The sequence below is a fragment of the Thamnophis sirtalis genome, unplaced genomic scaffold (assembly GCF_051295495.1).
Source record: "Thamnophis sirtalis isolate CommonGarterSnake01/CBP01778 unplaced genomic scaffold, rThaSir2_p1.2 scaffold_3, whole genome shotgun sequence".
Taxonomy (NCBI): domain Eukaryota; kingdom Metazoa; phylum Chordata; class Lepidosauria; order Squamata; family Natricidae; genus Thamnophis; species Thamnophis sirtalis.
In genome coordinates, this window is record NW_028261383.1 from 17700760 (window position 1) to 17770785 (window position 70026).

Genomic DNA, 70026 nt, shown 5'->3' on the forward strand with positions numbered 1-70026 from the left:
AGGGAGGACTACTAGGCCAAAAAGGGGGCCGCATACACATGTCCAGGAGCAGGGGGCACGGCAGGGATGTCACGCATGCATTGCATTATGGGTGTGGGCATTCACACGCGCTGGTGCGCATGCACGGCCATGCTTTTGGCACGTGACAACAAAAAGGTTAGCCATTACTGACCTATACCATTTTAGATAAGTGACTGTCTAGACCAGGGGTGTCAAACTGGGTTTCTTCAAGGGCCGGATCAGCATTGTAATTCCCCTGTGTAGAGTGCCGGAGGGGGAGCAGTGGGGAGATGGAACGGATGTCTCCTGTAGCACCCTGCCAGCCAAATGTGCACAGGCCCCCTCTGACATGTTTTTGGCCTCCTGCAGCACTTTACTGGCCAAAAAGGGACATGGTGCGACGCATGCAGCCCCCCGTGCCTCGTTTTCACCCTCCATTGCCTCTTGCAGCACTCTACCGGCCAAAAATGAGCCGTACAGAGGCCTTATGAGGCACTGCAAGCCTTCCGGGCTTCTAGCAGCACTCTGCACCGCAACGCTGTCACACCTGTGAGATAAGATACAAGGGCAGTGGTGTGTTCTGGCCAGCACGCCCCAGTACGGGCGTATCTGCTGGGAGCAGCAGGCACTGTACCGGAACAGTGCTTTGGAGGACCCACCCAACCGCTCGCGTACCTGCATTTGAGCCAACCAGGTCATTTGCGCACGCACAGGCAGCGTACAGCGCCTGCACAACACTCCGTCGAGTAGCTGGAGAGTCGCAGGGTGGTGGGTGCGTGGTGGACGCCTGGCCCCATGGCAGAATACTGGTTGCAACGAGATCCAGAACCCACCACTGGACATGGGGGCCAGAATGTGGCTACTAACTGTAAATAACCTTGGAAAGGAATGGTGGCAATAGGAGAATCCTGCTGTGTGAATAAAGGAACTACAAAAACTCGTGAATTGCGTCTAATATCAAATCCTTTGGATCCGCAAAGGCAGGCCTGAAAGTAAAAAATAAAGTGAATATTGGAAAATATCTTGGAAATTGTGTGGAGGAAATCCTTTGTTTTTTTTTCATGGGCTGCAAACAGCATCAGATATGAATGAAAATCAGAATTGCTCATGATGTCCTGGTATTGTTACTGTGTAGCTCCTATACACACTTTATGTTGATTTGCAGGTTTTGCAGGTCTATATCAGAGGTGGATTCCTACCGGTTCGGTCGAGTAGGTAGTAACTTGGCTGGCCACGCCCCTGAACTGGTTCTATCGGCAGCTTCATTTTGTTAGATAGTGCCCAATGTTCAAGTTTGTCAAGATCCTTCTGGATATGCTGATATGGGCAGCATGTTCTTAAAGGGACTGGGAATTGTAATACAGTACTTCACAGTCATCACGTAGAATGGGATACCATGCATGGTCAGCATCTTGGTTATTATGGTGTGTTTTTCCCTTAGCAACTGTCTCATATTTATGACCTTTGCTATGTCCTAGTTTCCTAGTTACCCACCACACTTGGTTTAAGAAAACCAATTTGCAGGAAACTAATTAAAAGGGACGCGGTGGCTCAGTGGCTAAGACGCTGAGTTTGTCAATCAGAAAGGTTGGCAGTTCGGCGGTTCAAATGCCTAGTGCCGCGTAACAGAATGAGCTCCCGTTACTTTTCCCAACCTCTGCCAACCTAGCAGTTCGAAAGCACGTTAAAAATGCAATTAGAAAAATAGGAACCACCTTTGGTGGGAAGGTAACATCGTTCTATGCGCCTTCGGCGTTTAGTCATGCCAGCCACATGACCACAGAGACGTCTTCGGACAGCACTGGCTGGAAACATAGATGAGCACCGCCCTCTAGAGTCAGGAACAACTAGCACATATGTGCAAGGGGAACCTTTACCTTTAATTATCATTAAAAAGAAGGAATTGGAATTAAGAACATTTGATTTCTTTTGGAAAAAAATTAATTATTTGTCACATGTTATAATCCACTTTTAGGAGCTCAAGGATTGGACACAAAGACATTCTACTGATCACTTTTATTAAATGCTTTAATAATATAACTTATAGTCAAACTGTGATGATAGAATACTGCCATTTATGCAACAAAATAATTATAGATGAAAGACATTAAGGCAAAACACTGATTTGTGTCTCCTTCACAAGAAACCTGGAGAAGATGGAAACAGATGCTTTTACATATCTCAACATAATTCATCAGTGGTGCACAATTTTAGAACATGTTCGGATAAGGGTGCAGTCCTGTTCACATATGTGTTGTACATATATTACTGTTCTGACCCCCCTCGTTCCACACCAAAGCACACTCCGAGCCAAAGATAAGTTACGGCATTTAATTAACAGACAGACAGGTCCTTGGCAGCAAACCGGCACAGATAAGCCAAGGCAGCAATCCAGCACAGGTAAGGCTTGGCAGCAATCCAGCCTGCCAAGCTCATAACAATGTCCTCCGACATTCATTCCTGCGTTGACTTCTGCAAAGAGGGGCGTGTGCACAAGTAGTCTTTTTATAGTCTGGAGAGGAGCCTAATGACCACCAGCTGAGTGCAATTACCTCCTGTAACTGCGCAACTGTTCCTTACGCCTAGTAGCTCTTCGATGCCGGGCATCCAGGAACAACTCACTGCTGGACTCAGGCTCACTCTCCCTTGTCTCCTCCACACTGGTCCAAGGCTCAGGCGCCTCCTGGTGGCCAACCAGCCTCTCTGCGGCCTGTTCAGAGTTGGAACCCTGTCCAGGGTCCTCCACATCCTCCAGAGCCGATTTATAGGGCCCCTTGCTGTCGGAGTCTGGTGGCAGCTCCAACGGCTCCTGCTGGGCCACCACACATTACTGCAGAAAACTACATTTCCCCTTAGGGCAAAGGATATGATTACAAAGCACAGAAAAGGAGCGGTATCCCAAGTTTCTCAAAGGAAATTAAGTAACAAGGTAAGAAAAGAATCTAGTTAAATCTAAATTATTTAAATCTAGTTCACACTAAATCACTATCTCTCCCCTTGCTTCCTATCGCTCTATCTTTGCAAACTTTTCTTCCATTATTCCACGTCCAACTTTTCTTCTCTAGGGTTCTTAATTATTATTATTTTTTATTCTCACTGGTTTCCAATCAGTGTCCTGTGAATTAATTTGAAATGATAATTTGGAACATGGGAAGATGGACATCAACTTTGGAATCGAGTCTTTCCAAATCTCAAACATTAAGAAAAGTCAACATTAAGAAAACTAAGATCATGGCATCCATCTCTCTCAATTCCTGTCAAATAGACGGGGAAGGAATGAAGGTAGTGACATATTTTCCTGGGCTCCAAGATCACCTCAGATGGGGGCTGCAGCCAAGAAATTAAGACACTCCTGGGGAGGAAAGCTATGGTAAATCTAGAAAGAATACTAAAAAGCAGAGACATCACCCTGCCAACAAAAGTGCATATAGTCAAGGCTATGGTTTTCCCAGTTGCAATGGATGGCTGTGAAAGCTGGTCCATAAGAAAGGCTGAGCGCCAAAGAATGAGCTGCCCTCAGAGATCCGGGCCCTACCCACTCTCGTGGCCTTCCGTAAAGCTATTAAAATCTGGCTTTTCCGGCAGGCCTGGGGCTGTTGACCTCTTGATTGAGATCCAGCCCCCCTTTGATTGGGTGTAGGTTGTGCTTCTTCTTAACTTTGTTGTGTCTTATTGTTTTAATTCTTTTTAAATATTTTTCATTTCTGTAAGCCGCCCGGAGTCCTTCGGGATTGGGCGGCCTAGAAATTCAATAAATGAAATGAAATGGAGGCCTTTGAACTCTGGTGCTGGAGAAGACTCCTGCATTGAGTCCCTTGGACTGCAAGGTGATCCAACTGGTCAATCCTAGAGGAGATCAACCCTGACTGCTCTTTAGAAGGCCAGATCCTGAAGAAGACACTTTGGCCACATAATGAGAAGGAAGGACTCACTGGAGAAGAGTCTCATGCTGGGAACCATGTTCGGCAAAAGAAGAAGGGGGCAACAGAGAATGAGGTGGCTGGATGGAGTCACTGAAGCAGTCGGCCTGAGCTTCAATGGAGTCCAGAGGATGGTAGAGGACAGGAAGGCCTGGAAGAATGTTGTCCATGGGGTTGTGATGGGTCGGACACGACAACTATCCGAATCCCGTTTATTTTATTCCAAACACTCCAAAGAATTTTATGTTTCTGTTTAGATTTTATTTATTTATTTATTACAAAACGTATTTACCGCTCATCTCGCCTTGAGGCTACTTTGGGTGGCTTACAATAGTAGAATGTAAAATTATTGTAAAAATGTAAGTATAGCAACAGTAAAACAATAAAAGTAAATAAGGAAAGTACAGCAATACTAATTAAAAGATGGATGGAGAGATAGCCAGGTTGCATGGGAGACAGGTGGGATCAACTATTAGTCCAAAAGCCACCTCCAATGTGGTTACTCTGCCATTAGGTCCCCAAGCCCACCAGTAGTGCCATGTCTTCAGTTTCTTAAGAGAAGCCAGGATAGGGGAAGATCTCACCCCGGGTGCAGGATGCTGTACCTTTTTTCTGTCAGATGCCAAAAGCATGCACACTTGTGATAGCGCTCGTACCTGTGTCAACACACATAATCCAATGCCCCACCTGCAGGCCCCACCCCCTGCACATGCGCACACAGATCCCATTTGTGTGGTAACGGGCCTCCCTGAAAACTTCTGGGACCAAAAATGGAGGGCAAAAGAAGAAGGGGACGGCAGAGAATGAGGTGGTTGGATGGAGTCACCGAAGCAGTAGATGTGACCTTAAATGGACTCCGGGGAATGGTAGAGGACAGGAAGGCTTGGAGGAACATTGTCCACAGCTTCACAACTAACAACAATATGATAACTATATAACTCTATGATCATGTGAAGGGTCCTTGACGCTCACTGAGCTTGCTTGTTTTCTTGCGGACCCTCACCACCCTTCAGGCTTTCCATATAGCCGTCAAGACCTGGCTGTTCCAGCAGGCCTGGGGATGCTGAGTTCCATCCCCACTCAAACTGATGTGCTTGTTGATACCTTTTAAATTGGTTCTGTATTGTTGCTTTTGTTTTCTTTCCTTTTGTATTGTTTCCCTTCCCTTCCGGTTTTGTTAGCCGCCCTGAGTCCCTCGGGAATAGGGCGGCATACAAGTTGAATAAAACCACTAAAACCACCAAACCAGATATTTCATTACCCAAACTAGGTAACATCATCAATGCTATTACATTTACAGTACAACTATTCTCCTTCACTGGTGCTCTGATGATGTACTGAGCAATTGTGATTCTCCATTCTTAATTCTGTCTGCCGTTCAGGATTCCAGGACTGTAGCATGTTAGAAAAAGACCTCAAAGGATTTCTTGTACACTTTCTTGACGTTCTCCTAATTTTACTTCAGGGTCCTCACTGATTTTCCCAGTGTCTCTTTTCTCAGTTCATTCTTGAGCGTTTGTGATGTCGGCACAACAGCCTCCTGATCAGGTTCATTTTCCTCGGGATCCCCTGATTGGGACAAAAAAAAGAGGAAATTATTGGACGTTACAGGCCCAAACCCACCAAACTAAACCTCTATTTTAATTATTAGCAATGGAAGGCGATTTCCTCCTTTTCCCAGCACAGAGGAACGTGGCTCGATTAAGAGCGAGTAGTAACAAAAGAGATGGCAAAAAAAGCAAAAACACAATAGTCCAGGGGTGTCAAAGTTGATTTCATTGAGGGCTGCATCAGAGTTGTGTTTGATCGGGGGGGGGGGGGGGGGGCGGCATAGCCAGGAGGGTATGGTCAGTTCAACATCACTCATGTCGGGGCGCCTGTGGTGGCCTCAGCACTCTGCCAGCAAAAATGGGTTCCCGAGCTCTGTTTTCGCCTGTGACAGCCTCCCGCAACCCTCTGCCAGAGGAAATGGAGCTTGGGAGGGCCACCCGCAGCCCTCACAAGCTCCGTTTTGCTGGCAGAGGCCAGTCCTTCAATGTTTCCAGGGCAGTCCCATGGGCCGGATCCGGCCCCTGGGCCTTGAGTTTCACACACCTGCAATAAACAAAGGAAAAATTGATCAAATTTTAGGAAGGGATTAAGGTAGAAAAAATTTGGCATTCGGGATCAATCCCAAAGTTGCTTTTTTTCAAAAGACAATTGGAGTTTGTTTTTTCTTGAAGACATTTTGCTTCTTGTCCAAGAAACTTTATCGGTTCTGAACTGGTAAAGATTCTTGGATGAGAAGCAAAAGAAGTTTTCAAGGAAATACAAAGAAAGTTCAGTTGCCTTTTCTCCATAGATACTCAGGGAAAATGCAATTCCATAGTTCAAATGCACATGGAAGAAATATTGTGAATTTAGTATTTTTATGGATTCTCACCTAAGTGGATCCTTACGTGGGATGTAAGGTTACTGCTCTTTCGGAAGCTTTTCCCACACTTGGCGCATTTATATGGTTTATCCCCTGTGTGGATCCTTTTATGAACAGTGAGGGACCCGTTTTCTCGGAAGCTCTTTCCACAATCCCTGCATTTATATGGTTTCTCCTCAGTATGGAGCCGTTTGTGGGAAGTTAGGGAACTGCTTATCCGGAATATTTTCCCACATTCCCGGCACTTGTAGGGCTTCTCCCCTGTGTGGATCCTTTTATGGGAAGTAAGGTGACTGCTCCATCTGAAACTTTTTCCACACTCCACACATTTATACGGTTTTTCCCCCCTGTGGATTATTTTGTGAGAAATAAGGCAAGCACTCTGAGTAAAGCTCTTTCCACACTCCACACATTTATATTGTTTCTCCTCAGAATGGATCCTTCTATGGGAGGAAAGATTACTGCTTGTATTGAATCTCTTTCCACACTCTGGGCACTTGTAAGGTTTCTCCCCTGTGTGAATCCTTTTATGGGATGTAAGCGATCCATTTTCACAGAAGCTTTTTCCACAGTCGGTGCATTTGTAAGGCTTTTCTCCTGTGTGGATTCTTCTGTGCGAACAAAGGGAACTGCTCCTCCAGAAGCATTTCCCACACTCCGTGCATTTATAGGGCTTCTTGCCCGAGTGGATCCTTTTATGGGAAGTCAGAGATCCATTTTCACGGAAGCTCTTTCCACATTCCAGACATTTATATGATTTCTCTTTGGTACGGGTACATTTATGAGAAATAAAGGAACTTTTCTTTTGAAATATTTTCCCACATTCCACACATTGACATGGTTTTTCTTCTATGTGGATCCTTTTGTGGGAAGTCAGAGACCCATTTTCACGGAAGCTCTTTCCACACTCCAGACATTTATATGATTTCTCCCCCGAGTGGATTCTTTTATGGGAAGTCAGGTGACTGCTGTTGTTGAAGCTTTTTCCGCAATCTACACATTTATAGGGTTTTTCCCCTGTATGGATGCTTTTATGTGATGTAAGCTGACTGTTCCACATGAAACTCTTCTCACATTCCATACATTTATAGGGTTTTTCCCCTGAATGGCTCCTTTTATGTGAAATAAGGTTACTGTTTTGACTAAAGCTCTTTCCGCAGTCTGTACATTTGTAGGGTTTTTCCCCTGTGTGGATCCTTTGGTGGGAAGTAAGTGAACTGCTTTTCCGAAATATTTTCCCACATTCTGTGCATTTATACGGCTTCTCCCCTGTGTGGATTCTTTTATGGGAAATAAGGAAGCTGCTTTTTCGGAACATTTCCCCGCAGTCCAGACATTTATAGGGTTTCTCTTCGGTACGGGTACATTTATGAGAAATAAAGGAACCTTTCCTTTGAAATATTTTCCCACATTCCACACATTGATATGGTTTTTCTTCCATGTGGATCCTTTTGTGTGAAGTCAGAGACCCATTTTCACGGAAGCTCTTTCCACACTCCAGACATTTATATGGTTTCTCCCCTAAGTGGATTCTTTTATGGGAAGTCAGGTGACTGCTGTTGTTGAAGCTTTTCCCGCAATCTACACATTTATAGGGTTTTTCCCCTGTATGGACGCTTTTATGTGATGTAAGCTGACCGTTCCACATGAAACTCTTCCCACATTCCATACATTTATAGGGTTTTTCCCCTGAATGGCTCCTTTTATGTGAAATAAGGTTACTGTTTTGACTGAAGCTCTTTCCGCAGTCTGTACATTTGTAGGGTTTTTCTCCTGTGTGGATCCTTTGGTGGGGAGTAAGTGAACTCCTTTTCCGAAATATTTTCCCACATTCTGTGCATTTATACGGCTTCTCCCCTGTGTGGATTCTCTTGTGTGAAGTAAGGGATCCGTTTTCCTGGAAGCTTTTTCTGCACTCGGTGTATTTATAGGGTATCACACCCAAATGGATCATTTTATGGGAAGTCAGTTGATTGCTCCACCTGAAGCTCTTTCCACACTCAGTACATTTATAGGGTTTCTCCCCTGTGTGGATCCTTTTGTGACATGTGAGGGAACTGCTACTGCTGAAAGTTTTTCCACACTCCATGCATTTATATGGCTTCTCTCCCATTTTGACTCTCCAGCTCAAACTGTTTTCATTCTCCCTGCACCCATTTTGGTTTCTTCTAACGTTGGTTCTGTTGCGCATATCCAAATTTAAATGGTCTTTTGGTACTTTTACACTTTTCCCTAAACCTTTTGTCCTTATTTTTCCTTTGGGATTTTGGTGGGCAAGAATATTTTCATTCTGCACACACTTGGATGTTGGTTTCTTATTCCTAGGTATTGACTTGTTCTTCTCAGGAATTCTGGACTGTGTCCAATTTCTAAACTCCTGTTTCCCTTCTCCGTCCTGAATCATTTCACACTGGCCATCACTTCCTTGAGAGGAAAATAAAGAAGTAGAATTAGGCAAGAATGTGGAAAGGAAATAAAACCAAAGTAAGGTTGTGGTTATGACCTGCTTGCTGAAATTTGATGGATTATCTGGGTTTTTGAAAAGTTACAGTGTTGATTAATGTAAGATAACCTGAGCAAAGACTGAGCAAATATGAATTTCTGATGGAGGCTATAACCAAACCTGTATGAATAAAAACCACATCATATGGTTTCTATTTCAAGTGTCAGTCTGCAGCCATCTTTTCTTTTGGATTGGATTGTCAGGCCTGCAGTGGTTCCTTTAAGAATCTTTGGCCTGCCACACTCTTATTAAGGGGGGGGGGATTTAGCAAGGGGTAGAATGTGTTGTTTTCAAAATAAAAAATTCCTTCCTAGAAGCTCAGTCATCTTTTGTCTCCCAAACCTTTGCACCTGATCGGAAGCAGTTGGGCGTAGGTGCTAGCGTGGAAGAAGAAGATTGAACCATGTGATGGACTGTGGGTGTGGGGACAAGATCATGAACTTTTAACTGGGTGGGATTCTGATGTAACTTCCAGAGTGGGAATCCCATAGCACGATGCCAACATGCCTGCCTTATTAAATTGGAACTTTAAGCATAGATTGGCCTTTGACTCTGATTTAATTCTGCATGATATTTGGAACGCTGACATGGATCTTTGGCCTGCCACACTTTCTATTATTCTACTATGCATTTCCTATTGTGGGAAAATGGGAGGGGGGATTGTAAGGAGTTACATACTATATAGCCATAGCAAAATTATTTCTAGAAAGCCAAGGTCATCCTTTGTCTCTGCACCTCTGCAACTGACAGGAATTGGATGGGTGGAACTGCCATCATGGCAGTGAGAGATTGGACCATTTGATGGATTTGTGGGTGTGGGGGCAAGATCTTGAACTTTCAACTATGTGGGGGGAAACTGGGAAGCTTTCAGATTTGGGTTTTCTCAGATGTGCCAACATTGCTCTCTTAATAAATTGGAACTTTGAGCAATACTTTGCCTTGGACTCTGATTTATTTTTGAATGCTATTTGGAATGCTGACATTAGGAGAAGAAGGAAACTTGAAATAATTCTGAAATAAAGGAACATATTTGTGGCCAATACTTCAATTTACTAATTTTTCTTATCAAACTGAGCAAGGGTCAGGAGGATTTTAAAAAATGAAGGGAAACAAGCTTTTACTATTAGCAAACTAACTCAGCTCAAGAGTTCGATCCTCACCGGCTCAAGGTTGACTCAGCCTTCTATCTTTCTGAGGACAGTAAAATGTGGACCCAAATTGAAGATGAGCTTCTCATAACATCATACTGAACATTGATTAGACCTTCCGTGCTGGACCCGGGGGGGGAGGGATTTGGGAAAACTTTCTATCTGTAACTTTCAGGCGTTTTGAATCAGATCCTGCCTTGCTTTCGCTACTATCACTTCAAACTCGGTAAAAGTACCTCTTCTCAATCTCAATGGAGTTGGGGTTTTCTTTCTTGGGTTTTGAATAGAGGACAAGTGTGACATAGAAGTGTTTAACTCTACTTAGAACAGGTTCCCTTTCACCCACAGAAGAGATGAAGTATGGTTGGGTATCAATAAGTTATATTCCACCACAAAATGTCTCCTCGAAACATTTGATGGTGCAGGAGAAGTTCTTACCCAGAGAAGCTACGTTCCTGGAATTCTCCAGCATCACTTCCCCATGTAGGGCTTTCTGGTCAGAATCCAGTTGAGACCACTCCTCCTTGGAGAAATAGACCGCCACTTCCTCAAAGGACACACGACCCTGAAGAAACAACGTTAATCGAGAACCTTAGGAAAGACTTGCATGTTCTCCTTAATTAGTAAGTTCCCAAAACAGGAAGTTGCAATGACCTAAACTTTTAGCTGAGAAGACAGCCCATTGGCAGATGAAATATTTGGGGTGATTCTGTACTGATCATCTGTACTGATTCTGCAGAACTTTGAAAACTATTCAGAGGAAGCAAAACAGTACTTTATAGGGCCGTGATGGGAAACCTATGACACACGTACCACCGGTGGCACACGGGCATGCGAGATGTTGCTTTGTCAGCTCCAGCGCACATGCGCGTGCTGGCCAGGTAACTTCAGCCTTCATTTCCAGCCGTTTTTTGCCCAACAATCCAACACACAAACCGGATGTTCAGGAACGGACTTCTGGTTTGCCCGTTGGGGTGTTTTTCTCCCTCCGGAGGCTTCAGGAAAGCCTCCTGAAGGCAAAAAACAGCCCTGTGGGCAACCCGGAAGTTTGGGAACAGACTTCTGGGTTGCCCATAGGGCCATTTTTCACCCTCTGGAGCCTTCAGAGAAGCCTCCGAAGGACCTCGGGTGGTGGGAGGCCATTTTCGTCCTCTCCAGGCTCCTAGAAAGCCTCTGGGGAAGGCGAAAAATGGGCCCATCATGCGGCAAAAGCAAATGGGAGGGTGGGGTTTTTTCCAAATTCATAATTTTATAACTCCTAACGGGAGAATTTTTTACATTCTCCCATTAGGAATCATAAAATTATGTAATTCTGAAACACAAAAGAAAGAAAACATCTCAGTCAAATTAAATTTGAAGTAAACTACCACAGAAGAAGTGAAAAGTTCTGAATTTTTTTTGGGGTGGTGGTGGTGGTGGAATTGTCAAAGATCTCTCAGTGTAGACCAAGAGCCAAGGTGGCGCAGTGGTTAAATGCAGCACTGCAGGCTACTGCTAGATCAGCAGGTCAGCGGTTCAAATCTCACCGGCTCAGGGTTGACTCAGCCTTCCATCCTTCCGAGGTGGGTAAAATGAGGACCCAGATTGTTGGGGGCAATATGCTGACTCTCTGTAAACCGCTTAGAGAGGCCTGAAAGGCCTATGAAGCGGTATATAAGTCTACTGCTATTGCTATTGCTATTGCTAGACCAATGTTTTTCAACTTTAGTAACTTTAAGACATTTGGATTTCGATTCCCAGAATTCTCCAGCCAGCTAGCAAAGCTGCAAAGCTGGCTGGGGAATTTTGGGAGTTGAGGTCCACATGTCTTAAAGTTGCTAAGGTTGAGAAATATTGGTGTAGACCTCGATTGTCAAACTGGCGAGCCATGGGCCGGATATATCACGTGCAGGCCATTCCCAGCTCAGCTCCGCGAATGGGAAAAATGAAGTTGACGCAGCAAGTTTGACACCCATGGTGTAGACCATTGGTAGTCAACCTGGTCCCTACCGCCCACGAGTGGGCGTTCCAGCTTTCGTGGTGGGCGGTAGGGGTTTGCTGTAACTCTGTTTTATAATTTTTATAAAGTAAAGTTACTTCCCTATTTTATAAAGCACCATGACTGTGGAACCGGTGGGCGGATAGAAAATTTTACTACTAGCAGAGATACAAAAGTGGGCGGTAGGTATAAAAAGGTTGACTGCCCCTGGTGTAGACCCACGATAGCAAACCTATGGCACGCGTGCCAGAGGTGCCAAGCAGAGCACTCTCTGTGGGCATGCATGCCATCACCAGCTGCTCTTCTGGGTTCCGGCACGCACATGTGCGCTGCCCAGCTGGTCTCTCTGGGCACCAGAACGCCAGAAGATGGCTTGAAAACAGCCTGGAAAAACAGCCCAAAAATGTCCGCAAAAATGTCCAAAAACCAGCCTGCTTTTGTGCTGTTTTTAGGCTGTTTTTCGCCCCCGAAATGGCCTGGAAAATGGCCAAAAATAGGCATGTGCGTGCTGGCCAGCTGGCCTTCGGGTTTTCAGCATTCTGGTGCACACACATGCACACGCATTCTGGTTTGGGCACTTGGTGCCGAAAAGGTTCACCATCACTGGTGTAGACTTTAAAAATCCAAGTCCATCTCCAAAGTAGTCTTGAAAGGTGTGTTAATTTGGTCACTGGTTTTTAACCCAAATTGTTTCATTTCCTTGGAAAAGAAATATGCTTATCCTCAGAAGGACACCGGAGGTCTTCAAGGGGCCCCCTCCGACTTCTTTGATGCTTCTCTTCCTACCGGAGTTGGAGCTTCTGCCAGTGTCTTGATTCCACCAAGCAAGGGAGATAATCCCAAAGCTGCCCATGATATAGTTCCATTCCCTATCAGAAATGCAAAAATGAAGGAAGAATTTGTCAAAATATAATTAATTAACACCGAAGACAAAGCGGCAAAGGATAAGCGATAGTGGAATCTGTCTGTAAAACCACTCCCTTACCTAGAAAGATGTCAGAATTTTGATCATCTACAGAGGTTCCAAGCTCTGGAAAGAGAATTGAAGGATTACTCCTCCCCGTGGAAAATTTTGGGACCATCTGAAGGAAGGATTCTTGCCCCTAAAAGGTCCAAGGAAGAAAAATGAGAGAAGTACACACAAGAAATGGATTCTCATTCTCTGCTCACAAGTTTGTATACCCAAGTTTGTATATCCCATAAAGTGGAAAGGAAGAGGACAATAAAAGTCCAAAAAGCTCGGATGACAAAGGTTGGTTCCCCCCCTCACACATATGTGCTAGTCGTTCCCGACTCTAGTGGGTGGTGCTCATCTCCGTTTCAAAGCCGAAGAGCCAGCGCTGTCCGAAGACGTCTCCATGGTCATGGCCAGCATGACTAAACGCTGAAGGCACACAGAACGCTGTTATTTTTCCACCAAAGGTGGTTCCTATTTTTCTATTTGCATTATTACATGTTTTGAACTGCTAAGTTGGCAGAAGCTGGGACAAGTAACGGGAGCTCACTCCGTTACGTGGCGCTAGGGATTTGAACCGCCGAACTGCAGACCTTTCTGATCAACAAGCTCAACGTCTTAGCCACTGAGCCACCACATCCCTTCATGGGAGACAAAACCTCTAGTCCCGGTGACCGACCCAGATTGGATCCTGCAATAAAATAATTGCCCTAAATTGCCCTGAAAGCTCTAGTCTAGAAAGAGCATTGGACAAATCTGTCTAAAACATTAGGCAACTCTTGAATGCTGTTATAATGCCAGAAGGTTCTGATAGAAAAGTTTCAAGAATCCAAAATTCAAACAAAAGGTTGAAATTGTTTATTAAGTTGTGTCCTCTTTAGAATGCCAGAGTTAAGATTCTCTCACCTGCAACTCGACCTGCCCCTTCTGCTCCTCTGCTTGGCTCAGGAGGAAGCCTTCCGCCAGAGCCACCGCCTGGGAGCTGGTGTCTGCTCCACACTCTCGCACCCAGCCCTCCATCTCTGGGGGAAGGATAGCCAGGAGCTGCTCCAGAACAACCAGGTCCAGCATCTGGGCCTTTGTGTATCTTTCTGGCTTCAGCCACCCACGGCAAAAGTGATGGAGATAACTGCAAATCTCTCGGGGGCCCTTAGCCTCCTCGTAGTGGATATTCCTGAAGTGCCAATGCTGGACCTCCGAACCCATGGTCTTCTCTTCCATCATCATATGTCCACTTCCTGCTCAAATCTCCTCACAGCTTCCTTTTCCGGCTCCCTCGCTTGCTGGATATTGGGCCTCCATTTTCTAACTGTTGTCTAAATGGGCCCAGTGTATCTGAAGTGGAACAAAAACCATCATCAGATTTTTTTAAAAAACATAATCAAGGTTCCCCCCCCCACCCCCTTAAACAGGGAGATGTTTGGGGTGGGTGAGAATACTGGGACTATGCAAATGGCAATACTTATGATACGAGAAAAGCAAAATGGGTTTTCCATAGAAAACTCAAAATATCAAGCCTTTTAGATCTTTTAGGATTTATATATTTATGGATGTTTTTTTTCCTGACAGCCAACAAAATATTCCGGAAAACATTTTGGATCATAAATGTGCATTCGTGCATTTTTGACAGAGGCAATGTTAACCTTAATGTACCTAAAATGAGGGGAGCAAACTGTAACACCCAGTTTTGCTTAACACGGAAAGCCAAAGAAATCAAGGTTGCAGATTAATGCAGTGTTTCTTAACCGCAGCCTCTTTAAAGTGTGTAAACTTCAATTCCCAGAATCCTGGGAATTCATGCATGTTGACGGAGGAATTCTGGGAGTTTAAGTCCACCCATGCTCACTGGAGAATTTTGGCAGTTGAGATCCACGGAACATAGAATCATAGGGCTGGGAGGGACCTCAGAGGTCTTCTAGTCCAACCCTCTGCTCAAGGCAGGAGATCCTATACCAGTGATGGCTAACCTTTTTCTCCTTGTGTGCCGAAACAGCGCCCATGCCCACACCCATAATGCAATGCACCCCACCTTCCCGCATTCCCCTGTGCTTGCATGTGATTCCCTTCCCGCGCCCTGTTTTGGGCCTAGCGGGGCTCCCTGAAGCCTCTTGGGATCAAAAATGGGGCGTGGGGAGGGAATCACATGGGGAGCATACCCGCATGTCCTGGGGGGGGGTGCATTGCATTATGGGCCCTGCACTGCACCCCCCCATGTACTCATGCCCCCGCCTCCCCACATGCACATGTGACCCTCTCGCGCATGCATGCACAACCCCCCCCCCGAATGCACGTTTCCCGCATATGCAAATGATGCAAAAATAAGCTGGTCAGCGGGAGGTGCGCACACATGCGTAGTGGAGCTGAGCTGGGCGACGGCTCGCGTGCCCGCAGAGAGAGATTTGTGTGCAACCCGTGGCATGTATGGCATACCATCCCAATCAAATGTGGGTTCAGTCTATTCTTGAAAACTTCCAGTGATGGTGCACCTACACTTTCAGGAGGCAAGCTATTCCACAGATTAATTGCTGCGCTGTCAGGAAACATCTCCTCCCTTCTAAACTGGCTTTCTCTTTTAACAAGCTCTCATCCATTCAGGTTGACCAACATTGTCTGAATGTGATGTGCTGGGCCAATCAACCTCCTAAGACCATGGATGGATTCTGAAGCACAATTGATTCATGCTCACCGAGCAGACTGCGCAAATACACCTAAGCAACCACAACTGGCATCTCCCTTCATGGAGAACCTCATTTCCCAGCTTGGGTGTTGCAATGCAAGCAACTCCTTCGCCCCCCACTCAGGGGGTTTGCAGGGCTCCCCCAGATCCTCCTTGCTGGAGATCCTGGGGGAGAGGGGGCAACACAGTTGGCTTAGTGCTCTGCTTCCACTACTGCTTGGCATGTGCATGCAAAGGGCGGCAGTGGAACATGGGGCCAGGGACTCCCCCCACTCACCCGCGCCAGGATTCTAAAGATTGAAGCTGGGCGGCGTGGCTTTTGCAAAAGATCTTTGCAATCCCAGCAGGATTTCCCCTAAAAAGAGTCCCGTCCCTCTCACTCACCAGGCAGCGCCCCCTCCCCGCAAAACTCCCCCCTTGGCGGCTCGGTTGGAGGACCGCGAAGCCCTGGAGAAGCCAGCCCCGCCCCCCGCTCCCATCCCCTTCCCAGCATGCAACGCGTCCTGGCCGAGCAAAAGGATCCGCGCATGCTCCGTTCGTGGCTGAAGCTTGAAGGCGGCGGCTTGCCCGCGCCGGCTTCACTGGGAAAGGCGGGCTGGGAGGGCTCAGGATGATGGGAGGAGGAGAGATGGGTTATGGAGTCCCTTTCCCTCACAGAACGTGGCGCGGGAATAAAAATATGTCTGCCAACGTCGAAGTTTTAAGGAAAGGAAACACCCGAAGGCTCTGAAAATCAACAACAAGCTAAGATCTGAAGGACATGAGGAAAAATGATTTGCCTTAAAAATGGGCGCTGTGGAGAATCTGTAACTGCCAGAAGAAATAACAGGAATGACACAGTTGGAAGGGACCTTGTAGGTCATTTAGTCCAACACCAACACCTTCCTTCCCCCACCGAAGTGGGTCGTGGAGGACAGTCAAAATCTCCGCCAAAAAAGCTGAATGTCCACTCCTGCCACATTTTTAATTCCAATAAATTCATCCCAAAGAGCAGCAGGAGGGCCTGGCAAAAGGAAAAAGAATGAAATGAAGCTGTGGAAATATATATTTTTTTAAACAACCTATTTGGGCCACTGTAGGAAGTTAAAACCCACCCTTCTGCTAGAAAACTGAAATATCCTGGGAAATATTAAGAAGGCAGAATGTTATGTTTCCCTGGATGTGAAAAGGGAGAAACATGTTTTTAAAGACAAAGTAGCTCCCTGCAGCTTCCTGCCCCTCTTTTTGTCAATGAGCCATTAAAGCCTGAGCTAGGCTACTTTACATAGCAAAGGTAGGATTGGCCTTCTACAGAAACTCACCACAAGGCACCTTGGAAAATTATATCAGCCAACAAGACAACCAAACTTGGACTCAAAGCACAGTCTACAGAGTTGCCCCTGCATGGCCTTATGGGAGTCTGACAACCAATCAGAATACAAGATCAAGATCAAAGACCAGAGAAGGCATAAAACCAGGAACTTTCAGCATCTTGCTCTCTTTTCTTCTTCACCCAACATCTTCAACTATGTGGTCACCTTTTCTGTTCAGGATCTCAAACCATGTGGTCCTATCGACCCATTAAACCATCTTTCCAAGCAGCCTCCATGTTTCTAGTGTCTTTTCCCCCACTTGGAACTGAACCCAGAAGGACATTTTTTCCAACAAAGGACATTTCTTCCAACACCACGATAATGGCTGTGCCTCAGAGGGGGTGAAGCTATGGGGTAGGAGAATGAAAAGCCCGAAGAAAATGAAATAAGAGCTGTGGAAGGAAAATGGGAATTAAATTGGATAAACTGCTGAAAAGCACAAGAAATCCACACATTTTCACCTTAGGCTAGAAAAATCACCTCAGAAAATTCATAATCTTGGGAAATGAAGGTTGACAAGGCTCTTCTTTGGGAGTGAACTGAGAGAAAAAGTGGGATTATTTTTTTTTGGGGGGGAAGCATGAATAGAAAATGAGATGGTAGCCAAGAACCAAGAGATGGACCAGAGGAATGCTGTCGATAGAGTTTACTTGGACTTCAGTAAGGCATTTAATAAGGTAAACCATAATCTACTAGATAAAGTAGAAGAATGTGGGTTAGACAGCATCAACACCAGATGGATTTGTAACTGGATGACCAACCGCACTCAACATGTAGTCTTCAATTGAACTGCATTTACATGGAGGGAAGTATGCAGTGGAGTACCCCAAGGCTCTGTTTTGGGCCCAGTACTCTTCAACATCTTCATCAATGATCTGGATGAGGGGATAAATGGGGAACTCATCAAATTTGCAGATGACACCAAACTGGCAGGAATAGCCAACACTCAAGAAGATAGGCTTGTTACAGAAGGATCTTGACAAACTTGAACATTGGGCACTATCTAATAAAATGAAATTCAATGGTGAAAAGAGTAAGGTATCAAAGACACCTCTTTGATCCAAAAGTAAGGTTCTACATTTAGGCAAGAAAAACGAAATGCACAGGTACAGGATAGGTGGTACCTTACTCAATAGTAGTAACTATGAGAGAGATCTTGGAGTCCTAGTGGACAACCATTTAAATATGAACCAGCAGTGTGCAGCAGCTGCCAAAAAAGCCAACACAGTTCTAGACTACATAAAGAGAGGGATAAAATCAAGATCACGTGAAGGGTTAATACCACTTTATAATGCCTTGGTAAGGTCACACTTGGAATACTGCATTCAGTTTTGGTTGCCACGATGTAGAAAAGATGTGGAGACTCTAGAAAGAGTGCAGAGAAGAAGAACAAAGATGATCAGGGGACTGGAGACTAAAACATGAAAAACGATTGCAGGAACTGATTCTCTCCTTGATTAGTTTCCACCCATTGCTTCTTGTTCTTGCTTTGGTCTTTGGAGAATAGCTTGACTCCTTGTTCTTTGTTGCAACCCCTGAGATATTGGAACACTACTATCATGTCATTCCTAGTCCTTTTTTTCATTAAACTAGACATGCCCAGTTCCTGCAACCGTTCTTCATATGTTTTAGCCTCCAGTCCTCTAATCATCTTTGTTGCTCTTCTCTGCACTCTTTCTAGAGTCCAAGTGTAACCCCCTCCTCTCAGTCTCTCTCACTCACAGCCCATTCACCCGGCAGGATCCCATCTGAATCTCCTCCCCCACAAGAGTCCGGCAGCTCATTGCCTTCTGCGGAGCTCAAAGGGTTACAACAAGTGAGGGCGGAGTCTTAGAGGGGCCAGAGAAACTCTCTCCCTCCAGAAGAGAAACTATCAGCACCTGCTCAGTTGCCTCCTGAAGCAGCTTCCACGCGTGGAGGGAGCCCCCTGGCGGATTCTTTGCTTCAGTGCTTCTCAACCTCAGCCAGTTAGCTGGAGAATTCTGGGAGCTGAAGTCCACACACTTCTTAAAGTTGCCGAACACTGAACTTCTTGGTTAGTTGGTTTGTTTTGTTTGTTGAACATGGAACAACACAGAACTGAATATGCAGCATCTCCTGGCGTTGCACTCAAAATCCATATTGGCAGGATGGGCAGCCTTCCAGCTTCAAAAGGGAATTGAGCATGCGCCTTCAATTTTGCTGGGGGTGGGGGGTGGGGGTTGGAATTTTTCCAAAGAAAATCATTTAAGTGTTGTATCTTATGAATCTTGACGAAGGTATCTTGTCTTTTTATGTACACTGAGACCACCTGCACCAAACTCCTTGTGTGTCCAATCACACTTGGCCAATAAAGAATGCTATTGTATAAAGAATTCTATTCTACTCTACTCCAGTGTTTCCCAACCTTGGCCACTTGAAGATGTCCGGACTTCAACTCCCAGAATTCCCCAGCCAGCATTCGCTGGCTGGGGAATTCTGGGAGTTGGAGTCCGGACATCTTCAAGTGGCCAAGGTTGGGAAACACTGCTCTACTCTATTCTAATCATATTGTATGTTCTACTCTATTCTACTCCATCCCATCCTATTCACTCGCAGTCCATCCCACCTATTTCTTTGTATTCGGGGGGAGGTACATTATTTCCTTTACTCTTGCATTATTTTATTATTGCATTACTTTACCTTGCCTTATTTCCTTCACTCTTGCGTTCCCTCACCCATCCAAAATCCCATGCGAGGCGCCCCGTCGCCGACAGGGAGCGGGCGAGCGCCGCTCCGAGGAGCCCCCTGCGCCTGCGCGGGAGGACTTCCCCAGTCGGGGGGCTTCCTCCGTTGACCGTTACGGATCCGCTGGGAGAAAACGACGGTGGGTGCCGCGCGGCTGTCCGCCAAAAAAGGGCCGAGAGGTGTGGATGGCGGCAGGTTCTTCGCGGGGAGGGGAGGGCAGAAGGACCCCCCTCGACTCCCCGTCCCTCTTTTTTCATGGGGGCGGGAGAGATCCTCCGCATGGGGAGGCCACCCACTCCCTTGCTTGAGGGTGGGTTGCTCCTGGGGGGGGGGGACGCTGGAGCTGCAGGGGGGACATGGGAACGGGGGGGGGGGAGAAGCAAGGAAGTTTGGGGGAGGGCTTTTTCCTCCCCTACCCTAAGAGCCCCCCCTTTTCCCTCCCCCATCCTTTGAGCCCCCCCTTTTCCCTCCCTCACCTTGGGAGCCCTCCCTTTTCCTCCCCCATCCTTAGAGCCTCTCTTTTTCCTCCCTCACCCTGGGAGCCCCCCTTTTTCCTCCCCATCCTTAGAGCCCCCCCTTTTTCCTCCCCATCCTGAGAGCCTCCCCCACCTTGGGAGCCCCCCTTTTTCCTCCCCCATCCTTAGAGCCTCCCTTTTTCCTCCCCCATCCTTAGAGCCCCCCTTTCCCCTCCCCCATCCTTAGAGCCCCCCTTTTCCCTCCCTCACCCTGGGAGCCCCCCCTTTTTCCTCCCCCATCCTTAGAGCCTCCCTTTTTCCTCCCTCACCCTGGGAGCCCCCCTTTTTCCTCCCCCATCCTTAGAGCCCCCCGTTTTTCCTCCCCATCCTGAGAGCCTCCCCCACCTTGGGAGCCCCCCTTTTTTCTCCCCCATCCTTAGAGCCCCCCCTTTTTCCTCCCCATCCTGAGAGCCTCCCCCACCTTAGGAGCCCCCCTTTTTCCTCCCCCATCCTTAGAGCCTCCCTTTTTCCTCCCTCACCCTGGGAACCCCCCTTTTTCCTCCCCATCCTTAGAGCCCCCCCTTTTTCCTCCCCATCCTGAGAGCCTCCCCCACCTTGGGAGCCCCCTTTTTTCCTCCCCCATCCTTAGAGCCCCCCTTTTTCCTCCCTCAGCCTGGGAGCCCCCCTTTTTCCTCCCCCATCCATAGAGCCCCCCTTTTTCCTCATCCTGAGAGCCTCCCCCTTTTTACTCCCCCTCCTGGGAAAGGCCCTCCTTTTTCCCTCCCCTCCCCACAGGAAGTTGTACCCTGAGCTGAAACCTTCCAAATGAACCCCCCCTGCACCTTACTTTTAGGCTTGCGGAGAGGGGGAGTGAGGAGGAGGAGGACGGCTGAGGAAGGCTTTGGGGAACCAAAGATCAAGACCGGAAGCTGCCCCTGGTGCAGGTCATCCTTGACGTCCGGCCGCAGTTGAGCCCGGCATTTCTGTTGCTAAGTGAGACATTTGTTGAGTGAATTTTGCTCCGTTGTCCGGCCTTGCTTTGCCATTGTTGTTAAGCGAATTGCTGCCATTGTTCAGTTAGTGACAGGGTTGTTCACTGAATCTGATTTTTTTTCTCCTTTGACTTGGCCTATTGGAGGGTGCAAAATGAAATCACGTGACCCCGGGGACACCGCAACTGTCATAAAGGTGAGTAACTTCGCAAGCGGATGAATTTGGATCACGTGATTGATCCTGGGGATGCTGCGATGGTCGTACGTGTGAAAACCGGTCCTCTGTCCCTTTTGTCACTGCCATCGCAACTTTGAATGGTCACAAAACAAACAATTGTCGACTGGCAACTACGCGGAGGAGAGCCTTCTCGGTAGTAGCTCCGACCCTTTGGAACGATCTCCCCGTGGAGATTCGCACCCTCACCACCCTCCAGATCTTCCACACAGCCCTTAAAATCTGGCTATCCCGTCAGGCCTGGGGTTAAAGAATGTAACTCACCCCCACCCAAATGGTATGAATGTTGTGCTATATTTTTAATTATGTATTGTCCTTATGTGTTATTGTCTGTATCCCCCCCTCTTTGAGTTGTAAGCCGCCCTGAGTCCCCCCAGGGAAAAGGGCGGCCTATAAATAAATTTTCAAATACTCAAATTGTATGTCGAGGACTACCTGTGGTTCTTCTGTTGCTGTTGGCCTCCGAACAGAACCTGGCTGAAGCAATGATCTGCAATAACCACATGTCGTCCTCGACACAAGACCGTTGCAGCATCCCAGCGGTCAAGTAACTCAAACTTCGGACGCTTGGCAACTGGTTCATACTTATGACAGTCACAGAGTCCTGGGGCCAGGCGTTCCTCTTTAGCGACCTTCTGCCAAGCGAAGTCAACGGGGAAGCCTTAACTATTGCAGTGGTTCACTTATCAACTGTGGCAAGCAACATGGGGCCAGTCTCACTTAACAAATGGCTCAATTAGCAGCATAAATGTTGGGTTCAATTGTGGTCGTAAATAGACGCCCAGCTGTACCTGCAATAAACACAGGTCATCCTTGGCTTACAACCATTCATTTAGTAATCGGTTATAGCAGCACCGAAAAATGTGATTTGTGAGCAATTTTTTGCAGCATTCCCATGGCCGCATGATCAAAAGTCAGATATCTGGCCACTGGCTTGTACTCATGACAGTTGCAGTGACCCAGGGTTAGGCGACTCCAGGCAAAGTCCAGTAAGGAATCCAAGCTCATTTAACAACCGTGTTACTAACTGAACAACCGAAGCCATTCACTTAAGAACTGTTGCAAGAAAAGGTGAAAAAATGTAGCAAAAGAAGCAAATGTCCTGCTTAGCCACGGACATTTGGGGCTCAATTGTGGCCGTAAGTTGGGGACTACCTGTCTAGATAGATGCTGTGAGGATCTGACCTTGTTCTCTGCCTGCCTGTTAGAGACGCACCAAGATTTTGAAGAAGCAAATTTTTTTAAAAAGTTTTTGCACTCTGCAGACCTCCCAAAAATGACCCGTTTTTTGTCAAAAAAAGGGCATGTGTACCCTTTAGGAGGCTTGTACAGTGCTCCTCGGGGCTGGGGGCCCTAAAATGAGCAAAAAAACAGCCCGTTTTTCACTCATTTTTGCCCTCCCCAGCCTCCAGGAGCACTCTGGAAGCCTCTTAAAGGCTATGCACGGCCATTTTGCAAAGGGGGCGGGGTTTTGGGAGGCCAAAAATGCTGCATTCAGTCTATAAGACGCACCCAGATTTTCATCCTTTTTTGAGGGAAAAAGGTGCAACTTACACTCCGAAAAATACGGTAAGCCTTGATCGAGATCCTCGATTCTTCCCACAGGTTCCAGTCCTCCAATGCCAGCCCCTTTAGAAAGCCAAGAGACCCCAATCCAAGTCTCTGTATCTTCAGCGGAGTCCAGGGAGAAGATGGAGTCAAGAGGCCCGACAGGAACCAGCCCTTGTCATCCGACGGAGCATCGGGAAGAGTTTGACCAAAGGACCAGGCAGAAGTTCCTAGAAGAAGACAACCTCTCTTGGGAGGTTCACCAGCAGAAGTTCAGAGGGTTTTGCTACCAGGAGTCGGAGGGACCCCGAAGAGTTTGCAGCCGCCTCCATCGCCTTTGCCACCAGTGGTTAAAGCCGGAGAGGAACACCAAGGCTCAGATGCTGGATCTGGTGCTCCTGGAGCAGTTCCTGGCCATCCTTCCCCTGGAGATTGCCAGCTGGGTGAGGGAATGTGGAGTGGAAACCAGCTCCCAGGCGGTGGCCTTGGCCGAAGGCCTTCTGCTGAGCCAGAGAGGCGGCAAAGAAAGGGAGGTGAGGAATCTGATTCTTGATTTCTCCAAATGGAGCCCTACCAGGATTTTTTTTGAACTTTTAACAGATTAACAGAGTTGCAAGGGACTTTGTAGGTCATCTACTCCAACTTCCCAACCAATCAGGAGACTCCACATCATTTCTGACAGATGGCAGTCCAATCTCTTCTTGAAAGCCTCCAGTGATGAAGCTCCCACAACTTCTGAAGGCAACTTCTGTTCCGTTGGTTGATCTCACTGTCAGAAAATGTCTCCCTATTTCCAGGTTGAATCTCTCCTTGGTCAGTTTCCATTCATTGTTCCTTGTCTGGCCTTCAGGTGCCCTGGAAAATAGCTTGACCCCCTCCTCTATGGGACAGCCCCTCAAATATTGGAACACCTGCTATTGTGTCTCCCCTGGACTCCCCTGCCTTGGTAAGGCTACACTTGGACTACGGCATTCAGTTTTGGTTGCCACAATGGCGATTCTAGAAAGAGTGCAGAGAAGAGCAACAAAAAGGATTAGGGCACTGGAGACTAAAACATATGAAGAACAGTTGCAGGAACTGGGTATGTCTAGTTTAATAGAAAGAAGGACTAGGGGAGACACGATAGCAGTCTTCCAATATCTCAGGGGTTGCCACAAAGAAGAGGGAGTCAAACTAGTCTCCAAGGCACCTGAGTGTAGAACAAGAAGCAATGGGTGGAAACTAATCAAGGAGAGAAGCAACTTAGAACTGAAGAGAAATTTCCTGACAGTGAGAACAATTAATCAGTGGAACAGAAGTTGCCTCCAGAAGTTGTGAATGCCCCAACACTGGAAGTCTTTAAGAAGATGTTGGATAGCCATTTGTCTGAAACGGTATAGGGTTTCCTGCCTAGGCAGGGGGTTGGACTAGAAGACCTCCAAGGTCCTTTCCAGCTCTGCTATTGTATCCATAAGAAAGATAAAATTTGCTCTATTTCCATATTGAATAAGGCCGTAGTCAAAAGCAATGATTCCTTGCTTAGGTTCCAGGATTCTGATTCTATCTTTTTTTCCCTTGCTGTGGTTTATTTATAGGAAAGCTCCATCAAGGTGGAGCCACAAGTTGCCTACAGGACGATGGATTCCTCAGATTCCTCTCAGGGGATGCTTTTCAAGGGAATCTCCCAGGAAAATGACATACTTGAGATCTCAGCAGGTAAGGATGGATTCTGTCTTCGTGGCCAATGATGGCCAGCTTCTCCCATCTTCAGAACCTGAATTCACAGGGTTACCTTGAAGGTGAAAAGGTTTTTACATAGAGTGTCATCCCGCAAATTCTTAAGAATAGCCTTCTGAAATTCCCTTCTTCCCGTTCATTTGTCTCCCTTGCAGGATATGGCCCATCGCCACGGGACCTTGTTGAAATGCCTTCTTTTTCTGATGAAGCAGAAACACTCTCTCCAGCTCAGGTAGGGGAATGACCCATAATCACAGAGGTTCTCTTTAAGGACTCCAGAACATTGAAGAGTCAAGATAAAATTATAATCCTCTAACCTTCAACCTGGCTATTCATGTGATGTGTGAGCCTCTTGAAATGACAGGCCTAAAAACTATTCTTATTTATTCCTTTATTTATTTATTCTTTATTAAACTTGTTGGCCGCCCCTCTCGCCACAGGCTGACTTTATATCGTTTTAATGATTATTAGTTTTTAAAATTTGTAAGTGGCCCAGAGACGCTTGTAGATGTTCTGACCGAGGCTTCCCAAAAAAAGCACGAGGCATAGTTTTTTCCTTTGGGGAAGGAAGAAGTCCAAAATCCAAACTAGAGCTTTGAGAAGGTCCATCAGTGGATCATCCACTTTGGGTTTTTCCTTCATATGGTGTCAGAAGAGGTCCCCCTCTTTTCTGGAAAGGGAATACTGAAGGTGCGGTTGAATCTGTAGAAACTGTAATGCTTCATTGTTTTCTTCTTACAATTTGGAATCCTGCCCACATTTGACCATTGGATGTCCTCCAAGTGGTTGAACATCCTCAATGTCCACCAGCTTACTGGATGGGCCTCCAGCTTGGTGGAAAGCGGGCTGTCGCGAAATGCGCGTGGATGTGGAGAAATGCCTAATGAAGATTAAAGCAGAGATCTTTCCAAACCTTGAGGGTATCTGTTAACATTTTCTCCCCTCACACAGGGTGCTGTGTCCTTGCAGGAGGTGGTGGTGTGTTTCTCCAAGGAGGAGTGGGCCCTGCTGGATCCCACCCAAAAGTCTCTCCACTGGGAAGTCATGAAGGAGAATTCTAGACACGTGGCGTCTCTGGGTAATAGACCTCTCTTTGCTCTGAGTTCAGATAGTGGAAGTGAGCAGTCTATTTATAACAATAATAACACAGTTGGAAAGGGCTTTGGGAGGTCTTCTAGTCAGAGGTGGTATTCTGCAGGTTCTGACCGGAGAACCGGTAGTAGTTCGGAGAACTGGTAAATACCGCCTCTGGCTGGCCCCGCCTCCATCTATTTTCTGCCTCCCGAGTCCCAGCTGATCAGGAGGAAATGAGCATTTTGCAGTAATCTTCCTCTGGAGTGGGGAGGGAATGGAGATTTTATAGAATCCTTCCCCTGGAGTGGGGTGGGAATGGAGATTTTACAGTATCCTTCTCCTGCCACACCCACCAAGCCATGCCCACAGAACCGGTAGTGAAATTTTTTTGAATCCCACCACTGCTTCTAGTCCAAACCCATGCTATACTATAGCAGACAAATGACTCTGCAGTCTCTTCTTAAAAACCTCCAGTGTTGGAGCACCCACAACTTCTGGAGACAAGTCATTCCATTCATTAATTGGTCTCACTGTCAGGAAATTTCTCCTTAGTTCTAGGTTGCTTCTCTCCTTGATTCATTTCCATCCTTTGCTTCTTGTCCTGCCTTCAGGTGCTTTGGAGAGCAGGTTGACCCCCCTCTTCTTTGTGGAAGTCCTTTAGATATGGGAATATTGCTATCATGTCACCACTAGCGGGTTGGACTAGAAGACCTCCAAGGCCCTTTCCAACTCTTTGTTATTTTGCTATTCTGTTCTGTTCCTCCTTCTAGATATCTGGAAAATATAGGTAGGTTTTGCTTAATGACCATTTTTAGTGACTCTTCAAAGTGATGACAGGGCTGAAAAAAATGGCTTGTGGATAGTTCTCATAAAGATTACAACATCTCTACGGTCATATCACAATTGGGCACTGCTAACCATCACGCATATATGACAGTTGCCTTGTTCCACGGTTATGTGATAGTCATTTGCAATATTCCCACAAAACAGTTGAAGGGAAAGCTGGCAGGAGGTTACAAGTTGCAGTCACGTAATGTTTCACTTAACAAGCACTTTGTCTTGTCAATAAGGATCGCTAAGTGAAGACTGCCTATACTGCTATACTGAACTTTCAGTCATCTTCTCAAGATAATTAAATATGCACTTCCTTCTGTCTCTTCCTGTAAAACATAGTTGCTCATTTTAGTATGACTCCCTTGGAGGATATGCTTCTCCAAAAGAAGGGGGTTGGACTAGAAGATCTTCAAGATCCCTTCCAACTCTGTTATTCTGTTCTAAAAGTGAAAAGAGCTCCAGTTTGCCCAGTTCCAGGTACTGTATTTTTCGGAGTATTAGACGGACCTTTCCAGCCCCCTAAAAGAGGGTGAAGATTTGGGTGCGTCTTATACACCAAATGTAGCCCTGCCCACCCCTCAACCCCAACCTTTTGGCCTCTGCCTCCCAGCAATTTACTTCCTTGCAGCAAACAGGGAAATGGGGCTTGCGAAGGCTGCAATAGGCTATAGCAATCCCTGCAACCGAAACAGCTGATGATTGGGAGAAATTGAAAGTGAAACTTTCTGTTTGCTCCATGAGGCAAATTGCTGGGAGGCAGATTTTTTTTTTCTGGTGCTAATCAGGCTGTTTGCTGCAAGAAGGTAAGTCAACAACTATAAATGCCTATATAATGTTCAAATTATTAGTCTTATTTTTTAAAGACTGCTTTATTATTGTTCTAGACAGCTTAACAAAATGAAGAAGCTTTTTAAAATAAATGCTTGATCTGAAGAGGCCCAGTGATATTGTTTCTTCTTTTAAATAGCAGAGAATAACTATACTTCCAGAAAGTACATCAATTTTAACAGCATCTGTACAAGTATAATTGAAATGTAACACTACAAACAGTGTATATTGTCTGTACTGTTTGCTGTTTGTTGCAAGGAGGCAAATTGCTGGGAGGCAGAGGCAGATATTTTTCCCTTGTTTTCCTCTCCAAAAGCTAGATGCGTCTTATTCTTCGGAGCATCTTATGCTCCAAAAAATACAGTAGTTAAAATAAAACTTTGCAGAATTGTAAGCAACATTTGTGGCTTATCTGCATCGCCATTTCATTACAGTCTTTGTCTTCTCTATTGTTCCTTTGTTTTAAGCTTCATTTTTTGTTTTTGCAAAGAAAAAAAATAGTTACAATAGCCTCAGTGGGGAACACGTCAGCCCAGAGATGACTTCTGAGATAGTTGTGTAATCAAAATGTAATTTAAAAAAATAATTATACAAGAAATGAAAAATCTTGCAAGACCCTGTGATCAATTCCCATCAGAATTAATTCATTAGCTAATCGGCATTAATCTTTGGAGTTCCAGTCTTAAAAGATAGTTCACGCTTTGTTTCTCTCTCCAGAAACAGGTGAGGACAACAGTGAGAATTGTCAGGCGCCGGACACAGAGTCTTCGCAACCAAAGAGGGCTAAAGTGGAAAATGAGATTTTTGAGAACCGCTGGAGATTAGGAACATTTGGGGAAAGGAAGAAAAGAACATCTAGGAAGAAGAAATCACCAGCTTCCCACCGTGCTGAAGTCCACAAATTCCTGACTCAAGGGGATCACACCAGAAGCCAAAACGAGAATTCCCTACCCTATGGGGGGATACCCAGGGATCAGTCCGAGAGATGTAATCATTGTGAAACTAAAATTAGAGACAACAAGTGCGAGTGCAGACAGCAGAGAAACTATTCCAGCCAAAGCTTTTCTTTGACATCATGTCAACAAACCCATCCAGGGTCTGCAGAGAAACCTGAGACATTCAAAGAGTGTAGAAAGAGCTTCAGTAGGAGCAGGAGTTCCTGTAAAGAGCTCCACCCAAGAGAGAAACCCTGGAAATATGCCGAGTGTGGAAAGAGTTTCAGGTGGACGAGTGAACTCTCTTCCCATATTGGAATCCATATGGAGGAGAAACCATTTCCATGTGCGACATGCGGAGAGAGTTTTATATTGAACAGTGACCTTACCCAACACAAAAGAGTCCATACCGAGGAGAAACCGTACAAATGTCTGCAGTATGGGAAGAGCTTCAGCACGAGCCAAGAACTGACTTTTCACGCAAGTAGGCACATGGAAGAGAAGCCCTACCAGTGTAAGGAGTGTGGGAAGAGCTTCAGATTGAGCAGATACCTGACTTTGCACAACCGGATCCACACGGGAGAAAAACCGTATGCATGTACAGAGTGCAGCAAGAGTTTTAGCACCCATAGTGCTCTTTGCAGTCATAAAAAGATCCATTCAGAGGAGAAACCCTATCAGTGCGCGGAATGCGAAAAGAGCTTCCGGTGGAAAAATCAGCTAAGATCTCATCAAAGTATCCACATGTGGGAGAATTTGTATAAATCCACGGAGAGTGGAAAGAGCTTCGGTTTCGGCAGTGACGTTTCTCCCCTTTCAGGCAAAACTCCATATATATGTACCGTGTGTGGACAGTGTTTTATTGACCAGGGTGTCTTTCGTACCCATAAAAAAACACACGTAGAAAAGTCCTATATATGCCCAGAGTGCGGAAAGAGCTTCTGTAAAAATTACACGCTTACTATTCACAAGAGGCTCCACACGGGAGAGAGACCTTATCAGTGCATGGAATGTGGGAAGAGCTTCAATCAGAAGTACAAGCTTACGACTCATAAGAGGATTCATTCGGGGGAAAAACCCTATAAATGTGGTGAATGTGGAAACAGCTTCAGAACTTCTGATAGCCTCGCTGCCCACACGAGGCTCCACACAGGGCAGAAACCTTACAAGTGCAAAGAGTGTGACAAGAGCTATAGCCGATGCAGCAGCCTCTCTGCCCATAAAAGTACCCATAACAAGGAGAAGCCCTACAAATGTCTGGAGTGTGGAAAGCACTTCACTAGTAACGTGAGCCTGGTCTGTCATATGAGATGCCACACTGGCGAGAAGCCCTATAAATACAGAATGCCTGAAAGGAGCTTCAGTCAATGCAATAACCTCGCTTCCCATCAAAGGACCAATTCAAGGGAGAAACACGAATCCATGTATGACATGTGGGAAAAGGTTCAGGCAGAGCAGCCACCTTGTTTCCCATTCTGAAGGAATAGTGTAAGACGGAGATCCCCAATTTTTCTGGTGTTGCGGATAAGGGATGAGGAGATTCTGCATGAAGTGTGCAGTTCCATTTGCATGACCAGTGGGCAGATGCACCTGCCGCTTGGGCGAATGGACCACATGTGTACGCATGCTCATCGACTACTTGCACAAGTAGGGATACGGACACACGCTCGCCTGCCACATCCACGGCCCAGTGCCAAATGGCTCAAGGCTGTGGGTTGCTGCTCGGGTTGGGGACTCCTGGTGTAAGAGGAAATGAGTTCCACTTTTATTTCATAATTAGCTTTATGTTTTGTATTTCTAAATTGCTCACCTCCCTCAAAGATGAACTTATATGAACTTATATAAGACAACCTATAAACCCAACAAGAATGCTGTCTTCTTCTCTTCCTCCATCTTCCCTAAGTCTTTACACCGCCCAGGTTCAAGTCGGCACTGGGGCTCAGGACCCCGAACAACCTCCTGAAATTTGGGGTAGCTGGTGAAGTATTTTAATGGAGATTGGGGTTAACGTCAGGGTTCTAAATAGCATACAAAAGTAAATCAGAGTCCAAGGCAAAGTATTGCTCAAAGTTCCAATTTATTAAGAGAGCCATGTTGGCACATCTGGGAAAACCCAAATCTGAAAGCTTCCTGGTTTTCCCCACATAGTTGAAAGTTCAAGATCTTGCCCCCACACCCACAAGTCCATCCCTTGGTCCAATCTCCCACTGCCATGCTGGCAGTTTCACCCATTCAATTCCGGTCAGGTGCAGAGGTGCAGAGACAAAGGATGACCTTGGCTTTCTAGAAATAATTTTGTTATGGCTACAACGCATCTCACTCCTACAATCCCCCCTCCAATTTTCCTACAATAGAAAGTGCATAGTAGAATGGTGTGGCAGGCCAAAGATCCAAAAGAAAAGATGGCTGCAGGCCTGACAAATGCACTTTCCAATAAAAAGATCAGCATGGGAGAAACAATACTCACGATCACAGTTGGGATCAGATTTTCCATTGCTAAACAAGGGTGTGTTAAGTGAAGTCACTTCTGATTTTACAACTGTTTTTTGCCACAGTTAAGCAAATTACTTCAGTTGTTAAGTGGGGTTACAATTGCCACAGAACAGTGAGGTTGCCATTGCAATAGCAATAGCAATTAGACTTGTATACCGCTTCATAGGGCTTTCAGCCCTCTCTAAGCAGTTTACAGAGTCAGCCTCTTGCCCCCAACAATCAGGGTCCTCATTTTACCCACCTCGGAAGGATGGAAGGCTGAGTCAACCCTGAGCCAGTGAGATTTGAACAGCAGAACTGCAGTCAGCTGAAGTAGCCTGCAGTGCTGCATTTAACCACTGCGCCACCTCGGCTTCCTTGCTAAATGATGCAGTCATAAAGTCTGACATTACATGACTAGATAACTTAGCAATAGCGATCCAGGCTCTGCTGGTTGTAACCTCAAGACGTGGGTTGTTAAGCAGGAAGCAGGATGGGTCCAGGTAAAGAATTGGGGAGCGGGCACCATATTGGATGGGGGAGACCAACACAGGTTTTGCACAAGTTGAGGAAGAGTGCTGCAGTACATTGTGAGCTCAGATAAGCTGCGGAAGGTGGGCGCATGGATTGGGGGGAGAGAGGCTACCCAAGAGAAGCAACCCAGAACTATGGAGAGATTTTCTGATAGTTAAAACAATTAACCAGTGGAACAACTTGCCTCCAGATGTTATGAATGCTCCAACATTGGAAGATTTTAAGAAGAGATTGGAAAACCGTTTATCTGGAATGATACAAGATTTCCTGCCTGACCTAGAGTACTACATCCAGTTTTGGTCACCCCACTATAAAAAAGATATCGAACTCTAGAAAGAGTGCAGAGAAGAGCAAGCAAGATGATTAAAGCAAAAAAAACGGTTGCAGGAACTGGGCATGGTTAGTCTAGTGAAGAAAAGGACCAGGGGAGACAACAGTGGAATATCTGAGGGGCTGCCACAGACAGGAGGGGGTGGGGGGGGGTCAAGCTATTTTCCAAAGACAAGGAATAATGGATAGAAACTCCTCAAGGAGAGATTCAACCTGAGAATAAGGATAAACTTTCTGGCAGATCAATCAACCAACGGAACAGAAGTTGCCTTCAGAAGTTATGGGAGCTTCATCACTGGGAGCTTTCAAGAAGACACTACTGCCATCTGTCAGAAGGGGTCTAGGGTCTCCTGCGGGATTGAGGGGTGGACTAGATTACCTACGAGATCCCTTCCACTTCCGTTAATCTGACAACCTCAAGGTTGAGAAACCCAGATCTAGATAGAAGGGGGAAGGGTTAGGAAATCAGTCTTTTAGCCATCTGCTCTTAGCGTGGAGCCCCTCCCTTTCTTCTCCCCCCTCCTCACCCAACTTGTAAGCCTAGAATGGGGGGGGCATCCATCTCGAGGGTCTTAATTCAGGGTGCAACTTTCAAGGGATGGAGGAAGGGGGGCTCCCTTCCCAACGCTGCTTCCAAAGACTTTCTTACTTGCTCCCCAAGTGCCCAAGCCAAAAATGACTCCCTTGCAGCTCCAGCACCCTCCCCCAAGAGTCTCCAGACCCCACAAACAAGAGAGGGGAAGTTTCCCCCCCGCAGTCTCTCGCCACCCTATGGAGTTCTCCCCTGGAAACAAGGGGGGGGATCCTTTGCAGCAAGGCAGAGGGGGCGCCTAGCTTTCTGAACAGTCCCCCCCCCCCAAATGCGCACATCTCACCACCTTGCTCTTTCTTAAGGTTATGGGTCTGTGGGTCTCGCCTTGTCCTCCCGCCTCCTCCCCTCCACTCTCTCACGCCAGTTTTGGTTTAAGAGTCCGAGAGGGGGAGAAGCTCCGCTTCCTCAGCCAGCCTGGCACCTCCAGAAATGCTGTAAGAAAAAGAACCATAGGTGCCACCGCTCCCCCACCCCCAAACTGAGCTTGTGTGGGGTGGGGGGTGAGTTTTGATGTGGGAGCGGCAGGGTCTGATTGTTTGAGGAGTGGGTCCTTTGCCAAGAGTTAAAGCTTTAAACCTGGAAGAGGAGGAGGAGGAGGAGGAGGGGGAGGAGGAGAACATTGAAGGCATGGGGGAGGGGGCTGTCTGTAGATCCTTCTAGAACTTAGCCCCCATATAGCAATAGCAATAGCAGTAGACTTATATACCGCTTCATAGGCCTTTCAGGCCTCTCTAAGCGGTTTACAGAGAGTCAGCATATTACCCCCAACAATCTGGGTCCTCATTTTACCCACCTCGGAAGGATGGAAGGCTGAGTCAACCCTGAGCCGGTGAGATTTGAACCGCTGACCTGCTGATCTAGCAGTAGCCTGCAGTGCTGCATTTAACCACTGCGCCACCTTGGCTTCATGGGGCAAAGCAGCAGTGAAATTCAGCAGGTTCTGACAACTTCTGGAGAACTGGTAGAAATTTTGAGTAGTTCAGAGAACCGGTAAATATTACCTCTGGCTGGCCCCAGAGTGGGGTGGGAATAGAGATTTTGCAGTATCCTTCCCTTGGATTGGGGTGCGAATGGAGAGTTTGCAGTATTGTTCCCTTGGAGTGGGGTGGGAATAGAGATTTTGCAATATCCTTTCCCTGCCACACCCACCAAACCACACCCACAGAACCAGTAGCAAAAAAAAATTGAATTTCACTACTGGGGCAAAGCTCTTATCTTTCCATGGGGGAGGGATCGTCCACTTGCCTGCAGACCCAGGAATGGAGACGGCTGCACTGGAGGGGGGGGGCTTCCCTCCCTTGTGTGGGGGTTCTGGAGGCTCCTGGAAGGCGGGAGCTGCTGTTTGGACACAAGTACCCTGGAAACTGCAAGTGAGCCTTGAAGGATGCCTAGGGAGCTGTAAGAATCTTGTACTGCCTCCCCTTACCCAGCTCAAGCCGAGACCCCTTTTCCTGAGCTGAGAGGTTAAGAAATGCGGAGGGGGAGGAGACAGGCAGACCCAAGGGGTACCTTTCTTTGGCGGAGAGGGGAAGACGGGACCCAGATGATGGGGATTCTTCCCACATCACTGGAGCTCTTGGGGGTCCCTGAGGCTGTTAGGATCTTCAGAAAAGATGGGAGATCCAGCCCTCCCCCCACATCCCAGAGGTCCTGATGCTTATGGTAAAATCCGGGTGGAATTTGGCTGAAGATGAGGTTAAAAAAAACAACACCAAGTGTGGCTTGGGAAGTCTGCAAAGGCATTTCAGCGGATTGTGCAACCAGGAAACGGCGGTGACTGGAACGCTGTTTCTTTCAGCTCTCCTTCCTTTTGCGGGACTTGTGCACAAAAAGTTAAAGGAGTCGCTGAGGGGAAAAATTGTTTATTTCGGTGGGTTCCTTGGGGGCGGGGTTTCCAGAGCTGGGTTGTTTTCCTGCAGATGTTTCCTTATACCAAAGTAGGGAACATCGTGAAGACACTTCATTACCAAACAAGGCAGCAGCATCAGGGCACGGATCGTGTTACCTAGTTTGGTAATGAAACGCCTGCAGGAAGTCAGCCCAGCTCAAGGAGCACGAAGGACCCACACCACACACAGAGCTCAACTCTTAAGTTACAAATATTTTCTTCGAGGAGTTATTTCCATATTGTCCATGGTCGGCCTCACCGCCTCCTGTGTTTGTTTTACTTGACAGTGCACTCTGCCTCCAACGGCTGACGTGCTTGAAGACAAGGTCTATATTTGGAGATCTGGAGTCAGTACTTGATCCCAAAGAAACCCTTTTGCCTTGATTATTTTCAGAGAGGAAATTAACCCCATCTCCAAGGCTGCTGCTCCTCTGCCTCAATTTGGCTGGCACAACTCTTTGTTCAAAGCCTTGGACGTAAATCCCTTCATATCCTCACGAAGCAATGTATTTTAAGAGGCTTCCCAAGAGCCTGAAGTAAACTCCTGGTGCCAACAAAAACCCCTTTTATTAATTTACTGTGAATTCTGCTCATTCACATCCAGCAAAGTCTTTCAAGGGAGAATTTACAGTCACAGACTTTATCTGGCTTGGAGAGCTGCCAGGTCGATCTCTGCAGACCTTGGCAAGGAATCTCGGAGAGTCACGAACCAATGAAGCAAACTAATTTGTCTCCTGCAAACTCCACTCCCCTTTTGCTCCTCTTTTATTTCCTCTGAGAGGGGCCACTCATCGTCCACCTGCGGCCTTACTCCCAAGTTGACCCCTGTTTTTTAGCTGTTCCCTTCGTCTGGCAGCTCTGCTCATGCGCACACTGGGAACAGGCTCCAGACGTTCTTCTGCCCCACTGATATCCAACTCTGAAGGCAGCTGATAACTGGCATATGGCCCTGGCCCCCTCTCTGCCTCCAACACAGAGCCCTCATCAGAGCCTTCCCCAGACTCCAGGACTGGCCCGTGTTCCTCCCCAACCTCCTCACTGTCCGAATATACTGCCAGCTCTGCTGGCCACTAGCGGGCTGCAGGAATCACTGGGACTCTCGCCCAAAGACTGACTTACACCACAGGAGAAACTCTGAATGCTGCCTTACACAAAATATTGGAGCTGCAGTCTTTCTAGCCTGGTGCCTTAACCTTGTGAAGTATTGGTACCACTGTATAAATCCTTAGTAAGGCCACACTTGGAATCTTGCATCCAGTTTTGGTCACCACATTATAAAAAAGCTGTTGAGACTTTTGGAAAAGTGCAGACAGCAACTAATATGATTAAAGGCCTGGAGACTAAAACATATAAGGAATGGTTGCAGGATTCGGGTTTGGCTTCTCTAGAGCAGGGGTGAGCAACCAGCAGCTCTGGAGCTGCATGCGGCTCTTTCATCCCTCTGCTGTGGCTCCCTATTGCTCAAAATATGTGTCACAACCACTAATGTGCGACACCCACTGGCATGTGATTTATTGAGGTTTTCTTGGATAAATCCGAGAAAAGGAAAGTTTCAGAAGAAAACAGATTGTTTAATTCAACTACATATGCTAGTTTTGTGGCCGCTCAGGAAATAGTCAGGCACCGGAAGGATTTTGTGGCTCCCGGTGCTTTATTTTTTTGTGGGAAACGGGTCCAAACGGCTCTTTGAGTGCTTACGGTTGCCGACCCCTGGTCTAGTGAAATGAAGGACTTGGGTGACATGATAGCAGTATTCCAATATTTGAGGGGCTGCCATAAAAAGAGGGGGGTCAACTTATTTTTCAAAGCAACTGAAGGCAGGACAAGAAACAATGGATGGAAACTAATGGAGAGAAGCAACCTGGAATTAAGGAGAAACTTCCTAACAGTGAGAACAATAAACCAGTGGAGCAGCTTGCCACCAGAAGTTATGGTTGCTTCATCACTGGAGGTTTTTAAGGAGAGACTGGACAGCCACTTGTCTGAAATGGTGTAGGGTCTCCTATATGAGCAGGGGGTTGGACTAGAAGACCTCCAAGGTACTGTCCAGCTCTATTCCGACACAGATTAAACTGGGTCTCAATAGTCCTCATAACAGCCCTGCAGACAATCCCATCAGTGAAGTTTCTATCAAATGTTCTGAAGCCGTTTTGAAAAAGGCTGCCAGGCAGCTCTGCAGGGATGTGAGGGGGAAAATCCTTGTTTTGTTGCACAGGTCACCACTAGGAAATCCCAAGGCTGGTATAGCGCTTGGTTCGATGGATTTCCTCCGACAGCCTTCAGGGAGTCTCTTCTGGAGTTTTGACTTCTCCTAGTGTCCCTTGGAGGCCCAAGCTCCTGTCCCTTTGCCCCAGAGGACAATGGCAAGGAGAGGAGCGGGTTCAAGATCCATTCACATGTGACTTCCAGGCAGGGTCAGAGAGTTCAGGCAACCTGTCCCCAGAAAGGACCCTGAGCGCCCCCTGGAGCCCAACTGCTTGAGCAGCTCACAAATCCCTCCTGGACTTCTGCCACTCCTGTTTTAGCCTGTCTCCATTGTCAGGATGACACAGCTGCCAGTCACTCAGCAGCAGTGGCCAATCAGATACCACCACTTGACAGGGAGGCAGGGAAGAAAGGTTGAGGGAGGGTAAGATGGCTCCTGGGGGCAGTTTCTGTCACCTCAGCCTTGACAACTAGGCTGAATAAACAAAGCCAAAGAAAGAGTGAAATTTAAATAACTAGGCTGAATAAACAAAGCCAAAAAAGAGTGTGTTACATTTAAATTAAATTAACTTCAGGAGAGGCAGCTAGGAAGGAGGCAGCAGCTGAGGAAACTGAGGAGAGAGAGAGAGAGAGAGGCTTTTTGGCTTCCCTCAGAATCAACCTGAGGGGAAAATTTCCCTCAGAGGAAGACAAGAGGGGAGAAGTTGGGATTTTTTAAAAAAGGATGGGAAATTAAAACTGAATGAAAATAGAAATCAGAAATTTAAAAAGATAAAAAAAATACCCTGAACTCTTTGGGGAAAGGGACTTGACTTCATAGAGCAGGAGCTGTACAGGGATGAATACGACAGAAGTAGAGAAATCGGCCGTACACAAATAAATAATTGGGCCTTTGCTAAGCAATGCGGTAATAACATGTCACAACTCTAATTTATCATCATTTTAATAGTACAGGTTATCATTTTGCTTATTTATATTTCATTTTTCTTAACTGCCCATCACCCTCAGAGAGGGGCCCTTATGGTTAACGGTATACAATGAAATTTCATTTTAAAGTATGCGATTAGTGCACATTCAAAGCGACGATAAAATTATTCTTAGTCTTGAAGTCTAAACTGAATCCCACTCGGTTTAGGTAAGATTCCACCCAGATCTCAGCTATTCCCAGCTTGGTCCTTCCTAACCTCACAGGTAGTCCTCAACAACCACAACTGAGTCCATGCAAGACAACTGAGTTTTGCTCCATTTTATGACTTTTTCTGCCACTAGTGTTAAGTGAATCATGGCACTTAAGTTAGTAACACAACTATTAAGTGAGTCTGGCTTCCCAGTGACACTGTGAGGAGGTCACAAAAGGTAATTACATGACCCTGGGACATGGTAACTTACAAGAAGTCCTCAATTTACTTGTTTGTTTAGTGGCTGTTCAAATATAACAGCACTGAAAAAAGTGACTTATGACCATTTTCACACTTAGAACTATTGCAGCATCCCCATGGTCATGCCAAATTCGGATGCTTGGCAACTGGTTCATATTAATGACGGTTCCAATGTTCTGGAATGATGTAATTGCCTTTTATGAGCGCCTCACAAGCAAGGTCAATGGAGAAACCCGATTCATTTCGCAAGCATGTTACTAACTTAACAACTGCAGTGATTCACTTAACTGTGGCAGGTCTGTGAAGTTCACTTAACAACAGTCTCACCAACAGAAATTTGGGCTCAATTATGGTTGTAAGTCGAGGACTACCTATTATGAAGAATTGGGCATTAAGTACTATTTGTTTAGTACAGTGTAAAGTTGCTGCACCACTGTAACCATCATTATCTGCGGACTTCCTCTATATTGGAGACCCAGAATAAAACATTATGAAAATCAGCTCTTCCTGAGCCTCTCTGGCTCTCACCTTTTTCTCTGGTGATCGCTGCCAGCGCAGGCACTCCGGGACATTTTAAACAGCTGCGGCTCGCCGCTCGACCCTTGTGGGGAGCGGCGGAGCACTCCGGCGCTGCTAGAACCTCCGCGGCAGGGCTTGCCTTTGGAAGGCTTGTGCCCTTTGTCTTCTGCTTGCCCGGCAGATTTCTTTTCTGAGTGATGCTTCTCTCACTCAGAGGCCTGGGCAGCGTGCCGCTCGGGGGGGGGGGGCTTTTGCCAATCCCTCGCAGCTCAGGGAGCTTCCAGTTCGCATGCAGCTGCTGCAGTAGGGAGACAATTGAATTTTTTCCTTTCTTCAAATATCTTCAAATTTATCGGAGATCCAGGATGGCAAACCATCCAGTTGAGGGACTGAGTTGATAACTGGGTGGTGTCTGGTGGACCAGGGGCGTATACCAAGAGCTTATCTGACTCAGTCCAATCAACGGGAGGATAAGGTCAACCCATCCTGGATACTCTTCCCCTCACTATGGAGAATGGACTTTACAGAATCTAGTGTAGATAAAGAAACTTTAGAAAAAGAGATAAAGGGTAGATAAAGAGCTTGTAGATAGTAAGTAGTTAAAACAGGAAATAGTTTTATTACCGGTATTAAAATTATATTTCTGCACGTATCATCGACTTTTTTATTTGAAAGCTTTTCACCATCCTTGCAGTCATTGAAGTGAAGGCACATTTTCTGTCCAAATTCTGCCCAGATTTCCATTGCTTTGTGTCTATAGAGTCTGAGTCAATATGGTTACTGATGGTTCAAAAACAAAAACCCACTCTTGTGGCAGACAATCAATCAAAAACTCGTAGGATTGGAAAGCTTCTCCCAGCAATGGTTTCAAAAATTATTTCACTTCCTTTCTTCATTGTTCCTTCCTGAATGTACACTATCCATTATGCTGTATAAATAATCTACCCATTTAAATTTACTTCACAGTGCGGACAGTTTCATGCAAATTATAAATATTGTGATGTCTCCCTTGAGTTAGGTTGTTAATGAATTCTCAAATCAATATAGCTTTGCCCAGGGGTGAAATTCAGCAGGTTCTGACAAGTTCTGGAGAACCGGTAGCGGAAATGTAGTTCGGAAAACCGGCAAATACCACCTCTGGCTGGCCACAGAATGGAGTGGGAATGGAGATTTTGCAGTAATCTTCCCCTGGAGTGGGGAGGGAATGAAGATTTTGCAGTATCCTTCCCCTTCCATGCTTACCAAGCTACGGCCTCAGAACTGGTAGTAAAAAAAAATTGAATTTCACCACTGGCTTTGCCAGAAAGAAGCACTGAGTTGTTTAATTAATGGCATGCTGGTGGTTACCCTTGAAATGGTCAGATCATTGTGGTCCTGAAAGGCCTATGAAGCGGTATATAAGTCTACTGCTATTGCTATTGCAATGAAAATAAAGTTCCAGATTCCTCAAGAAAGTTACAAATCTAGTTTGTTTCCTAATGGATTCATTGAGGAACAATAACTGTCCTTATACTATACTATTAACTGTTGCTATACCCAGCACTGATTTTGTTACATAGTTTGTTAATGAAATGTCTGCAAGAAAACAAGCAAGCTTAAAGAGCATCAGGGACCCATCATTTCGACCCTGAGCTACAAATATTTTCCTATACCTTGTTCCTATTCTTTCAATACCCATGTTACTATAAGCAGGAAACATAACTGAATCTTTTCCCTCTAAGATTAGATTCTCTCACAAACTATCCCAAGATTTTATTTAAAAGGGAAACTAGAACATTGTCCACCAAAGAATATATTTATTATAGTACTAGAGACAGCAGAAACAAAGTCTAAACAGGAAGGAAATCTCTCCTTACACACTTACACAAACTAGAATATACATACGATTGTCAAAAATAATTGAATTAAGCATGTATGTGATGGGTGGCTTTGTTAGCAAAGTCAGATATGGAATCCGTGGGGCAATGGAACAGAGTTACAAAAATAATAATGTATTTGAGTGAACAATGTATTATATGAACATAGTAAGTTTTTAAGGATATTTTTATGGCTTGTCATATATGGGCCTTGCTTCCCAAAGCCTTTGCTCACCTCTCAGTATCTCTGTACTCCTGGGCCTTCTATGGGTGAGTGGAGAGGGTTAGTTTTGCCCCTGAGAAGGGGGTAGTTTTGCCTGTTCTAATCAATGCCATTTTTTCTCCTACAATCCAGGCTCTACAGATAAACTCCTGTGCATACTCTTGTGAGACGCAAGCTGACTGCGTAATCTGAAACTCATTCCACACTCCATACATTGATACGGTTTCTCTCCAGTGTGGATCCTCTTATGAATCGTGAGAGATCCATTTTCACGGAAACTCTTTCCGCACTCTGTGCACTGATAAGGTTTCTCCCCTGTGTGGATCCTTTTGTGAGAAGTTAGGGACGATCGCATTGTGAAGGTCTTTCCACACTCCATACACTGGTACGGTCTTTCTCCAGTGTGGATCCTTTTATGGGAAGTAAGGTCACTGCTTCGCTTGAAGCTCTTTCCGCAGCCCATGCATTCATATGGTTTCTCTCCTGTGTGGATCCTTTTATGGGAAGTGAGATCACTGCTTAATCGGAACGTCTTTCCACACTCCGTACAGTGATATGGTTTTTCTCCCGTGTGGATCCTTTGATGAGAAGTAAGCTGACTGTTCAATCGGAAGGTCTTTCCACACTCCATACATTGGTACGGTTTCTCTCCTGTGTGGATCCTTTTATGGGAAATAAAGCAACCTTCTTTGCTGAAACTCTTTCCACACTCTGTACATTTAAATGGTTTCTCCCCCGTGTGGACGCTACTATGGAAAATAAGGGAATTACTCTGGTTGAAGCTCTTTCCACACTCCAGACACTGATAGGGTTTCTCTCCCGTGTGGATCCTTTTATGGAAAGTAAGGGAGCTGCCTCTGCTGAAGCTCTTGCCGCATTCAATACATTTATACGGTTTTTCTCCCGTGTGGATGGTTTTATGGCAAATAAGGGCAGAGCTGCCTCTGAAACACTTTCCACACTCCGTGCATTTATACGGTTTTTCTCCTGTGTGGATCCTTTTATGGCTGGTGAGGTTACTCCTGTTTTTGAAGCTCTTTCCACACTGCACACATTTATACGGTTTTTCTCCTGTGTGGATCCTTTGATGGGCCGTAAGGTGACTATTCCATTTGAAGCTCTTTCCACACTGCATACATTTGTATGGCCTCTCCCCTGAATGGATCATCTGATGGGTCGTAAGGGAGTATCCCTGGCTGAAACTCTTTCCACACTCCATACACTTGTATGGTTTCTCTCCTGTGTGGATGGTTCTGTGGGACACCAGGGCAGAGCTGTCTCTGAAGCACTTCCCGCACTCGGCGCATTTATATGGTTTCTCCCCTGTGTGGATCCTTTTATGGGAAGTAAGATGACTGCTGTTCCGGAACCTTTTCCCACACTCTGTGCATTTATATCGTTTCTCTCCTGTATGGATAGTTTTATGGCATGTGAGCGAACTGACATTGCTGAAACTTTTCCCGCATTCTGCACAACTATATGGCTTCTCCCCTGTGTGGTTCCACATGTGATAGGTCAGCTGACTGCTCAACCTGAAGCTCTCTCCACACTCTATGCACGTATATGGTTTTTCACCTGAGTGGATCCTTCTGTGAGAAATAAGATGGCTGCGTTGTCTAAAGCTCTTTCCGCACTCTATACATTTGTAAGGTTTTTCTCCTGTGTGGATCCTATGATGGGAAGTCAGGTGACTGCTGCTCCTGAAGCTCTTTCCACACTCCTTGCACTGATAGGGTTTCTCATTGTGAAGCTTCGTCTGGGCATTAAGCAGATTACTCTGCTTGAAGTTCTTTTTTCCATGCTCTAGATATTTATGTGCTCTTTTGCCTTTTGGTATTGTTTTAGGGGGAGCAAGGTTACTGGGCTCACTGAGCTCCTCTCCGGACTCTGTGCATTTATAGGAGTTCTCCCCAATGTGGATTTCTGGATACGAAGGAGGAGGGAAGGTTTGCCTGCAAGACAATTCAGAGTTTGTGCCTTCATCGTGGTTGTAGTCAGCCTCGGTTGCACATTGATTATCTAAGTCCAAGTTATTTTTTAATATTGTCCTATGTAGTAGCCAAGAGTCCGTTCTGTTTTCCATGTGTTCCTGTTGGATTGAGGGCTCAAGGACGTCCGCACACTGGGAAGGGGATGAATTATCTCCCATATACTGAAGGTGGTATTCCTCGTGTATCTTTGAGCTCCACTGATATTCAGAAGTCTCCTGCCCCACTTCTTCCTCCAATGTTTCTGACATCGCTATATCTAGTTTCTGATCGTTCACAGTTTCCTGCTCATCTCCTTCTACGGGGGGAATAAGTGAGAAAAAGAAAAAGAGAGAGATATAAAAAAGAAGTGTAAATCTTTTAAGACCTTTCACACAGGAACTGGGTGGGGCACCGAAGATCAACTTCCGTTAGTTAATCAGCTACTTCTAATGGGAGTTGATTAGCATCTGCAAGATTTTCTTTCTTCATTGTTATACCTTATACAATGATATCTTGGTACTCAACTGCTTTGAAACTCATTACAATTTGGTACTCAATGCATTTTGACACCTCCCGGAACCAATTAACGATGAGTACCAAGGTACCACTGTATTAGATTGTGCTTACACAACTATTTCAGATGCTAAGAGCCGAGGTGGCGCAGTGGTTAAATGCAGCACTGCAGGCTTCTTCAGCTGACTGCAGTTCAGCAGTTTGGCTGTTCAAATCTCACCGGCTCAGGGTTGACTCAGCCTTCCATCCTTCCGAGGTGGGTAAAATGAGGACCCAGATTGTTGTTGGGGGCAATATGCTGACTCTGTAAACCGCTTAGAGAGGGCTGAAAGCCCTATGAAGCGGTATATAAGCCTAATTATTGCTATTGCTATTTCTTTGATTTCATGAGCTGGTCTCCCCCTCCCCCCCTGCTAATAAATATATATAAAATAAATAAATAAACAAGGTGCAAAATAGAAGAGGAAAGAAAAAGGTGGTAATGAAAATATGTTGTAGTTAAAAGGATTGAGATGTTGCCTGCAACCATTAGGATTTTGGATTTTAATCAGCTGGAGTTAATCAATAGAACATGAAACTGTTCAAACTTGAAGCCTGGACTGGCTACGGGAAATATTGACCCATCATTATTGTCAAAAGAATCACGAAAGGTTTGTTTCATAATCAAAAACTCAGGACATTAGAACCAAAATGTATGTTAGTTGGATAGGTACCGTACTTTTCAGAGTATAAGATGCACTTTTACCACCCTAAAAGAGGGTGGAAATATACACCGAATATGGCCATTTTTGGCCTCCTGAAACCCTGCCCCGCATGTCCTGTTTTTGTGAAAAACGGGTCATGCAGAGGGTTTGGGAGGCCTGCAGAGTGCTCCTGGGGGCTGGATGTGGGGGGATGGGAGGCCAAAGACTAATTTTTTTCTTGTTTTCCTCTTCGAAATCTTGTTTCATCTTATACTCCAGTTCGTCTTACACTCTGAAAAATACGGCATGCACATCTTCCACAAAGTTATATGTCCTGCAAGATCTCCAGGGGAACATAGGACAGATGATAATAGTGCAAATATTAAAGTAACTTCTGATGGAAAGGGGACCTTTGATGTTCACCGGTAATAGTGAATTTTATGTAATTTGATGGCGAGGATTGAAAAAGTCTTTTCTGTGAATGTTGGGTCTATATTCTCATTCCTGAATCGTCTGTTCTACAATAATCATCTGTTTGACAACTTTACACTGATTATATGGCTCACCCTGGGGTGGGATTCTATCGGTTCGGGCGAACTGGTAGCTCCAATGATCAGCTGTGCTCACTCACCCACTTTTGCATTTAACTGAACTTTATGCTCTCAGCTGAGTCACACGGCAGAGCAGATTGCCGCCCCTCAGCTGTTTTCCTTCCCAGCAGCAATGCGGAAGGTAAACTTTCTCACAACTGTGTGTAGGCGTGAAGCACACAATCACCAAACTGGTTATTAAACCAGTAGGATCCCGTTTTGTTCGTTTATTGGTTTTGTATGCGCCCAATCCCGAAGGACTCCCACCACTGTGCTCACCATATCATTAATGGGAATATAGACTACCGGGATTTTCAAAGAATATGGACTAAGTTCAAAAGGGAGAGAAGGAACACGGATCCAAATGCAAAATATATGAAAAGACAAAGGACTAGCTGAGAGGAAAAGGAAGACATGCTTTGATGGGAAAGATGAGATCCAGAAAAAGAAAGAGGAGGGAAATTTCAGGGACAAATGACTATGTAAGGGCTTTCGCCTAATTAGTTCTTACTTGCTTTCAATTCCACTGTGAACTCAGAGAAATAAGGGTCCTTACCCAGAGAAGTCACATTTCTAGAATTTTCCATCATGACTTCCCCATGGAGGGATTTCTGCATGGAATCCAGCAGAGCCCACTCCTCCTTTGTGAAACACGCTGCTACCTCCCGGAAGGACCCGGCAATCTGAAAAGAGAACAAGAACATTCTTGCTTAACTGAGAAACTCAAGAAAGCTTTGACACATATATGGTGGACTTGTAAAAAGGTTAAAGCATTTTGGATAAAAATATGGTGGATTTTGCAAAATATTCTTAAAAAGAGGATAAAGTTTACTCCTCAGTTATTCCTGTTAGGTATAATTACAGGCTGTACAGTTATAGAGACTAATTTGATTTTGAATCTTACAACGGCAGCAAGACTGTTGGTGGCGCAGTACTGGAAGAAGGAAGAATTGCCTACTATTCAAGAATGAACATTAAAAGTAACAAACTTAGCAGAGATGGCTAAAATATCAGCATATCTTAAGGACCATTCAGGTGAGAAATACAAGCTGGAATGGAGAAGATGGATTGATTATATTCAGAATAAATATGGGACTAAGAAATTCCAGATAGCTTATGAGTGAATGAGCAAGGAATGATACAACTTGCTTAAAGGGGAGTTAAAGCACAAGTGAGGGATGATGCTAAAGTCTGTTAAGTTTATTTTAGAATATAGTTGTTAATGTTTATACCCTATATTTGCTCTGGGAGGTTCGGGGGGGGAGGTTTGGGAGGGAGCTGGGTTCGGGGGGGAGGTATATATTTGTAAACAAAATAATTTAAATTTTTAATTAAAAAAAAGAAAGCTTTGACACACACAAGTCTAGCAGAGGTATCACTATTACTCTGGAGCATCATGCTATTTTTTGGGGGGGGATAAGCAACATTTTGCAAAAATACAGAAAGGAAATGAGATGATGCCACAGATGCTGACTTCTGTGACCCTTCAGGTAATGGCTTAGAACTATCAAGGTTATCACAAAATGAACGATAGTCAGAAGAGGGTTTCATAGACGTTTGCCACCGGTTCGCTGTGTACATGCACGCTTGCTTCATGAGCATGCACGCCTTCCGCTTGCACACACAGCTTGCACTCATGCGTGTGGCTTCGAAAACGTGGCTAAATAGGACAGCACAGAGCCGTAGCAAGTGGGCGGGCCAACCCACCCGCAGGTCACCGTTACCAGTTCGCTCAAACTGGTCTGAACCGGCTGAATACCACCTTTGACTACAGCGTCGGAACTGCCACCTCACGCTTGCACTTCGCTAAGTGCCAGTCTGCCATGAACTCTGGGGAAGAGAATTCAGGTGTGGGGGGTAACAGTTCATTGTATCTGCCAGAGACATGGATTCAAGGTCAGACACCTGGGAATGGAATGCAGATGCATACCAGCCCACATTTTAAGTGACCATTCCAAAAACATCTACTTCAAATTTGATTGGACAAGGGGTAAGAATTGGAAGCACAAAGGAGAGAGAATTACACTTGGGGATTTTGGCGCGCGATTTTCAGTTCTGGCTTTGCTCTATTGTATTTCATTTGACCTTTAGTAAACAATACCTTCCTCAACCAATGGAGCCAAGGATTGTTTTTACCTAAGGTTCAAGTTGAGGCAGTTCTGACATGTAGTAAGACATAGAATGTAAGGATTAAGTTACTTTTTAAGGAAAGTTGTTGAGAAGGTGGTCAGCCTGAAGCTGCTGAGAACCCTGGAGGAAGCAGATTATTTTGGTCTGTTTCAGGTAGGATTCAATGTGGAGACAACATTGCAGAGGTGGATTCCTACCAGTTCGGTAGAACCGGTTCATCAAATCTACCGAACCGGTTAGAAGAGGTTCCACCAGTGGACCCGGAAAGCAGGCCACACCTACAGAAGAGGTTCCAAAAATTTTTGAAACCCACACACACACAGAGAGAAAGAGAAAGAAAGGAAGGAAGGAAGGAAGGAAGAAAGAAAGAAAGAAAGAAAGAAAGAAAGAAAGAAAGAAAGAAAGAAAGAAAGAAAGAAAGAAAGAAAGAAAGAAAGAAAGAAAGAAAGAAAGAAAGAAAGAAAGAAAGAAAGAAAGAAAGAAAGAAAGAAAGAAAGAAAGAAAGAAAGAAAGAAAGAAAGAAAAAGTGAGAGAGGAAAGAAAAAAGGGAAAAAGGGACAGAGACAAAAGGAAGGAGAAAGAGAAAGAGAGAGAACACATGGCTGGCAAGCCACTCCCACCAGGTCACATGGCCAGCAAGCCACTCCCACAAAGGAGGCCACACCCACAGAGTAGGTTCAAAAAAAAATTGAAACCCACCACTGCACCGTTGTTTGTGCTTTGATGGTGACCTGTGGCAAAACCCAGCTGAAGGTGGTGTGTTTTCCTTTGTTCTTCTTAATCTCTCAGCATTTTTTGATGCTATCAACTATGGTGGACTTCTTGGACATGGGAGCTGTGGGAACTATTTTGTGGTAGTTCTCTTCTAGGGCTAGTTTCAGTCAATATCAATTGCGGGGAGGGAGATGTCATCCTTTATGGGATGCCACAAGACTCGGTGCTCTCGCCCCTCCTATTCAGCATCCACATGAAACCACTGGGCTTTGACCCCAAGCTGGGCAAATGACGTTGTCCAAGTCTTGCCCTTCTGCCTTGAGCCTGCAACGGCCTGGGTGGAGAGGAGCTCGGTCCTACCAAGACTGAGTGGCTGTGGCTGTCGGGGCAACTCGGATCCAGGGAGGTTGTAACTTCGACCTTGGGTGAAGTTGCACTTCCCCATTCAAGGATAGTGCGTAATCTGGAGGGCATCTTTGATTTACGGCTCCTGCTCAACCAACAGATGGCGCTGTAGCCAATGTTGTCTTTGTGCAGCTTCAATCAGTGCATCAATTCAAGAGCCGTGGTTACAGTGTGGCCGTAGAACGTAGGATGTCATGATGTGTTGGCGTAGTATATGTGCTGGTCTAAGGCAATGTGGCCTTTTTAATTGGTGGATAGGAATTTTGCCAGGACGCACATTTTCTAAGTGCTGCCCAAGAAATTTTGGTCCCGAAGGTGCTTTTTTGGCCTCCTCTGGGTTCCATGTACTAGCCAATGCCATCTGGCTACTACCCGGGGGAGGGCCTTCTCTGTGGCAGCTCCGGCCCTGTGGAACGAACTCCCCGCAGAGATTCGGACCCTCACCTCTCTCCAGGCCTTCCGAAAAGCCGTTAAAACCTGGCTGTGTCGGCAGGCCTGGGGTTGATGAGTTCCCCTCTCGACCTGTGTGGCTGTTGGCTATTTTAAACGCTTGTATTGTACTTTTGTGTTCCCTTTCCCACTTGAGTTGTTTGCCGCCCTGAGTCCCGCTGGGAATAGGGCGGCATATAAATAAAACAAATCTCAATCTTTTCAAGAGGCAACCGGAGGCAACTTCGAGAAGCAAAAAGTCTTCATAGAAAGACAAGAAAGTTCAATTGCCTCTTGAAAAAGCACCTTTGATGACCTGGATCAGTGGTCTCCAACCTTGGCAACTTTAAGACTTGTGGACTTCAACTCCCAGAGTTCCTCAGCCAGCTTTAAAGGATGACATCTCCCTCCCCACAATTGATATTGACTGAAACTATCCCTAGCTTTGCTGGCTGAGGAACTCTGGGAGTTGAAGTCCACAGGTCTTAAAGTTGCCAAGGTTGGAGACCACTGACCTGGATGGCTGAGAATCTCCATAGCCATTTAAGATATTTCAGCGTTACACACAATGCACTGATCATCATTGGGGCCACCCCAGCTAGTTTGTGCCATAATCTTTCAACTTTAATTTATAGATAGGCAGCATTCCCAGTAAAAACCAGTTGCGGTCAGATGAGGAGGGGAAGGAAGAAAGGGAAGTAAGGGTGGGGGATTAAGAGTAGGAGAGAGGGTAAAGAGGAGGGAGAAGGAGTGGGGGAAAGAGAGGGGAAGAAGGAAGGAGGAAGGAAAGGAGGAAAGAAGAAGGCAGAGAAGGGAGGTTGAGAAGATAGGATGAGTAAGGTTGTTACAAAATAAGATGAAGGGTTGCAAGAAAGTGACCCAAAATATATTATATATATTTGTAAAAATAATTATAGAGATTAATGATGAATAGACAAAGTATTTATGAATGAATAAATAAATATTCATGAATGAATTTGAAAGGGAAAAATTAAAAAAAATTGTTATTAAAAAAAAACCAGTTGTGGTCATTAGTCACAAACTTAAGACCATTATGGCATCAGTTGAACCAAAGAAAAAAATTTGAATTAATTTCAAATCCAGAAAACATCAACCCAATATTCTACAAATCTCTAATTGCTATAGTTCACACAGTACATTGGGGAAAAACGGACAATTCTTATTAAAAATAACCCCCCAAACCCCTTGTCCATTGCAAGGATTAAAATTGAGAAAACCCTCCAAAACTGTGGTACCAGGATTTGTGCATGGATCAAGACTTTGATTGATAGGGGATATAGTGCCCACATTCTACTTTTTAAATAAACCCACTCCTACTTTGAAACTTGCTTGGCTAAGAACCAATACTGTCATGGGGAAATCATTCCAGGAGTTCTGATACTGAACAGAGATCCAGCCTAAATTGATGGGGTTGTCTCAGAAGATCACCGGACCTGACTTCTCTCTCTGGGATTGGACCTCTTGGATCTTTTGATGTGGGATGACCAGGAGATGCCAGAGATATAGGCCAGATTAGGAAATTAAGAAACATATTGTCAGGCCTTCAGTCCTATTCCTTTTTAGGATCTTTGGCCTGCCACACTCTCTCTTATTTCATTATGCTGTTTCATTAGTGTAGTAGTTGGGAGGGGGGAATAGAAAGGAGTAGGATTGTAGAATGTATTGTTGTCATTCTTTTCTAGAAGCCGTCATCTTTTGTCTCTGCACCTCTGCACCTGAGTGGAGCTGGGTGGAGATGCCAGCATGGAAGAAGAAGATTGGACCATGTGATGGATTTGTGGATGTGAGGGACAAGATCATGAACTTTCAACTGGGTGGGAATCCGATGTAACTTCCAGAATTGGGATTCCACAGTACGATGCCAACATGTCTGTCTTATTAAATTGGAACTTTAAGGATAGTTTGGAGTTGGAGTTTATTCAATTTGTAGGCCGCCCTATTCCCCAAAGGGACTCAGGGCGGCTGAACAAAAGCCAAGGGAGGGGAAATTATAAAAAGTAAGACAAAAACAATCGGACAATACGAACAATTTAAAAGCACGACACAGCAAATTCGAGGGGGGGGAACTCAACCCCAGGCTTGCTGGGACAGCCAGGTCTTCACGGCCGTCCGGAAGGCCCGAAGGGTGGAGAGGGTCCGAATCTCCACGGGGAGCTCGTTCCAAAGGGCCGGGGCAGCCACAGAGAAGGCCCTCCTCCGAGTAGTCACCAGCCGACATTGGCCGGCAGATGGAATATGGAGGAGGCCTAATCTGTGGGATCGAATGGTTCTGTGGGAGGTAATCGGCAGAAGGCGGTCTCTCAAGTACCCAGGTCCAATACCATATAGGGCTTTATAAGTAATAACTAGCACCCTGAAGCGTATCCGGAAACCAATAGGTAGCCAGTGCAGCTCGCGGAGGATAGGTGTAACGTGGGTGTACCGGGGTGCACCCACAATCGCTCGCGTGGCTGCATTCTGGACCAGCTGGAGTCTCCGAACACTCTTCAAGGGCTGCCCCATGTAGAGTGCATTGCAGTAGTCCAGTCTTGAGGTCACGAGGGCATGAGTGACTGTTGTAAGATCCTCCCGGTTCAGGTAGGGATGCAATTCGTGCACCAGGCAGACTTGGGCAAACGCCCCCCTGGTCACAGCTGACAACTGATGATCTAAAGTCAGCTGTGGGTCTAGCTCTACCTTGGACTCTGATTTAATTCAGCATGTTATTTGGAACGCTGACACATACCCAAAGAAGGGTGTTATGCTATTAACAAAAATTGCATGGATCTTCCCATGAACTCAACAGAAGTTGTCAAGTTAATAATTAGATTTGCAGGTGTCGGTTGATAAAGCTTCTTGGGTCCAATCTTTCACTAAGATACCGTAAAGCAGTGATGGGGTGGTGTGGAAATGTTGCGCGCGCAGGTGTGAAAGGGATCTTGGAGTCCTAGTGGACAACCATTTAAATATGAGCCAGCCGTGTGCAGCAGTTGCCAAAAAAGCCAACACAGTTTTAGGCTGCATAAACAGAGGGACAGAATCAAGATCACGTGAAGTGTTAATACCACTTTATAATTCCTTGGTAAGGCCACACTTGGAATACTGCATTCAGTTTTGGTCACCACAATGTAGAAAAGATGCAGAGACTCTGGAAAGAGTGCAGAGAAGAACAACAAAGAGGATTAGGGGCCTGGAGACTAAAACATATGAACGGTTGCAGGAAGTGGGTATGTCTAGTTTAATAGAAAGAAGGACTAGGGGAGACAGGATAGCAGTCTTCCAATATCTCAGGGGTTGCCACAAAGAAGAGGGAGTCAAGCTATTCTCCAAGGCACCTGAGGGCAGGACAAGAAGCAATGGGTGGAAACAAATCAAGGAGAGAAGCAACCTAGAACTGAGGAGAAACTTCCAGATAGTTCAATTAACCAGTGGAACAATTTAGAAGTTGTGCTCCAACACTGGAAGTTTTTTGGAAGAGATTGGACAGCCATTTCTCTGAAATGGTGTAGGGTTTTCTGCCTAAGCAGGGGATTGGACTAGAAGACCTCCAAAGTCCCTTCCAACTCTGTTGTTGTTGTTGTTGTTGTTACTATTACATACCGTAGATGCAGTTTTGATTTCTGCAGTGGGAATTATTACAGTGCCCTCAGCTGTTTCAGGAATTGGGGGTTTCCTTACAGCGGATCTTAGTTGCTGAAGTTTCTCCTACCTGAGCTGGAAGCTGAATTGTTCCTGCTGCCGCACTAGAAAAAGGAGAAGTTTCAAAAAAGTCCACCAATGTTAAACAGCTGCCTACAAAGGGAATGCAAGAAGAATTGTTAACAATTTCTGGAGTAGCACAATAGAAAGCACCGTCCAGACTGAAGTGACCCCCCTACAAAACCAGTTCCTGAAGAAGGAAGAGAGTCACGTACCTGGTGATCTATCTTGAGCATCTTCCTCCCAAGAGGTCTTCCTAAAAAAACTTCACCCGAGAAGGGAGCGATTGTTCTCCCTTTGGTGGGGTGGGAACACCTGACTGGAGCCTCCCTGCTCACAAAGACCGAAAAGGAAAATTAGGGGGCTGGATGACATCAAACGGAAGATTCCACATCTTCTGTCACGGACAATCCATCCCCACCATCTCTAAGTGGGGAGGTGAAATTCGATGGAAGACAATACTATGTGTAGCTCCCCATTGAACTGTGGGAGTTGGTGCTCTCTGAGCTGGGTTATTTTATTGCAACTGTTTCATTACCAAACTACCGTATTTTTCAGAGTATAAGCTGCACCTTCCCCCCCCCCCAAAGAACATGGAAATGTTGGTGTGTCTTATACACCAAATACAGCCATTTTCTGCAGGAGCCTCTCAATGGCCCTTCCTGGCGGACACCCTTCGGGATAGTTCCTCCTTCCAGGATCTCCCGTCGGGCCTCCTGGCCAAGCTTTTCCTGGCTCGCCACCCTTTCTGCTTCGCCCGCTACATTGTTGGGTTCCATCTACTTGGGAGAACTGAAATCTTGGAAGTCCTCGGAAGCTGTGACGGGGAGAGGAAGGACCAACTTGCTGGGAGACTTGGGGATGGACCCCTAACAAAGGGGTGGACTTTCCTCTTCCCTTCCCCTCCCCAAAAAGTCCTCCGGGCCCACCACTCTCTTTCTTGCCTCCCCCCAAATCCTCCTCGACCCCCACTCTTCTTCTCCCCCTCCAAATCCTCCTCGACCCCCACTCTTCTTCTCCCCCTCCAAATCCTCCTCGACCCCCAATCTCTCTCCCCCAAATCCTCCTAGACCCCCACTCTCCTTCTTCCCCCAAATCCTCCTAGACCCCCACTCACCTTCTTCCCCCCTAAATCCTCCTAGACCCCCAATCTCTCTCCCCCAATTCTCCTAGACCCCCACTCTCCTTCTCCCCCAAAATCCTCCTAGACCCCCACTCTCCTTCTCCCCCCCAAAGAGGCCTCCTAGACCCCCCTCTCCTTCTCCCCCCAAATCCTCCTAGACCCCCACTCTCCCCCCCAAAAGGCCTCCTGGACCACCACTCTCCTCCTTGCCTCCCCCTCCCCACCCCAGGCCCCCAGCAAGGCCGGGGCAGAGGGGCTTCTGCAGGAGGGATCCGGGCCCAAAGGGGGCTCCGCATAGTCTTGCAAGCAGACACGGGCCCTTCCGGCTCCCCCCCCTCCTCTTTCTCCCGCAGACCCCTCCAGGGAGGGCGGCCCCCTCGCAGCACCTTCTCCCCCCCCCCTCGCCCCGTAGCTGACCATGCAAAAGCCCCGCCGACCCACCTCCGGAGGGATCCGGACCGCAGCCCCGCTTTCCCGCGGTCCCCCCCGCCCCGGCTCTGCTCTTTCGGGGAGGCGCCCCCCGGGATCCTCCCTTGGCCAAGGGGTTAAAGGCAGGAAGCGGGGCGCCCTAGAGAGGCGGAGCCGCCCTTCCCAGCGCCTCCTCTTCCTCCCGCCGCTGCAGCCACATCTGGCCAGCGGCCAAGGGCGCCCCCTGGCGGGCCCTTCTGCGCCCCCCTCCCTCTTCTCTCCCAGGCTGGGCGAGCGGGGGGCGCCGCCTTGCCGATCCGAGGATTCCGCTGCCCTTTCAATGGGCCTTTGGGGAAGCCGCTCCTCCCGCGTCACTTAGGGGAAGGGAGGGGCGGGAGCCGTGGGGATTCAAAGAGCCCCCTCCCCTCCAGCCCCTTCCCCTCCCCGCAGGCGGAGGGAGCGCCTGCTTTCTTCTGCTTTTCTCGCCCCACACACTGTGCGTTTGTCAAAGGTGAAAGAGAAGGGAAGGGCGGGGGGAGAGATAAAGGATGGAAAGAAAGGAAAGGAAGAGGAAGGAAGAAGAGAATGAAAAAAGGAATGAAAGAAAGGAAGGAAGAGAGAAAAAGAAAGAGACGGAGGGAGGGTTGAGGAACACGGGGAGGGAAGAAGGACGGAGGGAGTGGGGGAAGAAAGAAAGATAAAGGAAGGAAAGAAAGAAAGAGGAAGGAAGGAAGAATAAAGGAACAAAAGAAAGAAAGAGAGAGGAAGGAGGAAGGAAACAGAAAGACAGAAACAAGAGGGAGGGAGGGTTGAGGATGAGGGAAAGAAAGAAGGAAGGAAGAGAGGGAAAGAAAAAAGAGAAGAAAAAGAAAGAGGGAGAATTGAGGCACATGGGAGGGAGAAAGAAAGACAAAGGAAGGAAATAAATAAATAAGAGTAAAGAAGGAAGGAAGGAAAAAGAGAAAGTAGGGAATGAAAGAAGAAAAAAGAAAGAATGAAAAAGAAAGGGAGGGAAGTTTGAGGAACACAAGGGAGAGGGAGGAAGGGAAGAAGAAAGATGAAGGAAGGAAATAAATAAAAAAGTAAAGAAGGAAGGGAAAAGAGAAAGAAAGGAATAAAAGAAGAAAGAAAAAGAATGAAAAAGAAAGAGGGAGGGTTGAGGAACACGGGGAGAAGGAGGATGAGAGGGGAAGAAAGAAAGATAAATGAAGGAAAAAGAAAAAAGAGGAAGGAAGGAAAGAAAGAAGGAAGGAAGGAAGGAAGAAAAAGGGAGGGTTGAGAAACGGGGGGAGGGAAGAAAAAGGAGAAAGGGAAGGGAGAGATGGGGAGAAAATAGAAAGATGAAGGAAAGGAAGGAAGGAAGAAAATAGGAACAAAAGAAAGAAGAGAAAGAGAGGGAGGGAGGGTTGAGGAACACAGTGGTGGAGGGAAGACAGAAGGGGGAGGAAGGGAGGGAGGGGGGAAGGAATAAATACTGGAATGTATTTAAAGTGGTGTTGGAATTCTGCATCCAGTTCTGGTCACCATAACATAAAAAAAGATACTGAGAACATGTGCAGAGAAGACCAACCAAGATTATTTGGGGGGGGGGGGGCTGGAGGCTAAAACATACAATGAACAGGCATTGGGCCTGGCTAGTCTAGTGAAAAGAAGGGCCAGGGGAGACATGAGAGCACTCTTCCAATATTTGAGGGGCTCCTACAGAGATTGGGGGGGGTGGGTGTCAAACTATTTTCCAAAGCACCGGAAGGCAAGACAAGAAACAATGGATGGAAACTAGCCAAGGAGAGAAGCTACCTAGACTAAGGCAAACTTTCCTTAACCGTGAGAACAATTAACCAACGGAATAGCTTGTCTCCGGAAGTTGTGGGTTCTCTTATCACTGGAATCTTCCAGTCCAACCTGCTACCCAAGTAAAAGACTCGATACCAGTGATGGCGAACCTTTTTCGCCTCGGGTGCCAAAAGCATGCATGTGCGCGCTATCGCTGGGGTTCCTGTGCCCACTCTCATAATTTAATCCCCCACCGAGATGTGCCTCCTGCGCATGCACGCATGAGCCCCCCCCCCGCTTCCCCATGCATGCGCGCATGGCTTTCTTGGAGCCTGGAGAGGGAGAAAATGCGGAGGCCCTCCATTGGCCAGAAATGGCCCGTTTTGCAACTTCCGGTGGGCCTGGTAGGTCCGTTTTTTACCCCTCCCCCAGGCTGCAGAGGCTTTCTAGGAGCCTGGGGAAGGCAAAAACGGTCTCCCCCCCACCTCCGCGGAGGTGCTTCGGAGGCCAGAAACAGGCCATTTTCCGACTTCCTGTTTGCGCGTTGGGCAAACTAAAGCTTCCAGAGGGCGAAGAACAGCCTAAACTGGAAGTCGGAAAACGGTCCGTCTCTGGCTTCCGGAGGGTGAAAAACGGCCGAAAATCAAGGCCGAAAATCAGCATGGCCAGCACACTCATGCGCACTGGAGCTGACAAGGCAACGGCTCAGCCTGCCCTCAGAAATCACTCCACGTGCCACCTGTGGCACGCAGGCATAGGTTCGCCATCACGGCTCTATACCATTTCAGACAATTGGCTGTCTAATCGATCCTGATCTTTATTTTCTTGGCCTTCTCTTGCACGGTATGAATGGATGCTTTTGCTTGTATCACTTCTGCCTAGTAGAGGATCCTGTTCCTGGGCAGATGAGATGGCTTTCACCCAGTGGTGGGTTCCGGATCCTGTTCCAAACGGTACGGTTGGAACAGGCCCAGCGGCATCCACGTGGACGCGTGCAGTGTGAGCGCACACGTGTGCAAGCACACGCGTGCTTCTTACTGCTTCTGCAAGTCTCCATGATGCTCCAGCTGCTCAGAGGAGCGTCGCGCAGGCACTGTACGTGCCATGCACATGCATGGAAGCGCCAAAGACTTAAAAGACCGATAAGGAGCACGGGTGGGCAGGCAGGCCCTCCGGAGCACTGTACCGGTATCCGATGCTCCGGGCAGGCTCCGGTGCGCCCGTACCGGTGCGTACCGTCTGCCACCCCCTACTGCTTTCATCCCTTGGATGACCCAGCTGGGTATATAAAGCATACAGTTTTGGCATATTCTATCCCTGCATTTGCTCTCTTGCATTTGCTGCAAGACAGCGCCACCAGGGGGCGCACTCTGCAAAAGCAATCTCATCTCCTGAAGTCAAGTGAGCATGCCCAGAAGAGGGGGGGGGAGGGAGGGAGCAATGTGTATCCTGGCTAGAGTTTTACTTCTCTAGGCAGGGACACTCTCTCTCTTTAACCCTTTAAGTGACGGCGTAAAAAAGAGAAAACAGTAAATGTGGGTTTTTGTCTTCCAAGGTGAAAAAGAAAAAGGCCCATTTTGTGCATTGAATAAGAATCAGGGAACGGCAGGGACAACACAATGCAACACCTAGCATTGCACACCACAAAGGGGATGAGACCCCCTGATGGATTAGACCCCCTGGTGTGTGGAGATACTATGGAGACTCCTGAAGACCAGGAAACTGACAGGGGAAATTCCACGCCTGCAGTCCCAGAGTGAAGGGTCTCCTTTGCTGAACCCCTCCCTCATCTTTTGCTTGAGCTCAGGACATAATAAGCTTTTTTTTTTAAAAAAACTGTTTTTATTAAACACTTTCAGGGTTTAAAAAAGAATTTAAAAAATGTAAAAACAAATACAAAACAGATAAAAGCACAAAGAGCATAACAATATACTTTTACAGCTTCTTGTATCAGCACATATATTCTACTTTTGTAGTGTACTATTCCATTATTGCCTTCTAATAGTTTTTAACAATTCTAATGCTAATGTAATAATTACCGTATATTATAATAGTATAATGCATATAGTCAAATTTTACATATATACATTTTTTTTCCCATAGTATAATCAATAGTTTTCAAAACTTTTATTTCTTGTTTTGGCTTCTATTCTCTAGCCACTTGTACAGTCTACTCCAAATTTTATAACAGTCCGATTCTTCTCTTTCTTTCAACTCCATAATCATCCTGTCCATTTCAGCACGTTCGAGTATCTTCCTAATTACCATATCATCGGGTGTGTGTGTGTAGTTTTTCGTTTCCAAATTTGCGCAAAGGCGATCCTAGCAGCGGTTAGTATGCATAATGTTATATATTGATATAATATCTTATTGCAGTAATGAAACTTGGATGTTTATTTGGTGTGTGACTGGATCAGCCTTCCCCATCAATTCAAAAGCAGATAATGGAACAGAAATAACCAAGACATGATTTTCTAGATATCCTATTGAAAAATGATGTTTAAAGACTGATCAGCCAACGGCCTTCAAATGAAGCTCATACAAGTATGGAAGATCTCTTGCAAATCACTCAACTCTTGTTGACTTCGTAGGAGCATCCATGCCGTTTTCTTCGTCCCAGAGTGAAAGTGGTTTGTTTGTTTTCTTGGAAGAAATGTCCTTCTGGCTTCAGTTCCAAGTGGGGGAAAAGAGACTGGAAACATGGAGGCTGCTTGGAAAGATGGTTTAATGGTGAACAGGATCACATGGCTTGGGTTCCTGAACAGAAAAAGGGGAACACAAGCTTCCAGATGATGGGTGAAGAAGAAAAGAGAAAGTTCCTGGGTTTTTTATACACTGTTCAGCCCCACTTCTCTGTTTCCTGTTTCTGTGTAAGAAATGTATTCTGATTGGTTGTTAGACTCCCTGGGGCAGGGCGGGGGCAGTCTTACCTAACTCAGTAGGTTGTGTGCCTTTTTTGAGTCATAAACTTGGTTGAGTTCCCAGATGCCATGTGGTAAGTTTCTGTACAAGGCTAATCCTACCTTTGTTATGTAGACTAGCTCAGTTTTTTTTAATGGCTCATTCACAAAGATGGGGGCTATTAAGAGTAAGTCTGTTTCCTGCCTAAAAAAATGTTTCTCCATTTCTTATCCAGGGAAATATAATATTCTGCCTTTTCAATAGTTCCCAGGATATTTCATTTTTCTAGGAGAGGGCTGGGTGCTAACTTCCTACAGTTTGTTTCTTTTTTTCTTTTTTTTCTTTTTCTTTTTATATTTTTCTTCTCTTTCTTTCTCTTTCTTTTTTTCTTTTTCTTTTTATCTTTTTTCTTTCCTTTTTCTTTTTTCTTTTTCTTTCTTTTTCTTTTTCTTTCTCTTTTTCTTTCCTCTTTTTCTTTTCTTTCTCTTTCTTTTCCTCTTTCTTTCTTTTTCTTTTTCTTTCTATCTTTTTTCTTTCCTCTTTCTTTTTTTCCTTCTCCTTCCTTCCTTCCTTCCTTCCTTCCTTCCTTCCTTCCTTCCTTCCTTCCTTCCTTCCTTCCTTCCTTCCTTCCTTCCTTCCTTCCTTGTCATGGTTGTCCCAAATGTGCTTTTCCAACAGGCAACTGGACTTTCTGCTTCTTCTCAATCAAAGAATAAGATTAATTTCACAATTTTGCCAGAAAGTCAGGTTGCCTCTTGAAAAAGCATCTTTGGCACCTTTATCCCTGTAGGCCAGAGTCACCTGTGAAAGGACAGGCAGATGGACGCAGCAGGTTCTAAGCCACCTCTCCCTCCCCCTCCCTTCTTGGCCCGCCTCCGTCGTTAGGATGACCCAGCTGCCAATCAAACAGAACCGTTGGGCAGGAGGCAAGAAGGCGGGAAGCATCTGCGATGGCTGTTTGTGAGCTCTGCTGGCTCGAGGCTCCTAAGAGAAAGGCTAAAGGAAGTGACCCAAAGTCCAGATTCAAGAAAAGAGTGAAATTTAAATTAATTAATTCAGGAGAGGCAGCCAGGAAAGAGGCAGCAGCTGAGAAAACCGGGGAGGGGGAGGCACTTTTTGGCTTCCCTCAGAACCGGTCTGAGGGGAAAGTTTCCCTCAGAAGCGGTTGAGGGTCGGGAAGAACCCGTCAGAAAAAGCGAAGAAAGCTAAGATTAAACCAAACAAAACTAGAACACAAAAACTGAAAAAAATATTTTTTTTAATTCAGCTCGGTGGGGAAAAGAGTGACCGGAATCACTTGAGAGACCGCCTCCTGCCAATTACCTCCTTGCAACCAATTAGATCGCATAGATTAGGCCTCCTCCGAGTTCCATCTGCCAGTCAGTGTCGACTGGCAACTACACGGAGGAGAGCCTTTTCAGTAGTAGCTCCGACCCTTTGGAACGATCTCCTCGTGGAGATTCGTACCCTCACCACCGTCCAGACCTTCCGAAGACCTGGCTAGCCCGTCAGGCCTGGGGATAAAGATAATCTGTCCCCACCCGAATGATGAATGAATGTTGTTTACTATTTTACTTCTATGTATTGTTTTGCGTTTATTGTCTTGTACCCTCCCTTCCTTATTTTATGTAAGCCGCCCTGAGTCCCCTCAGGGAAAAGGGCGGCCTATAAATTCTAATAAAATCAAAATCAAATCAAATTAAGATGACAGCATTGGAGAAGTCTACCATAAGCAAATATGGAGCTATCAAATGGAAAGGTATGAGAATATAGTGGAATTGGATTTTAAGGAATTTAGTAGGTAGGGCCTACAGAAAATGGAGAGTTAAACTAGAAAAATTGTTTTATTAAATTCTGAACGAGTTGAAGGCATTTGGTAATTTATAGTTTTATTGGGAAGCTTTCCTTTATTAAAATAAACGGCTCTCTTCTGGTACAAAAACCGAACTAAAGACCATGTGAAGTGTTAATACCACTGCCTAGGCAGGGGGTTGGACTAAAAGACCTCCAAGGCCCCTTCCAACTCTGCTATTGTATTATTGTACTTTATAATGCCTTGGTAAGGCCACAATTGGAATACCGCATCATTTTGGTTGCCACAATGTAAAAAAAGCTCCAACAGTGGAAATTTTTAAGAGATTAGATAACCATTTGTCTGAAATGGTATAAGACAGGGGTCCCCAAACTTGGCAACTTTAAGACTTGTGGACTTCAAGTCCCAGAATTCTCCAGCTGGCTGGAGAATTCTGGGAGTTGAAATCCACAAGTCTTAAAATTGCCAAGTTTGAAGTCTTCTGGTATAAAGTTTCCTGCCTAAGCAGAAGGTTGGACTTGAAGAGCTCCAAGGACCCTTCCAACTCAGTTATTCTATATTTAGATTCTAACTAAATGACCAAGGTTTGAGTCTATTACATCCAGGTCACTTATAGTCACTGTATTGGAGAGCCAAAAAAAAAAACATCCATACCATCTTTGATAATGTGACAAAATTAGTGGACCAGAGGAATGCAGTCGATATAGTTTACTTGGACTCCAGTAAGGCATTTGATAAGGTAGACCATAACCTACTACTAGATAAATTAGAAGGATGTGGGTTAGACAACATCACCACCAGATGGATTTGTAACTGGCTGACCAACCGCACTCAACATGTAGTCCTCAATGGAACTCCATCTTCAAGGAGGGAAGTATGCAGTGGAGTACCCCAAGCTCTGTTTTGGACCCAGGACTCTTCAACATCTTCATCAATGATTTGGATGAGGGAATAAATGGGGAACTCATCAAATTTGCAGATGACACCAAGCTGGCAGGAATAGCCAACACTCCAGAAGAACTTGAACATTGGGCACTAACTAACAAAATGAAATTCAATGGTGGAAAGAGTAAGGTTCTACATTTAGGCAAGAAAAATGAAATGCACAGGTACAGTATAGGTGGTACCTTGCTCAACAGTAGTAACTGAAGGATCTTGGAGTCCTAGTGGACAACCATTTAAATATGAGCCAGCAGTGTGCAGCAGATGCCAAAAAAGCCAACACAGTTCTAGGCTGCATGAACAGAGGGATAGAATCAATATCACGTGAAGTGTTAATACCACTTTATAATGCCTTGGTAAGGCCACACTTGGAATACTGCATTCAGTTTTGGTCACCACGATGTAGAAAAGATGTGGCGATTCTAGAAAGAGTGCAGAGAAGAGCAACAAAAAGGATTAGGGGACTGGAGACTAAAACATGAAGAACAGTTGCAGGAACTGGGTATGTCTAGTTTAATAGAAAGATGGACTAGGGGAGACACGATAGCAGTCTTCCAATATCTCAGGGGTTGCCACAAAGAAGAGGGAGTCAAACTAGTCTCCAAGGCACCTGAGTGTAGAACACGAAGCAATGGGTGGAAACTAATCAAGGAGAGAAGCAACTTAGAACTGAAGAGAAATTTCCTGACAGTGAGAACAATTAATCAGTGGAACAGAAGTTGCCTCCAGAAGTTGTGAATGCCCCAACATCGGAAGTCTTTAAGAAGATGTTGGATAGCCATTTGTCTGAAACGGTGTAGGGTTTCCTGCCTAGGAAGGGGGTTGGACTAGAAGACCTCCAAGGTCCCTTCCAACTCTCCTATTGTATTGCTATTATCTGATTCCTTCCCATCAAATTGTTTTTTCCTCTTCTCTGTATGGTAAGAGCACACATTACTGGGTAGGTCTTTGTAGATATGCATCCTAAATCATTTTGCTGTGCTGTCCTATAGATCTTGCAGGACATAGGATATTACAGGTGGGCATTTCCAAATTAAATCCCCATCTATAAAGATTCTTCTGACTCCCTTGCCAACAATTTTGTATAATCCACAATACAAGTCATGTTGGGGTAATGGAGGCTTTACAAACTCAAAAATGTCCTTCTTTGCTCAAAAACAGTAGTTGGGAAATCAGAAGAGCCGAGGTGGCGCAGTGGTTAAATGCAGCACTGCAGGCTACTTCAGCTGACTGCTATCTGCAGTTCGGCTGTTCAAATCTCACCGGCTCAGGGTTGACTCAGCCTTCCATCCTTCCAAGGTGGGTAAAATGAGGACCCAGATTGTTGTTGGGGGCAATATGCTGACTCTGTAAACCGCTTAGAGAGGGCTGAGAGCCCTATGAAGCGGTATATAAGTCTAACTACTATTGCTATTGCTATAGATTACTAACATTTACAGACTTCATCCATATCTTATGAAGCGGTATATAAGTGTTCTTGCTATCTTCTAATCATATTTTATTTCTGTAAAAAGTTTTTTTTTTTAACATTACATACACTTTTCATCTTTGGTGAGGGAAGAACAAAATAATCTACAGCTCATGAATTCAGCGAAATGGTCTAGAAAAGTTTTCACATTTGCGACTGAATTCCTTGTGTGTCCAATCACATTTGGCCAATAAAGAATTCTATTCTATTCTATCATCAAAGTAAGAGAGCAAACAAATATGGATAAATTCCCATTAAAATTAAGTAGGTCATTTTCTGTTTGCAAGTTCAAAGAAAAATTGTTTCTTCCCACGCTTCATATTTGCTTTGACTGCCTCCTGTGCCATAATAATACACAATTTGTGCTTCAATGGAATTTTGAGTTAATCCCTGGTTTAAATGAACTTTTAGGAGAATTTATAAAATGTATCACACATATTAAGAGTAATACAGATAAAGAGAAAAACACCATACTAAAAATAATAACAAGCACAGTTCACTTTACTGAAGAAACACATTCACACACATTAAATCTGGAAGGATTTTCTTGTTTACAGAGCTAAAAAAGAGTTTTGGTGACTTAGATGTAGTGTTTAGGGATACTGCAATTTAGAAAATCATCTAAAATTGGAATTGAATCTAATTATATGGGCAACATTCAAATATAAATGTTGAAACCAAATATCTACTTGCCTGAAACACTCAGAGCAAGTTAATATATTCTGAGTTGATTTACCAATCAAATGTTAATTACGTGCCACCAAATCTATGTTGAATCTTGAGTGGACCACATGGATTTTCTTCAGGAAGATCTCTTTTCAACTTGGCCTTTTAACCAGATCGAAGGTGCATTCACTGTTGTAACCATCTTGCTGTTGGTTGTTTTCTTTCTTTCTTTCTTTCTTTCTTTCTTTCTTTCTTTCTTTCTTTCTTTCTTTCTTTCTTTCTCTCTCTCTCTCTCTCTCTCTCTTTCTTTTTCTCTTTCTTCTTTTCCAATTAAAGACTGGGTCATCAAACAGCAACTCTACTTCAATGGGTAAATCTTGATCAACAGATCAAATAGGACTTTCCAACTAAAATAGCATCATCTCCTGTCTTTTTTCCAAGAAATATGTCCTTGCCTTGACATTTAGTAAAATTTATTTCCCATTGGAAAAATGGGGAAAAGGGCTGTGCCAGTTGACCCTTCCCCTTTTTCAACTTACCATAGCTAACATCTGTAAATATTTAGAAGGCAGCTATAATCCTTTCATGAATATATTTAGTTAAAAGATGTTTTCCAGTTGGCATTCAAAATAATGAAACCTATTTTGTTTATCTAGACTAAAACATTTTATTTGGCACATCCCGAAGTTGAACTAACTCCATCCAACCAAACAGGATAGAATCTTTCACGCTGGAAGTTACCGTATATACTCGAGTATAGGCCGACCCGAATATAAGCCGAGGCACCTAATTTTACCACAAAAAACTGGAAAAGTTATTGACTCGAGTATAAGCCTAGGGTGGGAAATGCAGCAGCTACTGATAAATTTCAAAAATAAAAATAGATACCAATAATGCCATTGCCTATTGAATAACATATACAGCCTGCCTGTGCCCATTAAATATACAGTAGCCATTGTAAAAATTTGCTCTGCATAACAAATTATTATCACACAATACCGGTGTATTCAATGAAATACTTCACTCACCTCATGATGCTGATGTCCCGCTGTGATGATGATGTCCCGCCTCCTATGACACACGGCACAGTGATTCCTATCATTGGATCACTGTACCAGAGGAGGTGGGACATCGCTATGTGGCTGCTTGCCATAACAAGGAGGAGGTGGGACATCGTTGCAGAGCGGCAGGAGGGGGAGGAAGGGGAATCGTAAGATAGCCCTGCATTACATTAGAACGTGAGGAGGGGGGATGGTGAGGTGCACGCTGCGCGGCAAACTGACACAGAGGGAGGGGAAACTCAGGGGCACTGGGCCATTCACAAGCGTCACCCAGCGGCATGGCCCCGCCCCTTTTTCTCCTCCAATTCAGGCAAATTTTTCACTGACTCGAGTATAAGCCGAGGCGGCTTTTTTCAGCTCAAAAAGTGGGCTGAAAAACTAGGCTTATACTTGAGTATATACAGTACTTAAATTTCTAAAATCAAAGCAAAGTCTTAAGAGATGCAGCAAAACTGGGCCTTCTCAAAGAATGCTGTCTCTGTGTCCTTTTCCATTTCCATATGCTTCTTCAGCAGCACAGGTAGGTGATATAAATTGATCCAAGTTAATGTGGGCAGGAGGCAGAGAATCTCCCTGAAATTGTCCATGGCAATTCCATCATGAATCAAGCAGTATGCATATATTTTTTTCTTTCAAAAAAGTATTTTGTTTGGATTAAAAAAAGAAAGTGAGGCAGGAAGCAGAAGCCTCACTCCCTTCTTTGTGGCAGCTGGGGGAATGGCTGAAATGGCCATGATTATGCAGACCCAGTCATCTGTGATTACAAACTACTAACATACAGTTTGAGACCTACAGACAGCAATATGTTTAGGTTACCCATTTGCATTTTTGAGGTCCCTGAGGCTTCTCTGGACATACATCATCCTTCTTGTTTTCTAAGTGTTAAGTCTCCTAAAACTGCTGGAGTCACCAACCTCTAAATTTAAAAATACTGGAGGGCTGTAGGTATTGTGAGAGGATGAAAAAAGTTTTAAAAATCCTTATTTTTGTGACATTAACAACATTCTTTCTACTTCTTTATCTACAGTCTCCTACTAAGCACAGAAAGATGGCAAAATTATTTCACCGCTGCAATAACAAGTATTTTACTTGTTTAAAAAGAAACCACCATAAAGAGGAAAACATTTAAATTATACATCTGCAATTCCAGGAAACGCCGTAAAAAAGATTTACATCACTACAGAACTAACAAGACTACAATAAACCTGAAACAAGTCTTAAGTAACTTTTGAGAACTTTCAGAGACAAGTTGGTTGAATGAGAGGTCCACTTAAGAGATCAGAAAAAACTGTGTTGACATTTTATGAACTGGTGTCAGATTAAGACCGGCTCATGAGTACCGTAAGCCTCTCCCGAAGAGGTTTCAACCCTAGTAGATAATAAAACCTTTCCCATCTGGAAGAAAATCTCAAGATTGTTGGATGGTGAAAGTTGCAGGAACAAGAATATAATTCAGATTTTTCTCCTACTACCCAAAGGATGTCATTTGAACAAGTCTGCCAATTACCAGCCACGGGTTTGGTTTCATCCTAAGAGATTTTGGATGGGATCCTGTTTAAGCTTTTCTGTTATCTTGAGCAGGGTCCAGAAGATCTTTGAAAATGAACATAAGGAAGTTATTATACTTCATCAAAGCACATTAAATGCAATGGGGAGGAGAAAAGGCAACAGTAGAAGCCACATAGATATCACAGACATCATTTGCATGATAATGCCAATGGGCGTGGCATTTCTTGCTCCACCCATAAATATCCGTGGAAAGTTGAATCCTTTCAAATTCTTATTCATGTCTGAGTTGATATTTCATATCACACATCTGTCACACAGAACCTTCTAGAAGCCTTTCTGGGTGAGATCCCAGATCAATAACAGAATGTAATTACTCTCTGCAGTTCTGTTATGGGTGGCTTCCAGTTGACTGTCTCATTCTCCACTGCATTGTTTAAGATACAAATATTATCGATATCAACCAATCATCAGGGTTAAAAATGATTGAAGCTGTAATTATTTTTCAATTATAACCTCAGTTTCCTTCCAGATGTTGCCAGGAGAGAGGATTACAATGATTCTCTGTTCTTCCATTATGTCTCTTGGTTCAGCCCCAAGATACCAAAAGAGACAATATTTATCACCGGTTTCCGGACCAAATAAAGGAGATTAAACAATTGTCAGGATACAAATAGGAGCTCTCAAAGGGAGCTGAAGTTTCTCTAACCACATCTCCATTTTGGCTGGATGCCGTGTGGGTGGTGGTTTCATGCTGAGTAAGTTGCTCACTATACTTAAAGTCCTTGCCACACACTAAGCATTGGAATGGGTTCTCATCAGCATGGGTTCTTTGATGTGAAGTCAATTGGTGCCTAAGGGCAAAGCGCTTCCTACACTCCAAACATTCATAGGGTTTCTCTCCTGTATGGATTCTCTGGTGCTTATAAAAGTTCCCACTCATCCGGAAACTCTTCCCACATTCCATGCAGGTGTAAGGTTTTTCTCCTGTGTGGATCGTCTGATGTTTATAAAGGTTGCTTCTCTTGCTGAAGTTCTTCCCGCACTCCAAGCATTGATATGGCTTCTCCCCTGTATGGATCCGCTTATGGGCCGTGAGGTTACTGCTCTTGCTGAAGCTCTTCCCACACTCGAGGCATTTATAGGGTTTCTCCCCTGTATGAGTTCTCTGGTGGGTATTTAGACTTCCGCTATTGCTGAAGCGCCTTCCACACTCTGTGCATTTGTACGGTTTCTCTCCGGTGTGGATACTTCGGTGTTGGGCAAGATGCTGGCTGCGGCTGAAGCACTTCCCACAGTCGGCACATTGAAAGGGTTTCTCCCCTGTGTGGACGCTTCTGTGTTGAATGAGATGCTGGCTGCGGCTGAAGCACTTCCCGCAGTCCATGCATTCGTAAGGTTTTTCCCCAGTATGAGTTCTTTGATGGACTGTCAGGCTGAAGTTCTGCGTGAAACTCTTTCCACACTCCAAGCACTTATACGACTTTTTCCCCGCATGAGTCCTCTGGTGAGAAAGCAGGTGGCTGCTCATACTAAAGCTCTTTCCACATTCAAAGCATTTGAAGGGTTTCTCCCCCGTGCATGGACTTGAAAGCAAATTATGATTGAGGTATTTCAGAGAGGGCTCCATGCACTTCCTGTTTTTCTGGCCACCGCCTGCTGGAGAGAGAGAAAAAAATAGAAATTTAAAGCAAAAATGGAGACGATGATTAGAGAATCTTCTTAGCTGCATCTATATTTCTGCATTTTCATGCTTCTTGCAGCTTTTCTAGGTTTGTTATTTTACAGTGCTTGTATCCTACACACATATAGCTTTCGGGCAGCGGACAAGAATAAAAAATGCATAATATGGTGAATAGCCAGGGATTAGAATCGGAGTAGAGATGGAAACAACTTTGGAGGTCTTCTAGTCCAGCCCCCTGCTCAAGCAGGAGATCCTATACCATTTCAGGCAAGTGACTGTCTAGTTTCTTCTTAAAAACCTCAACCACCCATAACTTCTGGTGGCAAGCTGCTCCACTGGTTAATTGTCATCACTAATAGGAAGTCTGCCCCTAATTCTAGGTTGCTTCTCTCTTTGATTAGTTCCCATTCTTTGTTTCTTGCCTGGGCCTCTGGTGCTTTGGAAAATAAATCAATCCCTCCTTTGTGGCAGCCCCTCAAATAATGGAACATTGCTATTATGACACCCTCCCCCAAGTCCTCCTTTTCTTTAACTGGCCAAACCCAAGTCCCACAACAGTTCTTCATATGTTCTAGTCTCCAGACCTTTAAACGTCTTGGTTGCGATTTGCACTTTTTCCAAAGCCTCAACATCTTTTTTGTAATGTCACCAAAACTGGATGCAGTATTCCAAGTGTGGTCTTACTAAGACTTTACAAAGCTGCACTAATGCTTCATGTGATTGTGAGTCTATGCCTCTGTTTATACTACCAAAGATTGTATTAGGTTTTTTTGCTACTGTCGCACGCCGCTGACTTCCCAAGGTCTCTCTCACAGTTACTGTTTCTGAGCCAGGCTTCTCCTAATCTGTACATATACCTTTGTTTTTTTCCTGACCAGATGTAAAACCTTGCTTTTCTCCACATTAAATTTCATTTTGTTGGATAGGGCCCATTGTTCAAGTCTGTCAAGATCTTTTTAGATCTTCAATTATTATTGATTATAGATTATTGCATTCATAATCACATCAGGAGCCGAGGTGGCGCAGTGGTTAGGGTGCAGTACTGCAGGCCACTTCAGCTGACTGTTATCTGATTTGATTTGATTGCATTGCATTGCATTTATATGCCGCCCTATTCCCGGAGGGACTCAGGGCGACTAACAAATCAAAGGGAGGGAATAGAGACAAGGGGAAAAACAACAAACAAGCAACTACAAAAAGAATTTAAAAACAATCAACAACCACACAGTTCGAGCGGGGACGGGAACTCGTCAACCCCCGGCCTGTCAGAACAGCCAGGTTTTAAGGGCTTTGCGGAAGGCCTGAAGGGTGGTGAGGGTCCGAATCTCCACGGGGAGCTCCTTCCAGAGGGTCGGAGCAGCCACAGAGAAGACCCTCCTCCGGGTGGTAGCCAATCGGCATTGGCCAGTGGATGGAATTCGGAGGAGGCCTACTCTGTGGGATCTAATAGGTCTGTTGTAGGTAATTGGCAGCAGGCGGTCTCTCAAGTACCCAGGTCCAATACCATGAAGATCTGCAGTTCAGCGGTTCTAATCTCACCGGCTCAAGGTTGACTCAGCCTTCCATCCTTCCGAGGTGGGTGAAATGAGGACCCAGACTATGCTGACTCTGTAAACCGCTTAGAGAGGGCTGAAAGCCCTATGAAGCGGTATATAAGTCTGCTATTGCTATCATGAACCAAAAGCCCATTGAACTTGAATATCATCAGAACTAAAGGAGTTGTGAGACCCTCCCCATTTCCAAGGGCAAACCCAATGTGTGGGGCCTATGTACTTTTATCTCCTGTGCCCTGAAACATAGAGTAGTTTTTGAATATGCTGCCAGTTCAGACAATATTTTTAGGTCCAATTTTCACTTGATTTTAGTACAGATTTAGTACACATAGTATCATTTTTCAAAATATGGCTTAATGAGGAAATGTGGTAGGGGAGGGGACCTGTAATAAAAGGAAGGACCAATTGGAAAAAGGTTGCCTTCCAGCCATGGGTCTAAATTTGTCCAGTTAGAAGAATGGTTGGCAAAAAAAATCAGGCCAAGATGATTGCAAATCCATATTAGCATTAGCACTTAGACTTATATAGTGCTTCACAGTGCTTTACATTCCTGGTTACAGAGTCAGCACATTGGCCCACAAAAATCTGGCTCCTCGTTTTATCAACTTTGGAAGGCTGAATCCACATTGAACCTGTTGAGATTCGAACTGCCAAATTGCAGGTAGCCAGCAGTCAGCAGAAGTAGCCTGCCGTACTACACTCTAACCACTGTGACACCGCGGCTCTTCTGTTACATAAGAATAAGCTGCTGTAACAATATAAAGTAGATTCCTCATCTTCCAAACCAAATAAACCCACCAACAGCCCATGAAGAGCCGAGGTGGCGCAATGGTTAAATGCAGCACTGCAGGCTACTTCAGCTAACTGCAGTTCGGCTGTTCAAATCTCACCAGGGTTGACTCAGCCTTCCATCCTTCCGAGGTGGGTAAAATGAGGACCCGGATTGTTGTTGGGGGCAATATGCTGACTCTGTAAACTGCTTAGAGAGGGCTGAAAGCCCTATGAAGCAGTATATAAGTCTGCTATTGCTACTGCTATGAAATAACTGATAAGGATTTATTGTGAATTTAGTTTTGTACCATTGAAATGGCCCAACAAAGTAACATCTCCATTTTACCAGCTTCTATTCAGCAGACTTCTATTCAGATGCAACTGACCACATCTGAATTCAGAGTTCCAGGTCAAGCAATAAATGCATGTTGTAACACCGATCTACATTAATTTGGAGCTAAGGAGTCCCATTCTCCTCAGGTTGCCTGTAAAACTGAGTTGGCCTTTTTCTCTAGGAGGATCTCGCTTTAGAGCTGCTGCTTTTCAAGCACTTTCCCACCAGTGGGATACTAATGGATCTTGTGAGCTTCTATTCTTGGGCAGGCATCACAAATCTCTAAACCACATGAAACTGGAACTAGCATGTGGCAGAACTGCCAGTCCACAGCAATGGCACTGCAGGATCTCCTCGCGGTTTGCATAACAGAAAGGGGAAGGAACAGGAGGATAGATATTGGGAATCTGTTGTGGCCCAGCAGGATCCGCTGGAGCTGCTGAGGGACTCAGATAGCGACGAGCCTTATGAGTTGGCTATGGAGGAGATGGAGGACCCTGGGCAGACTTCAGACTCAGAGCAGGGACCAGAGAGGCTGGTTGGGCACCAGGAGGTGCCTGAGGCATGGAGCAGTGGAGATGAATTAAGGGAGTTTGTCCCTGACACAAGATTACAACAGAAGC

General features: G+C 45.4%; 4 protein-coding genes across 5 annotated transcripts in view; 1 reads left to right on the top strand and 3 right to left on the bottom strand.

The window, feature by feature from the left end:
• Positions 1–3080: 3080 nt before the first annotated feature.
• Positions 3081–52307, bottom strand: LOC148047324 (uncharacterized). The gene is made up of 6 exons (XM_087711585.1): positions 51616–52307; positions 51411–51493; positions 44580–44706; positions 40438–42553; positions 6343–8390; positions 3081–3365 (listed from the first exon to the last, which is right to left on the bottom strand). The coding sequence occupies exons 3-6, from the start codon at positions 44638–44640 to the stop codon at positions 3199–3201; spliced, it is 4392 nt and encodes a 1463-aa protein (XP_087567711.1). The 5' UTR covers positions 44641–44706; positions 51411–51493; positions 51616–52307; the 3' UTR covers positions 3081–3198.
• On the bottom strand, positions 8604–16058 carry LOC106548420 (zinc finger protein 202). The gene is made up of 6 exons (XM_087711574.1): positions 15979–16058; positions 13824–14252; positions 12948–13065; positions 12749–12831; positions 10423–10549; positions 8604–8753 (listed from the first exon to the last, which is right to left on the bottom strand). The coding sequence occupies exons 2-6, from the start codon at positions 14142–14144 to the stop codon at positions 8734–8736; spliced, it is 669 nt and encodes a 222-aa protein (XP_087567700.1). The 5' UTR covers positions 14145–14252; positions 15979–16058; the 3' UTR covers positions 8604–8733.
• On the top strand, positions 19744–30143 carry LOC106554002 (uncharacterized). 2 transcript variants are annotated; one of them, XM_087711406.1, is made up of 6 exons: positions 19744–19831; positions 22940–23415; positions 24457–24577; positions 24754–24830; positions 25550–25676; positions 28052–30143. In XM_087711406.1, the coding sequence occupies exons 2-6, from the start codon at positions 22954–22956 to the stop codon at positions 29746–29748; spliced, it is 2484 nt and encodes an 827-aa protein (XP_087567532.1). In that variant the 5' UTR covers positions 19744–19831; positions 22940–22953; the 3' UTR covers positions 29749–30143. The 2 variants fall into 2 exon arrangements, with proteins under 2 accessions (XP_087567532.1, XP_087567533.1); XM_087711407.1 differs by lacking the exon at positions 19744–19831 and adding an exon at positions 20956–21295.
• Positions 52308–64647: 12340 nt separating the features above from the next.
• The window catches only part of LOC106551353 (uncharacterized), a 49025-nt gene continuing 43646 nt past the window's right edge, over positions 64648–70026 (bottom strand). Inside the window, exon 8 of the mRNA XM_087711598.1 lies at positions 64648–66647. Within this exon, the coding sequence (XP_087567724.1) occupies positions 65684–66647 (964 nt within the window). The 3' untranslated portion in view covers positions 64648–65683. The remainder of the gene's footprint in view (positions 66648–70026) is intronic.

Excerpts from the sequence above, each read along its gene's own strand:
- LOC148047324 (XM_087711585.1), bottom strand. The coding sequence starts at position 44,640 with ATGCAGAAATCCCTCCATGGGGAAGTCATGATGGAAAATTCTAGAAAT. Across the intron at positions 42,554-44,579 it reads TAGAAATGTGACTTCTCTGG|AAGGAGATGAGCAGGAAACT; the intron begins GTAAGGACCCTT and ends TTCCCCCCGTAG. Across the intron at positions 8,391-40,437 it reads AGATTACGCAGTCAGCTTGC|TTCCCTCACATGTCACAAAA; the intron begins GTCTCACAAGAG and ends CAGCAGTAGCAG.
- LOC106554002 (XM_087711406.1), top strand. The coding sequence starts at position 22,954 with ATGCCAGCCCCTTTAGAAAGCCAAGAGACCCCAATCCAAGTCTCTGTA. Across the intron at positions 24,578-24,753 it reads CATACTTGAGATCTCAGCAG|GATATGGCCCATCGCCACGG; the intron begins GTAAGGATGGAT and ends TCTCCCTTGCAG. Across the intron at positions 25,677-28,051 it reads TAGACACGTGGCGTCTCTGG|AAACAGGTGAGGACAACAGT; the intron begins GTAATAGACCTC and ends TTCTCTCTCCAG.
- LOC106548420 (XM_087711574.1), bottom strand. The coding sequence starts at position 14,144 with ATGATGATGGAAGAGAAGACCATGGGTTCGGAGGTCCAGCATTGGCAC. Across the intron at positions 12,832-12,947 it reads AAATTCTGACATCTTTCTAG|GGAATGGAACTATATCATGG; the intron begins GTAAGGGAGTGG and ends CATTTCTGATAG. Across the intron at positions 8,754-10,422 it reads CAGGAACGTAGCTTCTCTGG|TGATGGCCAGTGTGAAATGA; the intron begins GTAAGAACTTCT and ends CTCTCAAGGAAG.